A 71879-nucleotide genomic window follows, 5' to 3' on the forward strand; every position below is an offset into this window, starting at 1 on the left:
TAGAGGCGTGGTGCGATCGGTCAGAATATTTAAAGCAAAGTTACATAAGGTAATTTAAAGGAATGAACTACCCTTTTGTTTGGGTAGGAAGGAGTTTTATCATATGATAGTAAAATAAGAGAGGTGGTAGTGCAATCCCATGGAGCCCCCGAGCGACCTGGGCCGAAAGTGTTCGGGTCAGGGTGTAACACCCCAGTGTTATGGTTCCACTAAAACACTTGCATCACATGAGCATGAGCATCATCATCTCATTCATAAGCATCATATCATTATGAATGTTATCATTTCATGTGTGTTTCATTTGGATTGTTTGGTTCCATGATAGCAATTGTGTGTGCTCATGTGTGGTCTATGCAAATGTGTGTTAAATGTCCTCTTAAACAACTTAGCTACACTTAGGATGTAATTAGGAACAATGTTTATGTTGGTCTTATTGCCTAATTACACTTCCAAGTCATGGTTTTACCATTGTAGTACACTAGAGCTCCTAAGTTTGACTGTTTAAAAAGTACAACTTAGAGTGTTTGCATGTCTGAGCAACCTAAAGCAAAGTTGTAGCAAATTATATAAGGAACAAAAGTTATTTTATGACCAACTCATGAAAATGTGTGGAACATCCTCAAAAAGGTCCCACAAGTTAGATTTGGGGTGAATTCTACACTTAGAAATTTTCTAAGTCCAAGGGCTGATTTCCAGTTTTGCAGGCTCGACTTTGGCTTGATTTTACTCTCTATCCATTGCGAATTAGACTTTGATCTCTAAAGGAGTTTTGTAGCTGGTACATAGTACTTCAACTTTTGTTTAGGAGGTTTGCGCTAATGACCAAAGGATTCGGAGATCCATCGGCTCCAAATCGCGCTCTCAGGCGTTGAGGTCTCGACTGAATGGCGAGCTACAGTGTCGGCAGGTTCAGAACTCATCGGCTGCGTGGCGCCACCCATCGCCGGCCGTCTGATCGTGCTGGCCACGCGCCGTGGCCGGCCTGACGCCGCTGGCCGCTGGCAAACGCTTGAAGGCCGCGCCCGCCTGCCCTTCCACTCGCCCTTGCTCTCTATTTCCTTCTCTCGCGCGTGCTGGAGCCACCGAGAAAAGCAGCGCCGCTGCGCCATTGCTGTCAAGCCGCGTCGTCGCCGAGCTCTTTCGCCACCATGAAAACGCCGCCTCCAGCTAGCCCATGACTCCATCTTCTTCCTCCGGAGCTCGTCCACCTCGCCACTGAGCCAGAGAGTCATGGTAGACGTCGTTCTTCTTCTTCTCCGCAGCGCTCCGCCATTGCCGCCGGAGTCGGAGTTGAGCCTGCCGTGGCCAACCACCACCGGGGCTCTCTCCCTCCTTTCTCTCCCTTCCCTCGGTTTCCCTGCGAACTCTTGATGCTCATGCCAAGCTTAGGTCGGACCGCCATGGCCTTAGTTGGCCGGCGTACCTCGCGCAGCGCCGCCGCAACCGCCATTGCCGCCGGCGACCTCCTCCTCTGTAGCTAGGGGGTTCGTTTTCTACTCCCATCGGTGCGGGACGACGTGCTGAGCACGTTGGTGCCACCCCCTTCGCCGGACTCCTCGCCGTCGTCGAGCGGTGGCCGGTCAATGACCTCCTCTGCTTTGGCTGCGACTGGCCGGTGGGTCCATTGACCCCGCGGGCCCCGCCTGTCAATGGCTCATAGAGTTTTAGACTTGTTTTTAAATGCAGTTTTGTTATGCTATTTTGTGAATTTTGCATCTCCACAGTGGTAGATCCAAATGGAGTGAGGCAAATTTTGGTAGAATCATAGTAAAGTGTAGTATTTAAGAAAAATAGAACATGAGCACATGATGTAGAAAATTTGGATGAATTAAATAGGAACTTAAAATGTGTTTTTAAATGCATGCAAACTTGTTTAAATTATATCTTGAGTTTCTTTGATCCAAAAATTATGAAATTTTGTGGGTAAGCTATTCCTGCTTAGTAGAAGCTCTGGTAAAAATTTGAGAGTCATTGCATGTATGGTTTTTGAGTTATAGATTTTTCTTTCATCATTGGTTGATACTTGTGTGAATTTTTGTAAATTATCTAGGAATCCTATGATCCTGAAATTTGGTGGGTAGCATCCTAGTACCTTAAGTATGCTAGGAAAAATAGGAAATCTGTTGCTTGACACTTTTCACTAAGGTTTCCTATTTATGTCATTTTAAGCCTTTATGCCTTGTCATTTTTGTGTAGGATGAGATACTTGTTCAATTGATGTGAAATTTATGTAGTAGCCTATTGGAGACATGTATAAGCTATTGTAATTTTTGTAGAATTTTATGTACACTTTGGATATGTGTTTATTATTTAACCTAAGTCTTTAAATAAATTATTAAAGGCATGAGAATAATTTATTTAGGAATGGACACTATGTTTTCTGGTGTTCTTTCAACATGTGTAATGAGTTAGTAAAGTTGGTCTTGTCCGTTTGTATGTTTACAATGTAAGTTAATAATTATTTCTTGCGTTGTGTCTTTCTGGACAATTCTGGGAACTTTATAAAGTCCCCCATGATAAATTGGTTTGCTGGGAAAGTGGTCAATAACAAAGTTGTAGACAATTTTATAAGCTTTCCAGAAAGTCTTAAATCATGGTATTTGGATCTGTAGAACTCTAGTTATGGATCAAACTTGTAGCTGCTGTTTGCAGCCTGAAAACTGTTGAGTGCAGTGACTGACTTGTTTGCTTTATATGAGTGGATGTGATGATTTAGATGCTAGGCTAATTAAGATAAATTATTAGTTGCAGGTGCTAGACCTCTTACTGAAGATGAACAACTTTATCTTAGGTTATTAGAACTTGGTGAGTGTGCCGTTCTTGTTTTCTAAAAGAGATATGCACCTACTCGGTAAAAATCAATGTTAATCTTGCATCATTATGTCTTTCATGCGTCCATTCATGCATGGCTATACATTTCATCATCATATTCCATCTCTTGTGCATGCATGATTCTTATACTATGCATATGCATGCAATAGGTGTTCCAGAGGGAGTTACGCTTCTGGAATTCGAGCCAGTACTTCCGGAGGAGCCGCAGCAAGCTCTAGAGCAGGAGGTGCAGGCCCCCGAAGAAGGAGTCAACGAAGAAGTTCTTGAGTGCCCCGATCACCAGCCTTCATCTTTTCTGAAAGGCAAGCCCCGGAGCATTCTAAGTCTCCTATGTTTTGAAAATGGTTACTTTGAGTATCTTTATTTGTGATGCATTAAGTGATAGGAACTGGATGCAAACACTTGTTGCATATATATCTATTCCTTGTCCAGTAAACATACCTGAATCCTATTTAGGTCCAGGAGCGAATCAAAGCTTAGCCATGCTTAGACCGGTAAGAGTCAGGTGATTTCCTGTCACCTGCAAGTTAGGAGAATGTCTGGTCACGGTTGGCTATATTTGCTATCGTGGAGAATAACCATGTGTTAATAATGAATTGTGACCGGACGGGAAGTCGATAGAAAAGCAACAAGGCAAGGAGGTCTTGGGTGTGGATCTATCCCCGTCTGTGTCGGTTAAGGACCGATTCGCTGTACGTCCTCATATCATGTTGAACGCATGCCTATCACTTAGATGGCCGGATAACTCGTTCCGACAGCGAAGCCGAGTAGCTCAACTCAGGCCAGAAGACCGAGAAGTGAAAGTGCGCACCCTGGCGGTAGCAAGGATGTGCAGGGAGCTATTGGCGTAAGTCCAAGGTGAGATTGACCACCTAGCAGAGTGGACTCCCTGAGGGTGCGGCGCTGCTCGGAGCCGCGATTCCTGAGATGTACCAAAGGTGACCTAAGGCTGCCTTCGCGCGGTATGCCTGGGTTTGTGTTAGGAATACCCCTCCAACTGGATAGGAATCGATTCGAATCGCCGTCTCTCCCGGATAGTGAGAACTTGACTGAGCAGCGTCAACGTAGATGCACTTAATTGAACTTGATGGTTAAATCGATGATGATGATGATACAACATTATATTGGATATGGTTACTAATGTTTGGAGTTAATCAATTGCTTGCTCTAGTACAGGTGCTAATCTAGTTGATAGGTTAATATTGTTAACTTGCTGCTTACTCATAAATCAAATTATGCTCTCTTATCACGAAAGCTTTTATGCAAAATGGTTGTCAAGCAAGATCCACCGATAAAGCCTTGCATACTCCTTGGTGTCATTTATTTCTGGTTTACGACGGGTAAGTCTAGCTGAGTACCTTCTCGTACTCAGGGTTTATTCCCCCTTGTTGCAGATGACATGCTCTATAACGGCTACTGCAAGTATTGTCTCCACCCTGCGGGGGATGAAGACTAGATCATGGGCATGATCATCTATGTTATCTTATCTTACTGCTTTTGCTGGATATGACTTTGGAACTGGCTTGTATTTGAACTAAGTGTGTGTGATGGTGTCAAACTACTTTGCTTCCGCTATTTGTGAACTCATTTTGTAATAACTATGTGTACTCTGAGGTATGAGGTACTTATGAACTACTTGTGAAATGGATGTAACATGTGGCTTGTTATGTTGAATTACTGTGATCTTGGTTGTATGCAAGTTGGTTTGAAATCCTTCGTGGTTTCAGTTGACTACCGGGTTTATATGGGTTCAAGTATGACGGTTTGATCACTCCGGTGATTGCTTTCGTACTTGTGCTCTTATAAATTGGTCGGTTCTGTTACACAGGGCGCTCTATCAGAGCAAACGTGAAGTAAAAATGATAAGACTGAATTTTGGGGGGAAGAAACGACGTAGTTGTTCGCTGTTCCAAGTGTTGGTGAGAACATTGTCGTTGTCGTCCTTCAGTTGGTAGGCATATGGTCGGATCACCTCAGTCGCTGTATAGGGACCTTCAGTCGTTCGGATCCTTGCCCGCTACGCCCCCTTTCTTGGTCGCTGCTTCTTTGCCTTTTCCTTCCTTTGGCCCACTGGCCTATCGCAGAAGGCGCTTGAGGAGCTTGCAGTCCTTGTAGAGGTGCTTGATGGGGTAGGAGTGGTTGGTGCACAGGCTCTTCATGAGCTCGTGGAAGTGCTGGGGCTGCTTACCCGTGTGATCAGCCGCGGCGACCAACGCGGAGTTAGCCGGTCGGCGACGATTTTTCTTGTTCTTTTTGCTCCTCTGCATGGAGGGGCCCTCATCCTATTCATCGCGCTTGGCCTTGCCTTTGTCATGGCCTCTGTTGAAGCGCTGTGGGAACGGTGCTCTCTGGTTGCGCCGGCCAAAGGCCCATGGTCCCGGGCCATCCGGGCTAGGACTCTAGTCGTTCGGCCAGCGATCGCGCCTAGGGTGTGTTTCACCATTCCTTGTGATGGTCCGGCCAGGGTCTATGTCACCTACCATCGCTGCCACTCGATGGGCGTCATCATCATGCCGGGACTGACACCGGTTGCTGATGACGCTACGAGCATCTTGGTTCGGCCCGAGCCGCTCGCGCATAGGCGGCCGGTGCGGAGCGGGCGCCAGGTCATGCTGGGGCGTAGATGCGGCCTCTTGTGCCGCGCTCGGAGGCTATAGCGATGAGCGGGTGGAGCAATTTGTCTGGTGCGTCCATACTCCCCAGGTGGGGAGAGAGGCCGTGAGTCGGTGTCGTGATGCGGAGCTCTCTGCCTGTTGAACGGCGGCGGTTTCCACCAGTGCCCGGAGGTTTCGGTGGATCGCATGTTCCTAGGGGTCATTCAGCTCGGGAAGGCCGCGCAGAAGCATCGCCACAGCGGCGATGTTCTGGTCAGCCCGAGTGAACTATTGGGGATCGTTCCCCCCATCCATGATGTTGCGCTGGACCCAGCGGGCGCGACCCCGGGCGCCGCTCACCGGTTTATGCGCAGTGTGGTGCGTCGAACGCACCGGTGCAGGTAACGGCTGGTTCTGCCGCCGTTGTCGTAGTTCCTCGCCGTGCTCTCGTGTGAGCGCGAGGGTCCCCGCACGAGGGTCCAGAGGGGCGTTAGTCTGCAAGGACTCTGCTACCACCGGTGGCTATCCCGGAGCGTCTACCATAACACACTCCCAGGACGAATGGTGGCTAGGTGCTACGTCACCGATGCTGGAGCCGTCACTCTCAACATCGTCATCCATGAGGTCGAGGAAACATGTGGGAGCATAGCTCGCCATTTCCACGAATTCGGACATGAGAGGGGCGACGCCGGCATCCTTTAGAGCCCTCGGGCATCCGCATCCGCAAGGGACATGAGGCCATAGGGGAACCGGTCACATGGCGGTCGTGACAGGCACAATGGGGTCCCTCCGAACAATCGGTGGAAGATAGAAAATAGCGAGTAAATGACAGTATGTACATTACTCATAGCGGGGTTTGAGCAGAGAGTTTGCTCAGAATGAAGCACATGCGCCTCGTCATTGAAGTCGTCGTCTGTCCCAGAGCCGATGGAGGGTGCCCCTCTGACGGGCGCCGGAAAAAGCGCCTCCTCGTGGAGGTGTAGTACGCTGAGCCGGTCAGCGACGAAGTCTAGGCTTCCGAAGAGGAAGTCCTAGGACGGCTCGAGGATGGGTGGAACCCACATCCCAATAGGTGGGAGTGTGGGAAACTCCAGCGAGCCAAAGCGAGTCGTATCGCTCGAGCCCGCCATGGCGAAGGTGGCGGAAAAGTGGGCCATCCGATGACCAAAAAGTGTGAATGTACAGCGTCTTCCCCACGGACGGCGCCAACTGTCGGTGCAGAAAGTGACCAACATGTAAATATTTGTAGTTTTGCTGTACGTTGTGATCGGAGGTGGCCTAGCACTCAATGACACAAGGTTTATACTAGTTCAGGCAACGTGCCCTACATCCAATTTGAGTCGGTCGGTGACTTTATTCCTGAGCCCAGATGCTCAAAGTTTGTTGTGGGGTTACAACCGGAAGAGAGATAGATGGGGGGTACAAGAGGTTCGGTCGAACTCTGGTCTGAAGGGCCAAGAGTGACAGGAGCCCTGCTATGTGCTAAGTGTTCGAGCATGTGCTCGATATAACTTTGGAGTGTCTAAAGTTACAGAGGGTGAATCGATGTAAGTGAACTGATCGATCCCCTCGTTGGAAGAGAGCGCATCCCCTTTTATAGATGAAGAGGATGGCTTTACAAGTGAGACGGAGAGAGTACATACGCTACTAAGCCTTGCTGCCCACGCCGGCGGGTACCAGATGATGGTAGGCGCCCACAATACTGTTTAATGTCAGATGCACGTTGGAGGTTGCGTCGTCTTCTTCTGGTATGGCAGATGTCGTGCTTGCCACACTACTGATACCTAGAGGCATGCAAGGGGTTTTACCATATTCGCCTGGTACGGTAAATGCCGGTGCCCATAACACTGTTGATGCCTAGAGGCATGTGGGGGGAGCCTTACTCTGTTTGTCTGGTATGGGAGGTGATGGCACCCACAACACTGTAGGGGAAATGTCGACGCCTACAACACTGCTTGGGTTCTGTCATGCTAGGGAGGTCGCAGGGTACTGTCCTGCAGGTGTACAGGGTACGGTCCTCGGTATTGTGGTTGACTTGAGTGCCCTGCCTTACTTTCTCCATCCGTTTCCTAGTCCCTACTGAGCGGGCGTCCCCGGTCAGTCGGTCTCAGTCGGCTCTGATTGCGCCAGTCGGAGAGGAGCTGTAAGTAGGGGTTCGGTGCAATCTCGATCGGATTCAGAAGTAGTGTTTTGGCCGGGCCTTCCGGTCGGAGCCGCCGTCTGGAGGCGGGCCGGACTTGGAGGCGAGGCCTTCCGGTCGGAGAGGCGGGCCAGAGTCAGAAGCGGGCGCCGTTCCTCCTCGGCTAGGCCTTCCGGTCGGAGAGTGGATTGTCCTTCTGGCCTGCCGTTTAGGTGTTTGCGCCGGCCCAAGAGTTTGCGCATCATTTGCAACGTCGTTTGCTGGGCTGAGCCTTTTGCTGGGAAGCCGGTCCATGAGGGACCCCGGGTTTATGAACCCGACAGAGGCGGTTGCTTTGCCTACCTCGAAAACCCAAAACGCCCGCCTCCATTAACATTATTGTAGTAGTGTATGATGTTTGGAGAACGATTTGTAGAGACGGCCCATCCTTAGAAATCCGATTTGTAAAAGTGGCTAGAAAACGGCCTCTATAAAACATGATTTGTAGAAACAGAAAAGTAGAGGAGGCTGGGCTAGCCTACTCTATAGAGGCATCCTAGCTGCCTTTAAAAAACTTTCTGTAGTAGTGAATTTCACACACTAGTCCACCACGTGGTCTCAAGCAAAATGTTGACATGAATTACGGTTAGCGCACTAGTAAGGAGCTAGATCGCTCTGTATAGGTCGGGCAAAGATCAGCCTAGCCGACTTTTAGGTTGGCCGGCGCTTACAACATGTTCACACATGAACACTTCAACTCATGCATCTTGCGATGGGTGTAATATGCAAGGCACGTCGCTGGAGGAGCCTAGTCAGGAACACGATACACGTACAAGACATGCCGATGAGGTTTGTTAAAATCCGAAACCCCACACACCCGGAAGGGGCCCAATTAGGGCGTGCGACGGTTGTGGGCTACTGTAGCTGGCATGACCGCTCTAGAGCCTCATTGTCATTGATCCATTGCCATGCAGCAACAACGAAGAACAAGAAGTAGTTGAAAGCATCTAGGCCCCTAGTTCAGTTTTAGCAATTAATGACGACACAATTATTGTGACTAATGTTTGTTTTGCAGCGGCATTCTAAGTTAGCTCACAATGATGATTGATTAATGGGCAATCAAATGGTTTTTATGCCTCTATTTGGTGTATCGATTAATTATCAGTCTTCAAAGGATATCAACACGAAGATTAAAGGATCGCCTAGTTTTAAGTGTCAATGGAGTTGAGACACTTAGAGTAGTGATATGATCTTTGTTTTCTCCTTTAGTCGTACTATTAAGGGGCTATGAATGGGTAGCTTAAACTAGTCGAGTCTAGTAGATGTGATGCACACTTGTAAACCTAGCACCCAATTACAAAAATCGTTATGAGAAAAATGGATTGCATCCTAGAAGCATGCCGTAGACCAGAGTCAACAACCTTGTTTTTCTTCGCTTCTCATGGATGATCTTTATTTTTAATCTTGAATTTATGAATGTTTTTGTGAGTCGTGTGAAACCTTTTTTATGGAGAACTTTATAATAATAAGTGTGGTATGATTCCTCTCTTAAAATGACGAAGCCAGATGATACTTTTTATTATATTAAAAATAGTTGATACAACTAGCTTATGTTACATCCCTACTATATTGGACCAATCCAAATTATACTAGGTACACCCAAGATTGCGTCCCCCGCTGAGGGAGTCCGACCATTATACACCAAACCAATTGCACCTAGCAAATCGTCTCTATTAAAATCAAGGGCTAAAAACCATCCTTCAAAGCCTTCAAACCCAATCATGTGGCCAGGATGATTTGTATCAACTTCCAAGCTTCAACGCGCCCCATCGTAGGCTTCAACGCGCGGCATCAACACCGCGGCAATGCGCCTCACCCTAGATGGCCGATCAGTGATCGAATCCCAATCCCCTAATCTAAAAACGCAAAAAAAAATCCTTCCCCGATGCCTCGATCGCCCTGCTCGGCTGCGCCTCATGCCTGACCGCCCACCGCATCCGCGCCCCTTCTTCCCCGTGTCTGCTCCCCGCCGCAGTTGCACTCCCGCCTCCCTCCATGGGCACGGCGAGGCGGAGCAGGACACAGCGCCCCGGTAACCGGAAATCACCCTGGCCATTTTTCCTCTTCTCCTTACTTTTGTTTCTCCCAATCCCAAATTGGCAAACCCTAGCGAACGAGCGGTGACCGGCTTAGGCGAGGCGATGGTGTGCCGGGAAGGCGTTGACCGGACTCCGGAGTGCCAAGTGTGCAGGATAAGATCGGCGCGGAGGTGAGGGACGGCGTGCTCTACATCACCATACCCAAGCTGACAGCAGGGGGCAAGGTCGTCAACATCCAGGTGCAGTGAAGTGAAGTCACGAGCTCTGCCTCTGAATTCTGAAATGGGACGGATCAGAGTTCAGGATGGACGATGAGCACCTGCTACGTGCTTCTCAGCTTCTGGATGGGCTGGATGGAACGAGAGCGACAGCGATCTACTACTCCTACAATCCTACTCTTGCTCTTCTTTCTTTTTTGTTTTTGCCACATGCGCACAGCGAAACACGGGGCCTCTGACCTCCTTTCACTAACAAAAAGAGCCTGCTTAATAGATGGGTTGAATGTTAGTGGGTTAAAAAATAATAATGTTGAGTCCTTTTCCCCATGACTCGATATTTCAATACCGATCCTCTGTATTTTCCTGTTGTTTGATATTTGCACTTTGGTGCGCAGGTAACAGCATGTGGCTTTAGACTATGTGCAATGTTATCTGAAATACTTAAGGTTTGGTGAATGGAAGTTTGGTCATTTAAGTTAGCGGCGCTTTCGTAGAATAAACTATTCACCACCTTTTCTTAAAGTGTGTTGTGGCTAAACAGATGAGGCAGCTCTGAGGACTGGACGCCTTCTAAATGTAGGGGAGCCTGAAGACATGCTTGGTTATAGATGTGACCACTAATGTTGAAAAATATTATTATTCATATTTTGATAGGGTAAGATAGACTTCCTTTTTAATATTTCTTTTTTGCGTGAATCATAAATATAACTAATGAATCATAAATATATCTCAGTGATGCTTAATGACTTCCCATATATGCCTTTTGGTTATTTAATTTGCATGGTTATATGCTGCCGTTGCGTTAGAACGGGCATTATACTAGTTACTCTTGGTGATAGAATAAGTAGCACACTGGAAAAAAAATAGTGCATTCTTACTATAGTTAGTAGTCTAGTACTCCCTCTATCCTATAATACAATGCATTCTGAAATTTTAAGACAAGCTAAAGAAATACTTTAATGATGCATGCACCTATAGATTAATAGCCTGTATGGCATTGCTCTGTTCATTTTTTCAGGCAAATAGTTGCAGCTAAAAGAGTGCTTCATAAATTCTAGGTTTTTTTGTCGAGCAGCTCTTCAGTAGAGTTTGTGGACCAGAGTTGATAGACCACTCCCAAACATACCCTAAGCCAATTAAAGAGTTCCTTCTCAAATTATGATTTTCTTTTTAATAAAACTTTGCCAAATCTGAACATGTACATCATATAGAATACATTATATTTGAGTATAAATTTTTGCAGTCATAAGTATCTACCAGTTGGATTAGGTTCCTTGTGGTGGAAGCTGTCTATCTGGGTTTAAGTCCTTGACTTGGCACGGATGCTCGTATTTTTCAGGATTTAACGGCGTTGTGCTTTCAGTGGTAGGCAGCGTTCCCGTCCACAGCGAGGCGCCTGCGGTGACTTCGTCAATCTTCGAGATGTGCCGGCACAGTCTTTCGGCACATGTTGAGTAGGATTGTATGTGGCGTGTGACTTGCCTTCCGTCTTTCTTAAACTCATAACAGGTCGACAGAATATTAAGTTCAATCAATCTCTTGTTAATTTTTCAAACAGAATTAATCATTTATTGAACTACTCCCACCATTCCTAATTATAAGACTTTTTGGCTTTTCTAGATACTTAGTTTTTGCTATGTGCTTAGAGATACACCGTGTCTAGATAGATATTGTACATCTCATTGCAATGCATCTAGAAAATCCAAAACGTCTTATATTTTGGAACGGATGGAGTAGCATTTACTATAGACCTTAAAATTTATTTGATTTAAGGTTGGATCAAATCCATTTAAATCTAACATCATTATCATGAGCACTATGCAACAAATTGTATATCTCATTGCAATGCTCGAGCATGTTTACTGTTATTTATAATGTATAATTAGTATTATTAAATTAATATTGGAATATATTTCCATAATAAACATATTAGGAGATACCACTCATTCTAAAATAATTACATATCTTGTTTTTGGAGTAGTCAAATTTTTTAAAGTTCGATCAAACATGTACAAAATGTTATGGTAATATTTTATAATACGTAATGAGTATTATTAGATTAATAATAAAATATGTTTTTATATTAAATATATTAGGAGATACAAATGTAGATATGTATAAGTAGATTTTAGAAAAATAGATAGATTTTTTAGAAAATAAGATGTACAATTATTTTGGAATAGAAAGTAGAACCGGACAAAGCAACAAAGCTGTCAGATTTCCAGGAAAGACATGCCGCAACAATCATGTCGACCTCAAACAGTGACGGCAGCGCTGGGTGAGGGCCGGGGATAGCCAAAAGGTTTCAGTAACTGGGGAGTTTGACGGACTCGGGGTCTTCGCTGCCATGGCGGTCAAGCTAAGATAAGGCATGGCCACACAATGCAAGTCTGTGGACACAAACAACGCTGTTAAACTGTTTTTAAACCCTTGGGGCCTCATCAGCTGAGCATCGGACTCATTCGCACAGCAGTACACCGTACTTACCAGCAAAACCAAGCTGAGAAGGCCCGTGTTCTGCGCTCCGGACCAGCAGAGGTGCTCCGTTCTCTCTCCTCATTACTGCTGGCACCTAGTACTAGTATATTTTTGTTCGTGCCTTGCTTACTTGCTTGCCATGTTTCTGTTACTGACTGAAATGGGAACACTTCACAAAATTTTGTTTCGCTGCCTCAAATTATCCGTAGTAGAGTTAGAACAATTTGGTAGGATTATTTTATTTTCATCGACCCATAGTTAGAGAACTTGGCCGCTTAGAACTTGTTAGGGCATTCGACGCATGGTCATTATACATAGCCGCTCCACTGTCAACATACTATAAACCTGTATTTTCGTTTCACTTTTTTGCAGGTGATCGACCAGGTTCCATGTGTTGCGCTGAGCAACCCGTGAAGAGCAACATGCTCGTAGCATTGGCATTATTTCTGCTGCTATGTTATGGTGCTGGCAACATCCGTTGCTCAACTGTCCCTGGTAACAGCTCGGACATGCTTGCCCTGCTTGATTTTAAGCAGGCTATCGCCAATGATCCGGGGCTAATATTGAGCAACTGGAACACTAGTACTCCTTATTGCCATTGGGCGGGTGTCTCATGCCGCAGCCGGACGCACATAGACCGTGTGACCGCGCTGGAGCTCGCTGGCCAAAGCTTGACGGGCACACTTTCCCCCTCACTTGGGAACTTAACGTTCCTTGGGACACTGAACCTGTCCGTGAATCACTTCTCTGGCCACTTGCCAGATCTCTCGCATCTCCACAGATTGGAGTTGCTTGATCTGAACAGTAACTCAGTACAAGGGATTATTCCAGATACACTCACAAACTGTTCCAATCTTAGGGAACTAGTCCTCTACCACAACTTTCTAGAGGGTGAAATTCCCCTGAAAATTGGTCTGCTGTCCAAGTTATCACGATTAAGACTTGGTTACAATAGTCTAACCGGACTTATCCCACCAACCCTCAACAACACTCAGCTTCGAAAAATCTTTCTGCCTAATAATCAGTTCACAGGTAGCATCCCCAATGAGCTTGTAGCTTTGTCAAATTTATCTATTCTGTCCCTCGGTGGCAATATGCTATCCGGACAATTCCCAACAGTCCTACTCAATATGCCGGCTGGACTTGGGCGGGAACAGGCTGCATGGGATGTTGCCATCCAACCTCGGCGATGCGCTTCCTAATCTCGTTTTTTTTTATACTTTTCAGTAACAACTTTGAAGGTCAAATCCCAGCTTCATTAGGCAATGCTTCAGGGCTCAAGCTTATAGCTCTAGATGCTAACTATTTCACAGGTGTAATTCCAACTTCTTTTGGTAGGCTCACTAAGCTATATGAACTAAACCTTGACGACAACAATCTTGAAACACCAGACATCCAAAGTTGGGAATTCTTATATTCCTTGAGAAACTGTACCAATCTGAAAGTGCTTTCAATAGCTGGGAATCGGCTAAGTGGATCCATTCCTAATTATATCGGTGAGCTGCCCACCGGACTTGAATATCTACTATTGGACAACAACTTATCGGGGATAGTTCCGTCGTGCATAGGGAACTTGTCTGGCTTGGTTAGCTTGGCACTGTTGAAACTGGCGGTTTCAGACAACGTGGGGGAGACTGAGACCTCCGCCCGTCGGACGTTGTCCTTCGGCGGAGGCTCGGGTTAGGCACGACAGGAGGGCGTGTGGTGAGATGGCACGGAAAGCTAGGGTTTCATTGATTCATTCACCAACCAACCATTTACTGTTACAAGTGTTCCCTATTTATAGGGCTCAACTACCACATTCACAGAGTTTACAGTAGTATCCCTCAACTGCTACAGTACATTCTTGGGATATTCCTCTACTCGCCTTCCGTCTCGGGGGTAATCTTGCCATGCCGCCATCTGGTATTGGGCCCGCATGATCTACCGGCCCATCGGGCCTCAAGACTCAGCGATGGGCTTTAGGGCCTCCGCCGTGGGTTTCCGCTCTGTCCGGCCTCAGGATCCGACGATGAGCCTTCGGGCCTCCGCCTCTGGGAGTGCCAAAGCCGTAGGCCTCCGGCATCCCAGGATCGCCGATCTTCTGCTTGGGTCTTCGCCCCAACGGGCGGAGACCATGCTGGAGCACCCGCGCAGTCCACGAGCGCCCCCATCCGGTTACCTGCACATACCCAAACAATGTTGTCATTTAATTAGTCTCCTGTCGGGGCGGCCTCCGCCCCATCGGCCGGAGACGCCTGCGAGCCGGCCGGGCGGAGACCGCGTCAGGGCCGTCGCCCGCAACCTGCAAGCTCAATCTGACCAACCGTTCTCTCTCCCGGGTTTGGAGGCGTGGGAGCACAACCTCCGTTTTGGTAACAGGTGGGAGACGCCTTCGTAACCTGCTGACTGCGCAGGTCTCCGCCACTCGCGGTGGCCATGTTACAACAGGCACTAAGTTACAACAGTCTGACTGGTACAATTGAAGATTGGGTCGGATCGCAAATAGAACTAAAACATCTTTATCTTAACCAAAACAACTTCAATGGACCCATTCCATCCTCCATTGGCAATCTTACACAGTTAGTGAAACTCTCTCTCCGACAAAACAACTTCACTGGTTCCATACCCATCAGCTAGTCATACATTCAGCAACTCTCCTCTTTGGATCTTTCCAGAAATAGTTTACAGGGCACCATACCATCAGAGATTTTTAGTATCCAAACATTGACTACATGTGTGATTTCATACAACAAATTAGAAGGTCTTATACCTTCAGAAGTTCATCTTACACAGCTGACCGAACTCCGTCTTTCATCCAACAAAATTAGTGGGGTTATCCCTAGCACTTTGAGTCAGTGCCAAGAGTTGAAAATCATCCAATTGGACCAGAATTTTCTCACCGGAAGTATTCCTATGTCTTTTGGCAGTCTAATGAGTTTGAGCATGCTCAACCTTTCACATAACAATCTGTCGGGCTCCATTCCAACAACTATAGGTGGTCTGAAAAATCTCACACAATTGGATCTTTCCTACAATCGTCTCCAAGGAGAAATACCATTCAATGATGTTTTTACAAATGCAACAGCTATTTCTCTCAGCGGGAATTTGGAACTCTGTGGAGGATCTTTCGATCTACACATGCCCCCATGCGCTTCTGTTTCTAGAAGATTAGAGAGACAGTACTATTTGATCCGAGTATTGATCCCAATATTTGAATTCATGTCACTATTATTGTTGATCTATTTTGTTATCATTGAGAAGAAGATGTCAAGATCAGAGTCGTCGTTGCCTTATTCTTCTGAGAAATTTCCGAAAGTTTCTTACATGGACCTAGCTCAAGCCACAGGGGACTTCGCTAACTTGGTTGGCAGGGGAAGTTATGGTTCTGTCTACAGGGGAAAACTAATCCCCTCTAAACTGGAAGTCGCAGTGAAGGTTCTGGACCTTGACATTCATGGTGCAGAGAAAAGCTTCTTGTCCGAATGTGAAGCATTGAGGGGCATCAAACATCGAATTCTTCTTTCCATCATAACTGCATGCTCAACGATAGACATCAGCGGCAGGCCATTCAAAGCTCTAGTTTATCCATTTATGCCTAATGAAAATTTAGACTCGTGGTTGCATCATAAAGAGGAAGGAAAAGCTCATCAAAAGCATTTAAGCTTGACCCAAAGAATAAACATAGCTTCTAAGAGCAAGGCTAATAATACAGCCGGCTTGCTGGCTGTAAGGTTCTTTGTAGCCTTCTCTCAGCCCACTCATACAGTAGTTAGCTCTTTACAATTAATACATGGCCCACTTGTCTCTCTCACAGACTTTCTTGGTTCTTGTGCCCAAGCCGGCTGTAAGCTTACAGTCCGCTTCTCCTCTCTCTCCTCCCCTCTCTCCTTCACCTCAGCATTTAGTCGGCTTACAGCCTGCTATTATACTTACTCTAACATAGCCGACGCATTGGAATATTTACATAACGACATTTGGAAGGCCATTGTACATTGCGATTTGAAGCCTAGTAACATTCTCATAGATGATGATATGACTGCTCGCCTGGGGGATTTCGGTATTGCAAGTTTCTATATTGATTCTGCGTCCACATTAGTTGAACATTCAAATACAGGCAGATCAAGATGCATCAACTCAATTGGCGTGAAGGGTACGATAGGATATATACCACCAGGTATAATTACTGTTTTGTTTTATCTTCAACTAGTAATACGTCGCAGAGTTATAATTTATATACAATAACTACGTAACTTATATATACGCAGAATATGGCGGAGGCGGCCAACCATCGACTCATGGAGATGTTTATAGTTTTGGGATTGTACTTCTTGAAATGATAACCGGCAAAAGGCCTACTGATCCAATGTTTGAGAATGGATTCAACATTGTTAACTTCGTCGAGAGAAGCTTTCCAGATAAGATAGTCGATATTGTTGATGCTTCCATCCAGGAAGAATGTGAGACCTTTTCTCAAACAGAAACCACAGTAGAAAACCGAGACACCCGTTGCTTGCTGTCTCTGCTCCAGTTACCACTTTCCTGCACGTGGCAGTTTCCAAGAGAAAGGATGGCCATGAGGGAGTAGCCAGCAAAATTTGTTCAATCAGAACCTCATATATTGACGGGAAAGCTAAAGACGATGCTGCGCTAAAGTGATCAGAATCTGCAGTCAGGGCAAAAGCTAAGTGAAGCCAACACTGGTGATATAGCCATATATATATAGGTGACGTCGGTGCATCAATGATCCAGCTTAGAGCTAGCTGAATCAATTTTTTAATCATGAAATAGTGGAGAAAGGTAGGAGACTAACATAAATTCAAGAGATAATCTCGCACATTTCACGATGCATCACTCTCTCACAGCATCATTTGTTCAGAACTGTTTGATGCAGTCTATCTTAATATTTATTAGCTTAGAGCTGGTGCTAGCTCGTACTGTTGAAGACGCCCTTACATGTTCTTGGGTGTAAATAATTAAGATCCAATAGTAGGATTGAGTGAAAATATACTAGCCGTGCCTAAATTTGGGAGACGGTGTCATCTAGATCCCAAACTTTAAATTTTTTTTTAGATCCCTAAACTTGCATTGTCCCGGGTTCCAACAAAGGACCAAATGTGTTTCAACCTTCTCCATATGCTGACGTGGCATAATGATTTGGCGCTGACTTAGATTGGACATGTTTGGTCCAATGACTAAACTTGCACGACGGTGTCATCTAGGTCCCAAACTTTCAACATTGCATATCGAGGTCCCCAAACTTGTTGGAGAAAATTTGTTCAATGTCATTAGAACTTATAACATTTTTGTATGTTCCATTGAAAATTAGAATATTGCTTCATTGCCATTGAATCATATTTTTTTCTCTTATATGCCATCACCGTCTCTAATCTGTTAAATGGCTGTTAGATGATGATAGAAGTGACGATTGTACGCTTTATAGGTATAACCCAAAACAATTAGAAATATTTGATTCTACAAGCACTTAAACAAATCAATATTGGACAGTACCGCTGCATGTATTTTCAACACTAGAAAAATCAGACAACACTTTATCTCACATGTTTAATTTAAAAATATGCACAAGCAATATGATAGCATCACATGTTTAATCTAAATATGCACAAACAATATGACAACATCAACTTAGGCTATAACAATAATATTTTCTATTTTAGAATAAATTAAAAATAACTTGTAATGTCCTAATTAAAAATTTTATTGAACCTAGAGCAAACAAAATTTTTAATACTCATATTTGCATTTGATACCTTTACATAGGTATTTAAAAGCTAGATTTGATACTCATATATGCATGAAGATCGGCTGAATTGTATGGATATATGCTCAGATTTGACTAGGTTTCCATGTAAAAAATTAGGAAAATGACCCATAAACCAATCAGGACTCATCAATTTATGGTCTGCCCTCCGAACTATGTAAGGAGGGGTCATACAGCTATAGACTAGCCCTACTTCTCTCATTATCTTGTAAATCAACCCTCCCCCCTCCTCCCCCCTAACCCGAGTGCACGGCGCATAGAGAAGCTTTCTCTACTAGATATAGGGTACTACATACCTGTCGGGTTCATAAACCTGGGGTCCCTAATGGGCCCGCCTCCCAGCAAAAAGTTCGGCCCAACAGACGACGTTGCAAACGACACGCAACTCCAGGGCCGGCCCAGATACCTAAACGATAGGTCGGAAGAGCGATCCAGTCTCTGACCGGAAGGCCTGGCCAAGGAGGAGGCGACGCTCGCTTCCGACTCCGACCCGCTTCTCCGACCGAAAGGCATGGCCAAGAAGGAGGCGACGCTCGCTCCCAACTCCGACCCGCCTCTCACCGACCGGAAGGCCTGACCAAGGAAGGGCGACGCTCGCTTCCGACTCCGACCCGCTTCTCTGACCGGGAATACACCGAACCTTTACTTACAGCTCTTCTCCGATTGGCGCGGTCGGAGCCGACTGGGAAACGACCGAATGGGGACGCCCGCTCGGTAAAGGACCCAAGGATCAGGCAGAGCAGATAAGGTGAGGCTCTCAAGTCAACCGCAATACCGAGGACCGTATCCTGCACACCTACGGGACAGTACTGTCAGGCCATGTCAGAAGGGTGCTCTGCAACCTTCCAGACATGTCAGAACACGAACAGTGTTGTGGGCGCCGACATTTGTCCTACAATATGGTAGGCGCTGACATTTGCCATACCAGAAGAAGACGATGGAGCCTACCACATGCATCTGGGCGTCAACAGTATTGTGGGCGCCGACAAACTTTATGAGACTAAGAGAATATGGTACTCCTCGGTCTTATAAAGATGACATTACTCTTATTTTTTTTCCTTTTTACTCTCATCTCTCATTTTTTTCCTCTGTCACCCGCACCACAGCCCCACGCTACCACCCGTTCTACCGCGCGCAACCCTCCTCCTTGGTGACCTTGATGACATCAGCCTCATTGAAGAGGTGCGCGAGTCCCCACCTTCCTCATCAACACGAGCAGAACGACGGAGGCGCGGGCGGTAAAGGAGGCCACTGTGAGGCGGTAAAGGAGGCCAGTGCGAGCATGTGCGGCGAAATCTGGGAATGGAGAAGCTGTCGCGATGAGGCCAATGCAAGCACGGGAAGCGCAAGTCTCCACTCTCCTCTTCGTTGGTGCGGGAGCGTTGGTGGAGGCCGGTGCTAGCGCGGGCAGCGGATGCCGAGAATGGAGAAGATGCAACGGGGAGGCTGATGCGAGCGCAGGAAGCCGAGCAGGCAGTGGAGGCCAGCACCGGAGACAGAGGGAGGCTGGATCTTAGGTGTGGGCGATATCCGAAGGGGCACAGGGGAGAAACAACGATGGTAGAAAAATAAGGGCATCCTCAAAAGCCCTAGGAATAAGGGTCTAAGGGGAGAATTTAAGGGACGGTTATTTTTAAGTACTAAAATAGGGACTAAGGGGAGAACTTAAGAGACCGCTATTTTTTAAAAACTAAAATACGGGCCCTACTGGAGTCTGTTTTCTCCCTCGGTCATCAAAAATAGGATAAGGGCTTGGATAGGAGCGTAGCATATGTTGCTATAACATCAACCATCCCTAAAAATCATTGTGATGGTCTACATCTAAGGGCCCATTTGGCATCGCTCTGGCTTCTTGCGGTTTTTGCTACAGAGCCGTGCCAAACATTCATCTACGAAATGGTTCCTGGAGGAGCCAGAGCCATTTTACACTGAGGAGCTGGAGCGCAAAAACGTGGCTTCTCCCGGCTCCTCACAAACTTGACACATTGTTGCAAAACTGTTACTGGAGTCGTTTTTGTCAAATGTTTTTCTCAACGGCTTCAGCCCCATGAAACCAGCTTCTCTACAGGAGGAGTTAGAGCCCTGCTAAACTGGCCCTAAAACTTTCTTTTTGTGTGACCAAAATGACAATGAAAAAAATGATGAAGTCTGTAAAAATTGTTTCTACTGGCCCGGATGTAATATAGCTTAGTGGGAAGATAATATAGCTTAGATAATCATGGAATCTGAGGTGATTCAATTTTTCAAATAGAACGGCGGGTTCCGGCGTTGCTTGTGCCACATTCAGCAGCGGCATTGCGTAGAGAGATAGAACGAAAAGCTGAAAATACGGAGCAAGATAGAGTTTTTTTTTCCTGCGGACTGCTTAGTTAGATTACTTTTTAATGGTGGAACATGTCCATCTTTAATACTCCCTCCGTTCCAAATTATAAGTCGCTTTGACTTTGATGGTTCATCCATTTTACTACGTATCTAGACATAATATTATATCTAGATGCATAGCAAAATAGATGTACCAAAAACGTCAAAGCGACTTATAATTTGGAACGGAGGGAGTATTACTTTCACTCATAATGATGTATGTTGATGATTTCGATGCAAATTATAGGGTTACTTTGCATTATCTTTTTTTAAGAATACACAGTATATCGTAGACGCCCGTAACACGCACACACTCACACATATGAACACACGTACATAAACCCGACCCCTACGAGCACCTCCGAAGGACTACGCCGGCAGATTTTATAATCACGAAGTCACCGCAGACGCCTCGCTGTCTACGGGGACGTCGTCTACCACTGAAAGTATAATAATAAAGATGTGTAATTTGGGTTATTATGAAAGTATAATAATAAAGCAAGTTAGGGGATTACTACATGTATTTTTATTTTCTATAATTGGTGAGATAGGTATTGTTTTTTATAAAACACGTAGCCTATTCGGCTGGGGCTGAAACGATCGTATACAATCGTGGATTATTACTGCTGGCTGGTTTGATGTGAGAGAAAAATACTATTCTAGCTAGAAATTTACGATCATTTACGGCCAAACGAACAGGCTGACGATTGCTATTATTAGTGATATTGACTAGAATCTACCAAATCAAAGTGTATGACTATGATGGTGGAAATTTAAGAATTTTAATTTTTTTTCTGCCGTGTTTGGTGAGGTTAACGTGGACAATCCTTTTGGACCCTCTAATTACTGTATACTAAGATACAAATTGACCTGACCCACTACCACGTCGAATATAAGCTATGAAAAAATCACGCCCACACGATCATTCTCGAAGGCAAAATCGGACCTGGAAACGAAAATCTAGCACCGGTAGACCATTCCACGCGCTGAGTTTTGTTTTGTCAGCACCACAGACTCCTGGGTCGCACATCAGCGCAAAATATCTTTCGCCCTATTCACTTGGATTTATTTGGTTGATAAGCCATGGCTGAAAGTACTATTAATTAATTTGGTGTGAGAGAAAAATATTATTCGTTGACTGAAAAAACACGGCTTATAAACCAAACAAGCTCAAACGAATATGAGGTTTGTTCGGTTACTGCTGAAAGGTATGGGATTCGACTATTCCAGGCTGCACACAACCCAACAAGGCAGCAAGCAACAATCGTGTTAAGCTCACACAGCGACAGCGGCGCCGAGGAATGGGATGGAAGCGGAAAAGTGGCGGTTACGGACGAGTTTGACGGACTTTTGGGTCTTCGCTGAAACGGCGGTCAAGCTAAGCTAAGGCGTCAGCGTCACAATGTGCGGGTGTTGTGGTGCCGTAAAACTGTTTTTAAACCCCCGGGACCTCAGCCAGCTGAGCATCCAGATCAAACATCGGTTCGAGGCAAGACCAAAGCAGAACAACGAGGCTGCTCTGTTGTGTCCTCTCTCCTCTGTTCTCCGGCACAGCCACAACACAGGTACCCTGTCCTACCCTATTCTCTCTCATCCCCCTCTTAGTCCTCTGTCAGGCATGATAGTAGTACTTATTTCTGGGAATCAAGTGTGAAATTCGTCAAAATTTAACCTTTCTTCTGTTGGCTTGATTCTAACAATAAAATAGAGCATTTCCATGAAAAAAAAACATATCAGAAATATCGTTTGGTGACACAAGAAGATTGCAAGCTTGCTCAAACATCTGCTTACAGCATGGAAGCGACATAGTTCCTCAAGTTTCAGCATGTAAACATAATATGCCTCGAAGTTTATGCTTTATGTTTTGCAGGGGGCAGTAAGGTGCATCATGTGTCCTTCCAAGAAGCAGGCGAGACTCGCCATTACCATCCTTACACTATTGACGTTGCTGCTGCTGTGCTATGGAGTTGGAAACGTCCATTGCTCAACCATTCGTGAGAACAGAGTAGATCTGCAGGCACTGCTCGATTTCAAGCAGGGCGTTAGGGACCCATCTGGAGCCTTGAGCAATTGGACTTTGAATTCCCACTTTTGTCGGTGGAATGGTGTCAAGTGCACCACGACACCACCATTCCGCGTCAACGGACTCAACCTCACCGGCCAAAGTTTGTCCGGCCAAATCAGCTCCTCTCTTGGCGACCTTAGCTTCCTTTATTTTCTTGACCTCTCCCATAATAACTTTGTAGGTCCCTTGCCTCTCCTTGGTCGCCTCCAAAATCTGCAATACCTTTGGTTGAATAACAATAATTTTTCTGGGATCATTCCAGATGCACTTATTACAAACTTCTCCAACCTGACATCCTTAGATTTATCTTCAAACTCGCTAGTGGGTTCAATTCCTTCGAAATTAGGCCTACTATCAAATCTAGCATATCTCAATTTGGGTTCAAATCAACTCGAGGGAAGCATTCCTGGTGAGCTTGGCCAATTAAAGTTAACTACCTTGATCCTAGGCAACAATAGGCTTTCAGGTGAAATCCCCGAAGCCTTCTTTCGTCTTTCTTCTCTACAATATCTTAGTCTAGACTTCAATATGCTAGGCAAGGCATTGCCATCCAACATAGGAGAACTTGTTCCTAATCTCATAGAGCTTTCGTTGGAAAATAACAGGTTTGAAGGTCCCATCCCAGCTTCCTTAGGCAATAATGCTCTAGGGCTACGGAAGATAGATTTATCATATAATAATTTCAATGGGAAAATTCCTACTTCTTTGGGAAAACTCTCAAATTTGACTTGGCTAAACCTTGAGCAAAACCAACTTGTGGCAAGAAACAACCAGGACTGGGAAATTTTGAGTGCATTAACAAACTATAGATCTCTACAAGTACTCTCACTCTCTTACAATGAGCTCCAGGGATCTCTTCCATCATCAATCGGTAATCTATCCACTAGCCTTCAAACACTTCTGTTGGGTGGAAACAGCTTGTCTGGGCAAGTTCCACAGAGTATAGGTAAACTTAGTGCCTTAAGTTGGCTGGGACTAGGTGAGAACAATTTTAGTGGTACAATTGAAGGATGGATTGACAATTTAAAAAGCCTACGATTGCTAAATCTGGAATCCAACAACTTCACTGGCCCAATCCCATTGTCTATTAGCAACCTTACTCAACTGACGTACCTTTACTTAGACAAAAATGGATTTGATGGCCCCATACCAGCCAGATTGGGAAGCCTTCAGCGCCTCCAAGAGCTAAACCTTAGCTATAACGATCTTACAGGGTATATACCACTAAACTTCGGAAACATTCAAGGACTCATACTGTTGGACCTTAGCCACAACAACCTACAAGGTGACATAACTCTAGATATTAGGAAACTTAAACAGCTCGCAGACCTACGTCTTTCATCAAACAAGATTAGTGGAGAAATCCCAGAAACCTTTGGCGAGTGCCAACAATTAGAAACCCTCAAAATGGACCAGAATTACCTCATAGGAAACATTCCAAAATCGTTTAAGGGCCTACAGAGCCTGAAAACACTAAATCTTTCTCACAATAACTTGTCTGGCACCATTCCAACCTTTTTGAAGGATCTACCACTTCTCAATAAGCTGGATCTTTCATACAATTATCTTCAAGGAGAAATACCAATCAATGGAGTATTTGCAAATGCAACAGCTATTTCTCTCATTGGCAATTGGGGGCTTTGTGGAGGAGTGATGGATCTTCATATGCCTGCGTGCCCTGCAGTTACTCGGGGAACAGAATGGAAACACTATTTGATCATCTTACCAACTCTAGTATTTGCCTTCATGTCACTTGGGATGTCAATTTACATTATATTCCTTGGGAAGAAAACATCAAGAAGGCCATACTTATTGGCCCTTTCTTTTGGTAAAAAGTTCCCAAGAGTTTCTTATAATGATATAGCTCAAGTTACACAGAACTTTTCGGAGTCCAACTTAATTGGAAAAGGAAGCTACGGTTCAGTATACAGAGGGAAGTTAAATCAAGCAAAAGTCCAAGTTGCTATTAAGGTTTTTGACCTTAATATAAGATTTGCAGACCGAAGTTTTGTTTCAGAATGTGAGGCTTTGAGAATCATCCGGCATCGGAACCTTCTTCCTATACTAACTGCATGTTCAACTATAGACAATAATGGTAACGAGTTCAAAGCCCTAATTTATGAGTTCATGGCCAGAGGCAATTTGGATACATGGTTGCATCAGAAACGTGGTGGTGTAGGTGTAGCTCCAAAAGGTTTAGGGTTAGCTCAAAAAATAAACATATGTGTTGATGTAGCTGATGCATTGGCCTATTTACACCATGACTGTGGAAGGCCTATTGTTCACTGTGATCTGAAACCAACTAATATCCTTCTTGATGATGACATGAATGCTCATTTGGGGGACTTTGGCATTGCAAGTCTTGTTGTTGATTCCAGGTCAATAGCAGCTGGACATTCAAATTGTAATAGTTCACTTGCAGTGACGGGAACCATAGGGTATATAGCTCCAGGTATAAATCTAGAATGTTGTCATCTCATCATGTACTTGTATAAATCAATCTGTTGTGCAACAATAATTGTTTTCCTCTATTTTTTCAGAGTATGCTCAAACTGTTCATGCAACTACCTATGGGGATGTTTATAGTTTTGGAGTAATACTTCTGGAGATGCTAATAGGAAAAAGACCAACTGATCCTATGTTTGAAGGTGAACTCAGCATTATCAGCTTTGTGGAGAGAAATTTTCCAGATCGGGTGCTAGATATCATCGATGTTCATGTCCAAGAAGAATGCAAGGGCTTTAATAAAGCAACGACAATACAAAACGAGGCCTATCATTGTGTGCTATCAGTCTTGCAAGTTGCCCTTGCTTGCACGCTTCGATTACCAAGAGAAAGAATGAGCATGAGAGAAACAGCCATTAACTTGCATGCAATCAGAAAGTCATATGTCGCAGCGATTAAATGAGACAAAGCCATGCTTCTGTGGATCTTGTGTAAGTGTAACTAGCTCTGTGGATCCTAATCAACTCAGTGTTTTCAGCACTCCCAACCTTCTACATGTGTAGTTTGAAAATCCCCCCACAAATCATAAAGCAGATTGACGTGTACAAAAAACATTGCCTGTGGAGCAAAGGTGACATTCATAGGAAAGGAAAATGTCTAGCTGCATGGGAGGTTGCTTGCAAACCAAAAGATCAAGGAGGACTAGGAATAATAGACATTCAAAGTCAGAATAATGCTCTTCTGTCGAAATTTCTGGATAAATTTGTCAATCATGCAGATGTTCCTTGGGTCAGCTTAACCTGGGATAAATTCCACTCCAATAGCCAAACACCTCCACATGCTAGAAGCCCAATTGGATCATTCTGGTGGAAGGATGTCTGAAATTATTCAGTAAGTTTCAGGGATTAGCTACTTGTTATCCTAACAAAGGCAATTCAGTTATGTTCTGGTAAGATCCATGGGATGGGCAAGCTCTGAAAGATAAGTTCCCTCACCTCTTCTCATTTGCTAGAAAGCCAAAATGCTCCATCACATTCTTCCTAGATAATGAAGAGGATAGATTGTTCAGGCTGCCACTTTCCCAACAAGCTGCAGTCCAACTGGAAGAAATACAGGCCTCTATTGATTCTAGACAGTGGGATGAAAATGTAAATGACATCTGGAGTTATACTTGGGGCTCAGCAAAATATAGCAGCAAGAAAGATTATGGTAAGCTTATCGGTTTCATCCCAGCCTCCCCATTGTTCAAGTGGCTTTGGGCCTCAGATAATTTAGGAACACACAAATTCTTCTTCTGGCTCCTACTTAGGGACAGATTGAACACTAGAAATTTGTTGAGAAGGAAAAATATGTTCTTGGAGGACTATAGCTGCGTATTGTGCAGTTTGGGTTGTGAAGAAACTAGCTTCCATCTATTCTTTGAATGCCCTTTTAGTAGAGATTGTTGGGCCACCATTCCTATAATTTGGAACCTGAGTATCAGTCCACTAGATATGATTCTGGAAGCTAGAGAAGCCTTTGATAACAGCATTTTCAGAGAAATAATTATTACGGCCTGCTGGGTTATTTGGACAACTAGAAATGGAGTTATTTTTGACAATGAGCAAATTAATATCAATCAGTGGAAGAGACATTTCAAAGCTGAACTTTGCTTGGTATGTACCAAAGCCAAACCCAGTAGGCAAGCTGCACTTAATTTTTGGAGAGACAGTTTTATGTAACTTCCTTTCCTTTTTCTTTTTGGGCCTGGATGCGTTGTACTATATCTTGTACATAGTATTCTTTCATTTAATGAAAAAGCAAAAAAAATTGGTAGGGGGCTCCCCGGCCGTTTGTGTCAAAGAAGTGTAACTAGCTCAAATTGTCTTTTTTTTAAGCGATCAGGAGGGGTTACCTGAATTTGGAAGATTATGGTCGGTTCAGCCATTACTAAACTTTGTACCTCCTCTTAATGAAATATATGCCCTAAAGACACGGTCATGCAAAAAATGTAATAGGTAGAAAGATGACAAATCAGGTGTGAGTAGCTTGCTGAAATCACAATCTTTATTTGGTGCGTGTGCATCGCTACCGGAGGCGACACACATGTGACATTGCCGTTGGAATTAGGGGGAAGGGGCGGATGTTTGGCTGAGCGGCCGATGGCGAGGTCACCGGTGGGGTGTTGGACGACGGGACAGTGGTAAGGAATTTGATGTTAGGATTTCGTGTTTCGGGAAAGGGATTTCTATTGCCAACGGCTTTAGAAAGGGGAGGGGTTCAACGACGTGAGCGATCGGGAGAGGCACAGATACGAGGATGCCGGCGAGGTTAACCCCTCTGCCTTGGCGTGATATTACTTCTACTAGTCCGATGTCGAATCCTCAACAGGTCTAGGTGTTGGAATGTGATCGGTTCGGCTAATCCCGAACTTAATTACGAGATTAATTAAGTGTTAAGTTTTTAGTCCACCTGTCATTTATTTCCAACAAATAAGATCTATCGTGATTGACGGCAACCCTTAGATCTTCTAGGGTTCAGCCCCCTGACCCACAGCGCATCTATAAATAAGAGGAGACACCCCTGGCGGCTCCATCCACATGAAAAAAAATCACACAACCGGTCACTAAGGCGCTGGAGGGTTTAGGAAGGCTGTCTCCCATGTCCATCTCATGCAGGTACATCTAGGAGGCGCCCCGTCTGGCAACTCACATTCATCACTGACAGAGGACGTCCAAGTCCTTAGGCGGTGAAGTCAAATCATCTACTACATCTACAACCACCGATACTGTCACACCCCAAAATTTTCAATTTTGGGTTGTGCATAGAAAACACTAAATAAAATAAATAATTTCAATATTGATATAAAATTTCCCAAGTTTAGTTTAAGGTAGTGCAAATTTAGTTAGAGAAAAAATGAATTTTAAATCTTTTCCAAATTAATTTGATGGGTTTTGCTTGTTGTGTGACTTGGTGTAATGAGTGAGTAAAATTTTCAAAACACGTTTAGTAAGTCGTTTATCTATCTCTGTCTCATCTCTATCTTTTTCTATAATCAAATTCTTGCTTTCTCGATCCTAATCTTTTCGTTTGAAAAATTTCCAAGATCCTCTTCATCTGCTCTAAATCATTCCTTTGAGTTTCTCATTCATTAACCTATCTCTCAAAACTTTCTGGGAATTTTTTCAGCTTTTTCTAGAACTTGTTCCTACTTGTCTATGAGCATAATTTAATTTTTAGATGCTCCAAATTATGTTGTCATGGGCTCTAAATACTTTGTTTGGGTTTCTCTTATTCCATAATGTCTCTGGAAATTTTTTCCTGAATTTTCAGAGCTTTTGGAGTATTTTTCGCGGCTTAAATAATAATTCTCGACTTTTCTGTAATTATTTTATCCACGGAATTAATTAATTCCTAAAATAATAAAATATCCTGTCTTCCCACCAACCCTCAAAGCCCATGTGCATTAATCCTAATAAATCTTAAAGCCCCATACATTTATTTACTAATGGGATTTAATGACTATTTAGGCCCATTAGTAAATGTGGAGGGTGCAACATCAATTAGTACCATATTGCTAGTTGATGTAGATGTGGGGAGTTTTTCTCCCTATAATCTATAAATATATACCAACCCTTTGGGTAAAGCACACCAAAACTACCGTAAGGGGCCCCTAGTTTGGGAAATCCCTCGTGTAGTAAATTAGATTTTTCTCCTCCTCTCGCCGTCGCCATCGCCGTCATCGCCGTGCTGCCTAGCCCGGCCATCCTCTCCTTCATGCAACAAGTCGAGTCCACCTCTGCGCAGCTGCTGTTGCCATAGCCGTGTGGTTGCTGTACGGGAGGTCAAAGGATGAAGACGAGATAATTATGAATTTACCACCAGTTCGTAATATCGTCGTCGTATATTCATTTTAAGTCCGTTTTGTGTCGTTCCAATTGCGTTAGATTCGTATCGATGTGATCTACATGCTAGTGTCATCGTTTTTCATGTCAAGTGACTTTATATATATGCTTAAATATTAATTTGATTAATATGCATGCAACTAGTTTTTATAAATAAAAGCAACATAATTATATACAATGCTCTTTTGCAAATAATTTTTAACATGACTAGTTGCTAACATAAATATGTTTCTAAATGATAATATGCTTGTTCTAAACACACATATCAAATTCGATTAGATGTTCTCACATGTCAGTTTGTATTTGCAAGTTACTCCCTCCGTCCCAAAATATCTGTCGCTTTCGCTTCCCGAGAAACAACTTTGATAAAATATATATTACAAAATATTAATATTTATGGTACATAATTAGTATCATTGGAAAGATCTTTGAATCTAGTTTTTTAATAAATTTATTTGGAGATACAAATGTTGTACGTATTTTCTACAAATCAAGTCAAACTTGTGGCACGAAAACCAGAAACGACAAATAATATGGGACAGAGGGAGTAAAGTTGAATTGGCATAATTGATATCAAAATATTTATAAATAAAATATGATTAGCTTCAACTCAATTTTTAAGTATAAATATGATTTGTTTAATCTAAATTAATGCTACTCACATAGTTTTTTCTAATAACATAAATCAAGCTTATAGTCTTCTCTTTTATTTTATAATATAAAACCCTGTAGTCGTTTCTTTACAACCGTAGTTCCGATTAGCGTGCTTTTCACGTCTGTGTGTTCATAATAATATGTAGAACATCTTTAAAACATTTTTACTTGTTGTTTCATATATTTGGTGTACTGTTCTAATTTAGTTCTATTGTTGCTTCGTGTATGATTGCATGAATGCTTGTGTGGTGATTTATGATCATGTCCAGTCGGTGAGAAGTACGTTGGTGAAATAGAAGAAGTTAGTGATCCAGAAAAAGTCTTTTGGAGGTTACAATTCAGTAGAAGAAGGATCTAAGTTTAAGGCAAGTATAGCATAGGATCATCCTTGTTGTCCTATACACCTTTAATCATTTAATTCATACTACATGTGTCTACCTTGACTACCACTAAGGACTTCCTAGTACTTTATACCTTGTGCCTTGATACCTATGGGGTATTGTATTGGGTAGTAGGATGCTAGTGCTCAACTAAAATCATGATCTTATAACTTGACTAATGGTATATGCAATAAACACTAAAAGATGTTTTTTAGCAACATGGAACAAGGCTGCTAGAGCATTGGGCTGTTTTTATGGTGCTCTAGATTTCTCTCCCTAAGGACTTATCTATAAGTGATCATCCGGGACTTATAGTACAACTGTGAGGGCTATATGGCTCTGGCTTTATCTCAGTATGAGGGTCTTTTCTAGCTTGTTAGTGGTTACCTTTATGATGCAAGAGGAGTGTATTCTGGGTTGGATATAGTGCGGCCTCTGTCCGTTAGTGTATAGGTTGCGCGTCATTGTACCTATCGAAAGGGGAGCCCTACATTCGCAGGCCATAGAAACCTAGCAGTCCTAACTTGTTAGACGAACCTTTAAAATGCTTCATAGTGAACCCTGCCGACCTTCCTTGGAAGTGGGTCAAGAGATTAGCTACCTCAGACGAAAGGGTAAATCACGACTCACAGTGAAAGTGTACAACCTCTACAGAGTGTAAAACTGGTATATCAGCCGTGCTCACGGTCACGAGCGGCCTTAGAATATTTACAGAATAGATGATGAACACTGATGAATATGGAAGAAAAAGATGCTCACTAATGATTAACTGTTTATGCTATTCATTTTTCATGTTTACATGATCATGTATTTATGGGCTTATGATAACTTTGTTGCCACCCTGTTGCTAAAATCATGACTCAACAAAAGCTAATCACAGTTAAACTAGTGTTAGCCTTTTGAGCCTCATGAACCCCATGTTATATTTGTTGAGTACGACATGTGCTCACCCTTGCTATTTCCCCACACCCCCAGACTTTAGAAAAGTTGCTCCGAAGATTGATGGAGTTACGGATGAGTTACCAGAAGACTGATAGAAGTGCTAGGCATACGATACCCCTAGTTAGCCGTCCCTGTGAAAGATGGAGCCTGTACATTAGCTACTGTTCCATGATACTCTGATGTAAGTATTACATATGAGTATATTTTTGTTATATAATAAAGCATTGCCTCTTGATATTATTGTAATTTGTCAACTTATGTGTGTGACTGATCTCTGAGCGCACATAAGATTATGCATCTCATTTTATCCTTAAAATCGGGTGTGACAGATACCAATTGTAAATTAGAACTTAGATTAACATGATCTTAACTTAGCCTAAACATAACAGCATGCTTAAGAATTTTAGTTTGCATCACCATTGTGCAAAAAATAAACCAAATCCATCTTAATAACTCATAATTAAAGTCAACGTTGGTTAGAAATCAATTATGAGTAATCCCCGATTAAACTTTTTGTTGGTTCCATTTAACTAGAGGCCATCTTATTATACAGTGGTGGATATAGTTGTATATACAAAAACTTATAATTTAATGCAAACTTAAGCAAAACTTAATCTTAGTGCATAAAATGCTCATGAAAACATAAATTAATACTGTAACTGAAGCTAAAACTGAGACTTAGAACTTATTCAAAAAATGCAAAAAAAAAAACCGAATAAATTGCACTAAAGAAAAATTTTTTAAACTTAAACATTCTCAGCAACATATTCCCAAAACATGCTTAAAATAACTTAAAGATTTCTAAATAAAAAAAGAATACTTAAACTTTTATATGAAATGGGAATATAAATCATTATGAGGGCATTAAACTTATATACTTAAAGCAATAATTAAGTTGCTTATAATAAAACTAAAGCTAAAAAGCTAAACATAATGAGAGCATTAAAACTTAAAACTTAATAAAAGAACTTAAAAATGTGCTTATATTAAGTAGCAAGGCAAACTTATATTCTAAAATTAAAACTTAGTTTGACTTTTAAAGGATAGACCCAACAGTAATCTAAAGTACCGTGTCAGGCCGCTCTCCCCGTAAAAAAACCAAATAAACGGTCCACTTAGAATCACCCTAGTGGATGGAATGATCTCATCTATTAAATTTCACGGACCACTAGGATTTGACCAGACAAAAAACTTATGGGTATGAATACCCGGCCAAAACCCTAATTAACATTAATTTAGTCAAAACTTAATTAAAATACTTAATATTGGACTGATATTGAATACGTAAAGAATATTCAATTCTAGAAATTAGAAAACAAAACTCAATTTTAGCCTTAAAAAAATGAAGCAGCCCAGCAGTGGCCCAAGGCCACTTACAGTACGCGCGGCCTGGCAATTGGCCCACGCGGAACACAATCAGGGTGGCATGTGAAAGCTCATTTACTTATAATCCCATTTCTTATCCTCAGCTCAAATATTCATCAATCAACTTTGGCCAGAATGACAAATATAAGGCATATAAGTCTCCAAAAACAAACTCTATGAACTAGTTTAATCAGCGTTGGCCAGAATAAACTAGAACAAGAACTTAGTGAACATACAAACACTAATCAGCTTTCACCATAAATAGTGAAAACAAGTCATACTTCAATTAGAGACTATTGTTGGGCTTAGGGACAAAAAATTAGTATGAATTATTTATTTCTCAAGTCCCATGCTTTATAACATTATTTGAATAGAGCATCTCTTTCCTGATGGGACAGTCCATTCTCCCCTTCGAAATGTGGCTTAACTGTAATGACACAATTTCGACATGGTCTCATCATCTTGACTAATGATTAACTTAAAGATAAAACTGACATAAAGAAAACTCATATTACAGGAAGATAAATCTCTTTGCCAACTAATAAGATAAATCATAATGGAATAAATTTGATGATGTGTCCATAAACTCCAAACTCAAGAATATTTATTCAGAATACAATGGATTTATCAAAAACTAAGATAACTTATGCATCATCAAAAGCTAAACTTAAATCTGATCTAATGCGAGGCTCCAAGGCTCGACTTCATATTTATTCCATCAATGGCTCCTTAGACTTTGCTCCCCTTTCTCCCCTTTCACTTATGGTTGGCAAGACCTGAGGAGAATTTAGGATATGCATTATTGCACCTTAGTTAATCTACCATATGTTGGAGAAATATCTTAAACTTATGAGACAACTTAAGTTACCTGCCTTTTGAAGCCATTTATATACTTATCGTCAAATTGGCAACTTGTAAAATTTGCAGACCATTGGAAACTTATCATTTTGAGCATGTTTGGTATGGTTTTCTGGCATAGAACTCATGAGACAATTTACCATAAATTCATTGGACACATTTAATCCAAGTGCCTTCAATTCATAAGCTATATCAAACAAGCTTTTAATGTGGTTACCCAGACCACTTATCCCATCATAACGGGAATTAATTAACTTATCAAAAAGGAAAACATTTCTAAATTGTGCTTTTATGGAGTTGTGAAGCTCCTTAGCACTTAATCCATCGGTGTTCTTTCCATCAGAAAGAAACCTCCTCATCATGTTAACTGAGAGGGAGCATCTTATTATCGCTTTAGCAATCCTGTTGGATTTCTCCTATTTTTCTAATTTTGGGATGTACTCCTTCATCCTCTCATCATAGTACTCGTAAATAGGAGAAGGAGCATGTGGTTTTTCCTCATTAAGAGCATAATCAAGGTCCAGCTCCTTGAAAATGGCATACACCTGATTATTTCAAGTAGGAAAATTAGTGCAACTTTGGGGTTCTATGGTACTTAAATAGTCTGCATAATTTACTAAAAAATTTAAAGTAAAATAATGTCTCAATTAATAAGCTGTATATAAGATGTACTTAAAGCATGAAGTTAAAACACCGTTGGTCAGTATTAACAGCATGATTAAGAATTTTAGTTTGCATCACCGTTGGGCAGAAAACAAACCAAATCCATCTTAATAACTCATAATTAAAGTCAACGTTGGTCAGAAATTAATTATAAGTAATTCCCGATTAAACTTCTCATTGGTTCCATTTAACCAGAGACCATCTTATTATACAGTGGTGGATATATTTGTATATACAAAAACTTATAATTTAATGCAAACTTAAGCAAAACTTAATCTTAAGGCATAAAATGCTCATGAAAACATAAATTAATACTGGAACAGAAGCTAAAACTGAGACTTAGAACTTATTAAAAAAATGCAAAAAAATTAACTGAGTAAATTGCACTAAAGAAAATTTTCTTAAACTTAAACACTGGGCACTTATGTGTTGATGGGCCCCACTTGACAGTACGACAAATACAAAACGTAATAACGTAAATACGCTAATTAAATAGAGAAGACGTCTTCGCCATGCTCGTTGCTCCGCTTCAGTGATCACCGCCAGGTGTTACACGGATCAACTTGCAGCGTTCTCCACTTTGTAGTATCGACTATTGATGATAGTCTAGTGTCGGTGGGCTCATTCATCTAGCTCCAGCCACAGGTCTGCACACTCTACACATTATAATTGCCTAGTATTTCTAATTATTCTCTTTCAAGGTCGACGAACCACGAGGCCACGATGATGGCTAGGCACATACACACCAAAAATTGAACGTTTGAATCTAAACTGAATCAACTGGCAACCCGCGAGACAGCAACTCCCCCAATCCCCATCATCATCTGGCACATGCTTTTGAATGGGCCGTGACGAAGCCAAATCGCCGTGCATCCATTTGAGGTAACTACGTAGCCCGTTTTGCGAGAAAACAGGCTGAAACGCAATGGTGGCCCAAGATGCTCATAAGGCGAGACCGCCGAGGATCAGAGAGATGCTAGATGCGACTCAACTAATCAGCGAATAAGTTTCTCAAAAAAGAAAGTAATCAGCGAATATTAGCTACATTTAAAACCATTGAAACAATCGGACAACCTCCACAACTTTAATCTTTCGAAGAAGAATATTCCTGCAATTTTCCATTTTTGAAAAGTTACAGAGTTATACTCGTAACTTTTTGGTGCATAATATTTTGTGGGACACAATTTATTCCCACCACTTTTTATTATAGCTTTTCAATATAGTTTTTTATGTAATTTTATAAACAACTTATCATGACGACTTTTCTACGTAACCTTTGCAACCTATTTTTTTTTTCATAATTGTCAACCGACAAACTTATAATAACAGTTTCTCAATATAATTTTTCTAACTATACTTTTATATTGCTTAAAAAAACTATACTTTTATATAATAAATTTTAGAAAACAACATGTCTTATACAAATAATTTTTTGTTGTTAACGTCTTTTATGAACTTTGTACACAAATTGTCTAGCATATTTTTAATATATTTTGTTCTGGATAAACTTCTCAATCTAAAAATATACTCATTGTATATAGAAGAAAAATGGATAGATTAATTTAAAATACAAAATAAAAAAATGAAAGGAGAAAATAAGAGTGAGATAACGGGATGGACCTGTCGGATCGGATACCACCCATACATGCTAAGGCTATGTTTGCCTCGAGGCATATGTGGTTATTGAGCCGGTCAAATCTTAACAGTTTAGAAGGTTAACTACTATTTGGCCGGTTTCACGGCGTTGTTTCCAAGATTATCATGTCATATAAAATAAAATAAAACTTGGATAAAACACCCTCCCACAATACAAAGTTTCATTCTAGAGTTTGATAGGCATTTAATTCCATGACTCATAGAGAGTTGGTAATCGTATCAAGATTTCTTCTCTCTTCTTAAATACACTGTCATGTCATAAAAAATACCTATGTGACAACATATTTAATGCAAATGAAATTCAAATGAAATTCTCACTGATATTGGCCTTAGTGCCAGTTAGGACAAACATCTTAGGCTTTAGCTTTACTCCCTCGGTCTATAATACAAAATTTTAAGACAATTTAAGAAAATATTTAAATGACGCATGTTACCTATGGAGGATTAAACCAATTAAAGAGTTTCTTCTTAAATTATGGTTTCTTGTTGAACAAATTTTGCTAAATCTAAGTATAGGCAATACATAAAATGTCTTATATTTCAGTATAAATTTTAGAACTCACAATACACTGTATTCTAGGATGGAGAGGGTATCTAGAGAAATTTTACAAAGCCACTACAGATCGGCAGGAAATTGAAGAATTTATTTCGAGATATAAAAGTTGATATTATTAAAAAAGTTTGACTCCTTAAAAAGTGAGATGTACATTTATTTTGGAACAGAGGAAATAGATATTACATGATTCGTTTGCTGGACATTCCTTCTTCATATATTGTGTTCAATTGAACTTTTAAATTTCTAATACAACTGTCCATTAATCATCTTACAGTGTTTCAATGGTTAAAAAATAGTGTTCTCACAGAGAAAGAAATGAGTCAGCACTAGACACTTAAAATCACTTGATGATTTATTTCTCCATAACATCTAAGATCTTATTTGGATGCCTATATATCCACTTCAATCCATTAGAGTGGTTTGGTGTGAAACTTTAAGATAGATACATGAAGATCCAAAACTGAGGACTGAGGACAGATATATCTCTCGTAATCTGATTCCGCTGGTTGTGCCAACTGAGTGAGGACAGTTTTTGAGCTCGATGCCGGCCACCCTGGCAACGGTACACCGTGCACTATTGTGAAGCACTGATGGTCGCTTAGCTTTCGTGCCAAGACCAGCTAAACGCCATTGGCGTCGACACATCGGCCACCCACGCACCCTGTGTTGGCCTCTCGATCTTCGGAACGGGTGAGCCAACCACTCCCCTGCGTTGCCAATCACACGCTATGGCTAGAGGTAGAAGAAGGAAGGGAGAACAGAGCACACATACAGCACAAGCACCAGCATTGGCTGGAACTCTGCAGAGGAGATGACAAAACTGAACTTGCTCTCTTTACTGAGTTGCAGTGGGAAGCTATATATACAACTCTACCCATCTAATCCTAGTGCACAGACATGTCAGGCTGTCATGCTGTTACAGTGACTAGATGTGATAGCAGTGCTGACTTTGGCGCCTACCCCTGCTGTGGCTACAGTGCGACAGGGGAGCCTTTCGGCGCCTGCCCCTGCAGCAGCTACAGTGCAACAGTAGGGAGCCTTCCGGCGCCTGTCCCTGCCGCGCGTTCATACAGGCGAGCAGCAGATTACGTAACAATTCTTTCCCTAATCCTACTGCTAACCCTAGAGCCTCTACCATGCCGATCATCTTCTTCAACTCCATGAACCGAAGACGGACGAGCGGCTTTGTGAGGACATCCGCGAGTTGCCGACCAATTTTGACGAACTCAATGAAGATTTGCCCTCCATCGACATAGTCCCTGAGGAAGTGAAACTTGACGTCGATGTGCTTGCTCCGGTCGTAGAGAACATGATTCATTGCGAGGGAAATGGCGGGCTGTTTGTCCACCATCAGTGCTGGTGGGTGATCTTCCACACCGGTCAGCTCGCCCAGCAGCCGGCGTAGCCACACAGCTTGGCACGCCACAGTGGCCGCCGCCATGTACTCTGTCTCGTATGTGGACAGCGCCACCACCTTCTGTTTCAGCGACATCCATGAGATTGGAGCCGATCCGAGGAAGATGAGCAGGCCAGAGGTGCTCCGCCGTCCGTCGATGTCCCCTGCCATGTCTGCATCGCTGAACACAGTGAGCTGCAGCCTACTTCCGCCGGTCTTGGGGAAGACGATCCCATGATCCACCGTCCCCTTGACGTAGCGCAGCAGCCACTTCACTACAACCCAGTGATCCTCTATAAAGCGGCTGACGTAGCCCAAGGCGAACACAATGTCCTGCCTCGTATGGCCTAGGTAGTGCAGACCATCAACGATGCTCTGGCAGCGTGTTGCATCTACCTTCGCCGTAGTACTGGTCTTCGTCAGCTTCAGCCGCTCCTCCATCAGATTCACGCATGACTTGCACTCAGCCATGCCGCTCTGCTCCAACAGCTTCGAGGCGTACGCGCTCTGACTGAGCGTGAGCTCCTTCTTCCCCGTCACCGCGTGTAGAGTGCGTGCTCAGTTGCACACCGCGTGAACCCAAGCTCGCCCAGCATGGCGTCAAGCTTGGCGTTCCACGCTCGTGGGGCCTGCCGTAGCCCATAGAGCGCCTTGTGCAGTCGGAGCACCCTGTGCTCTGCTCCCTTGACGGTGAAACCTAAAGGTTGCCTGGCGAAGACCGTCTCTACCAGCTCGCCGTTGAGGAAGGCTGATTTTACGTCCAGATAATGGACATGCCAGTCCTTCGCTGCTGCCAAAGCTAGCAGTAGTCGGATAGACTCCATGCGCGCTACCGGCGCAAAGACTTCCTCGAAGTCGATGCCCTCGCGCTAGACAAAGCCTCAGACGACGAGGCACGCCTTGTGCTTGACAATGGCGCCGCGCTCGTCTCGCTTGACCTTGTACATCCACTTTAGGCCGATCGGACGACATCCTGGAGATAGATCGACGAGCTCCCAAGTCTCATTTTCCTCGATCGCCTTCATCTCCTCCAGCATCGCCCATCGCTAATTTGCATCGCGCTTGGCCAGCGCGAATGTGGGTGGTTCTTCTACACTGATGAGAAGCAGCTCTGGGTCATTGAGTAGCCGACCCACCAGGCCTGAGGACCCTATGCTGCCGATGATGTCGTCCAGCCTACGGAACCACACCTCCTCACCATCGTGGAAAGCATCCACAAACTCTGTGATGTCGCTTGGAGGTGAGGCGAACTCGATTGGCATCGATGGAGTCCCCTGTTCCGCCGGAGTGGTTAGCACATCACCTAGAGTGCTCGGCACCCCGGCTGCAGTGCTCGGCACTACTCCTAGACTGCTCGTCACCACTCCTAGAGTCGTTGGCACCACTGCAGGAGTGCTCGGCACCAGTCTTGGAGTGGTTGGCACCACTGCAAGGCCTCTCGGCTCCGCTACGGGAGCATTCGGTACCCATTCTAGAGTGGTCGGCACTACTACAGGATCGCTTGGCACCACTCCTGGAGTGCTTGGCACCCCTCCCGGAGTGCTCGGCCCCGCCCCAGGAGTGCTCGGCTCCATTGCTGGAGTGGTCGGCACCTCCTCTCCAACGTCTCCAAAATCGAGGATGACCAAGTGCTCGACGACGAAGGTGCTGGTGAAGCCGCCAGCTTCCCCCATGCCCGGACGGTCCCAATCTTAGGCCACCTTTTTGTCGAACACGACGTCGTGCGAGACAACCACCTTACCTCCATATGGGTCGTAGAGCCGGTACGTCTTGGTACCTTCCTCATAGCCTAGGAGCACCGTCGGTGTGTTCCTGTCCTCCAGCTTGGTGAGAACCGGCTTCATCTTCCTGACGTGGCTGATGCAGTCGAGTGTCCGGAGGAAGAACACGCTCGGCTTGCGTCCATATCAAGCTTCGAATGGCGTCTTACCCTTCAGGGCATTGGTGGGCACGCGGTTGAGGATGAACACCGCCGTGGTCACTGCCTCACCCCAGAACCTTGCCGACATGCCCTTGGCCTTCATCATGGATCGAGCCATGCCGACCACCGTCTGGTTCCGCCGCTTCACCACGCCATTCTACTATGGTGAGTACGACATGGTGTGGTGTCGCATCACACACTGATCCGCGCAGTACGCAGCAAACTCCACCAAAGTGAATTCGCCGCCGCGATCAGTCCTCAGCACGCGTAGCTTCTTGCCGCTCTCCGCCTCCGCGCGTGCTTTGAACTTTTTGACCGCTTCCGGCGCCTCAGTCTTGCTGGTCCGAAGCTGCAGCCACATGTATTGGCTGCAGTCATCCACAAACAAGATGAAGTACTTGCGCCCGCCGGGCGTCGCCAGCGTGATCGGCCCGTAGAGGTAACCATGGACCAGCTCGAGGGTCTTCGCCGCGTGGTACTTCGCCATCTTCAGGAACGGCAGCCTTCTTTGTTTCTCGGCCAGGCAGCTGTCACATAGCTCGCCTGCGTGCTCGATGTGAGGCAGCCCAGTCACCATCTTCTCCAGCCGACCAAGAGCGTCGAAGCTAAGAGGTTCATACCAGGCATGCCATAGCCATGGATCCTCTATGCGTCGTGCAGCCAAGCAGATGGGCTGCTCCACCTTGAGGTCGAGTAGGTACAGCAGATTCTGGGACCTCTTCACCTTGGTAAGAAGCCACTGCTCCCGGTCCCTGATCCTAAGGACGCCGTCCTTGATCAGTACCTCGCTGCCGCACTCATCTAGCTGGCCAATGCTGATGATGCTTGAACGCAGCTGCGGGATGTAGTACACATCCATCCACGCGCAGTGCTCACTGTTCTGGCACTTGAAGATGATGGTGCCGCGCCCTCGGATCGCCACCCTTGAGCCATCACCGAACTTCATCGTGCCGTTCACGTCGTCGTCGAGCTCGGAGAAGGCTTCCTTGGAGCCCATCATGTGGTTGCTAGCGCCGGAGTCCAGGTACCACCGTTGCTCCTGTTCACCGCCCACACGTCCGAGGTGGACTTGGGCGCGTGGTTCGTCGAGGTTGACAGCCTTCAGAGCCTTCCCAGGCCCTTCCACCGCCATCCCCTCTTCCTTCTCCTTGGTCTCAACGTTGTGCAGTGCACAGAACATCGTCATCAGGAGAGTGGCCTTATCATCATCATCAGCCTACGCCAGATAAGCCTCAGCCTTCTTTTCCTGCTTGTGATTTGGGCACTTCTTTGCCCAATGGCCTGTCTTCCCGCAGCGCCGACAGGTGTTGGGGTCGACCTTCTTTTTCTTCTCTGAAGAAGCCTTGCCGCGGTGCTTGCCATCGCCACCGGGGCTGGAGGAGGCTTCCCCGGACTTCTTCCTCCGGACAGCCCACTCCTCCTCTGTCAGCAGTAGCTTGCCGCTGTCCGTCATTGTTGTGGCCTACTCCATGCGCTCGTCCACCATCCACAGACGGCCTGTCACATCCTCAATGGTGAGGGTGGATAAGTCCAGCATCGTCTCTACGGAAAGAGCGATCTGGATGTACTTCATCGGCACGGAGTGGAGGTAGTTGGAGACCGCCTCTTCTTCGTCGATGGTGACGCTGTGGCTTCTTAGCTTGCTGACGAGCGACTACAGGCGGAGGGAGAAGTCCTCCACCGATTCATCATCCTTGAACTTGAGGGTGGCGTACTCCTGTTTCAGCAGCTGGGCCGTCGCCTTCTTTGTGTGGTCAGATTCGACGCGCATTGCTGCAATGGCCTCCCACCCCTCCTTAGCAGAGTTATTCGCCCCCAATGGCTCCCTGTACTCCGCTGGCACAGCAGCGAGAATAACCTCCAATGCTAACATGTCGTCTTCTTCGCTGTCGGTGCCCTTGTCAATAGCATTCTAGAGCCGCCGGGCTCTGAACTTGACTTTCATGGTCACCGCCCACTGGTGCCGCTGGCCTCCCGCACTGTGCGCACGACGACCTCCTGTCGTGGCTGGGCAGCCACAGCAGCGCCGCTGCTGTCGTCCATTTCCAAACCATCCGTCATCGCCAGCGGTTACTCCAGCGACGGCTCTTGTACAGCTTCGATACCACTTGTTGGCCCTTAGATCTTCGGAACGGGTGAGCCGACCACTCCCCTGTGTTGTCGACCACACGCTATGGCTAGAGGTAGAAGATGGGAGGGAGAATAGAGCACACACATAGCACAAGTGACTAGATGTGACAGTAGGGCTGACTTTAGCGTCTGCCCCTGTTGTGGCTACAGTGCGGCAGGAGAGCCTTTCGGCACCTGTCTCTGCAACAGCTACAGTGCAATAACAGCGAGCCTTTCGACACCTATTTCTGCCGCGCGTTCATACAAGGGAGCAGCACATTACTTAACACCCCGCACAGGACGGCACATGCGAATGGTTACGTTGTTCGATCCTACGCTAGGCCCGTGAATCGTGTCGCGAGCCTCGATTGGTCGCTGGCTCAAGTTTTGCGGACGACTTGCACCGTTGCACGCTCTCGTGAAGGAACGACCGCACGTGTACAACGAGCGGCAGCTGGTTCTACAATTCGTTAGGTTTGGTTTTGTAACGGATTCGACCATGACGTCTTAGACGAAGAGTGAATTAGATTTTCTAAAACTTCTACTCTAAATTATGGTCTCTAATTTTTAATAAAAATCTACTTTACCCTTCATATGAATAAATCTAATTGTTTTGCTAGATACTTTTTTCCAATTCCAACACAAGAATCCTGCGAAGCACGGCATTGTACAGATAGACTATTCTTGTCCAGATAAAGATGCATACAAGTTGACTGGACCCGGTACCTGGCCTGTCAGCTGTCAAAGATAACCCCTATGGATGAATCATACCCACGCGATACATTCTGGAAGCGAGATCATCACGAAGAACTAAATCTGATTTCTAAACGAAAATCCAGCACCGGTAGATCATTCCACGAGACCCAATTATTGTCGGTATTGAATCGCACATGACCCGGAATATCTCTGTCTGGTTCCTACGGAAAAGTATACTAGGATTCGAGGCGCTGGACACGCCGGAACAACGACGACGCAGCTGGCCGACGGAATAGTAGAGGAAAAATGGCGGTAACTCGCGAAAATGATGGACTCACAGTAGTCCTCGCTGCGATGGCGGTCAAGCTAAGACATCACAGTGCAGCCTCCTTTGCTGATCTGCGAGATGAGCATCTAACTTACTCCGTGTTAAAGCCTCAAACTCTCGCTAGCAAGCAAAACGAAGCAGATTAAAAGGACAGCCGGCGGAGCAGAGGTACCCTAGCTACTCTCTCATGTTGCTTAGTGTTCGTACAATCGTACGTAATTATCCATATCCATTTTAGCTTGTTATATATACTTCCTGTAATAATTGTGTTAGGTTTCTCGATATAGTAGAGTGTGTGCCTGACCCTTTCTGAAAAAAAAGGGGGCTTGTTTTGTACGGTCTGATTTCAGCATGAACGCAGCGTGCTCTCTCTATTGATAGCGCCAACAAGATTGTTCTTTATTTTTGCAGGTCTCAGTTAAGTGCATCATGCCTCGTTCTAAGCCGCCGGCCAAACTCATCATGCTAATAGTAATAGTACTGCCGTAGTTGCTGCTGTTTTATGGACTTGGCAAGGTTCATTGCTCCACAGTTCACGAGAACAGCGAAGATTTTCAATCATTGGTCGATTTCAAGAACGGCGTCACCTACGATCCATATGGAGCCTTGAACAATTGGAACACCAGCATCCATTTCTGCCGGTGAAATGGTGTTAACTGCACCTTAACCCGGCCATATCGCGTCACGCAGCTCATCTTCCCCGGCCAGAACTTAGCTGGCCAAATCTCCTCCTTCCTTGGAAACCTGACCTAGCTTATTGCGCTTGTTCTAACCAATAATAGCTTTCATGGCCCCATACCTCTTCTTAACAAACTCCAACAGCTAGAATACCTTGTGTTGAGAAACAACCTTTTGCAAGGTGTGATTCCCGACACACTTACAAACTGTTCTAACTTAGTCGGTCTAGATCTCTCTAGTAACAGCCTCACGGGTGTTATTCCTTCTAGAATAGGCTTTCTTGCCAAGCTAAGAGGTCTTAGCTTTCACCAAAATCATCTCACTGGAGTCATCCCACCAGTCCTCGGTAACCTCACCAATTTGACAAGAGTTGATCTTTCATACAATCAACTGAACGGGCCAATTCCCAATGAGTTTTGGCAAATGCCAAACATAGCGAGTTTGTATCTCAACGGAAATAATCCGTCAGGAGAAATCCCACGTACTCTTTCTAAATTGTCGTCTCTTCAACAATTGTCCTTGGCGGGAAATATGCTAGGTAACACATTGCCGCCTGACATTGATGATGCCTTTCCTAATCTCCAAATCCTGTACTTGGGAGGCAACATGTTTGAAGGACATATTCCAGTTTCCCTAGGAAATGCTTTAGGTCTAACAGAATTAGATCTGTCCAACAATAAGTTAACTGGCCAAATCCCAGACATATTCGGAAATATGCCAGGACTATCTGTTTTAAATCTTGAGATAAACATTGCTTGAAGAAAGCGATAGTGCTGGCTGGGAATTCTTTGATGAGCTGGCAAACTGTAAGTCTCTAGAGGTACTTTCATTGTCTACTAATCAGCTGCAGGGAGTCATACCAAATTCAATATCTAACATGTCTACCAATCTCACACAACTATTAATGAGTGGAAACCTCCTATCAGGAAAAGTCCCCTCAAGCATTGGGAAACTTAGTGGCTTAATTAGGCTCTCGTTTGATTATAACAATTTAACCGGTACAATTGAAGAATGGATCGGAAAGTTGACAAGTCTACAGCGTTTAAGCCTCCATAACAACTACTTTGTGGGTACAATCCCACCTTCTATAGGCAATCTTATTCATTTGATAGATATGTCTATTACAGAAAATAAATTCACTGGCATTGTACCACCTAGCTTGGGAAACCTTCAACAATTGAACCATTTGTATCTTAGCTACAACAACTTCCAAGGGGACATACCAGTCGAGTTTGGTAATCTTAAACAGCTAATCTCACTAGATGTTTCATCAAACAAACTTAGTGGGGAAATTCCTGAAACTTTGGGGAATTGCCAACAGCTAGTGATGATCCAAATGGACCAAAACATTCTTACAGGAAACATCCCGACCACTTTCAGCAATCTAGCTAGTTTGAGAGTGCTCAATCTTTCCCATAATGTTTTGTCTGGCCCCATGGCAGCTTACCTAAATAATCTAGAGCTTCTCACTATATTAGATCTCTCTTACAACAATTTCAATGGAGAAATACCAAGAAACAGTTTATTCAATAATGCTACAGTTGTTTCACTCAATGGCAATCCTGGACTTTGTGGAGGACCCATTGATTTTCATGTGCCTTCATGCCAAGTTGTTTCTAGAAGAGTAGGAGGCATAAACAATTTGTTCAAAACATTGATCCCAATATTTGGCTTCATGACACTCATAATGCTGGCATACATTATATTCCATGGGAAGAAGAAGACATCAGGAAGGCCATACTTATTGCTGTTTTCTTTTGGCAAGCAATTCCCTAAAGTTTCTTACAATGATCTAGTCCAAGCTACAGGAAACTTCTGTGAGTTAAACCTAATTGGAAGAGGAAGCTATGGTTCAGTTTACAAAGGAAAAATAACTCTTGCTAAAATGCAAGTGTCGATCAAGGTTTTTGACCTTGGGATGAGATGCGCAGACAAAAGTTTCATATATACAAATGTGAAGTGTTGAGTAGAATCCGTCATCAGAACCTTCTTCCTATCCTAACGGCATGTTCAACGATAGACAACAATGGGAATGATTTTAAAGCTCTAATTTATGTGTTCATGCAGAATGGGAATCTTGACACATGGTTGCATCACAAACCTTCAAGCGTAACCCCGAAACGTTTGGGCTTGATAGAAAGAATCAACATAGCTGTCAGCATAGCTGATGCCTTGGCATATTTACACCACGACTGTGGGAGGCCGATTGTCCATTGTGATCTAAAACCAACTAATATCCTTCTTGATGATGATATGAATGCCCATTTGGGAGACTTTGGCATTGCAAGTTTAGTTCTTGATTCTAGGTCAACAGGTGGACATTCTGAGCTTAATAGTTCAGTTCTTGGACATCCTGGGCTTAATAGTGTTAGCCCACAGGATCACCGGCTCAGGTGAGTCGACCACTCACTAGTCTTGCCGAGCACCCGCTAGTGTTGCCGAGCACCCACTAGCTAAGCCAACCACGAACAAGCGTTGTCCGTTCCCACACACTATGGCCAGAGGTTGAAGAAGAGGGAGAATAGAGCATACACACACAGTACAAGACACCGGCGTTGGCCGAAGTCCTGTATGGGAGATGGCAAAATCTGAACTCTCTTTACTGAGTTGCCGTGGTAGTCTATTTATACAACTCTATCCATCTAGTTCCAGTACAGCTGCCCTGCTGCAACAGTGACTAGATAACATACAGGGCTGACTCTGCGCCGGCCTCTGCATGTGGCTACAGTGCTGTAGGTGAGCCGTGTGGCGCCTGCACCTGCAGTGGCTACAGTATCACAGCAGGGGGCCTTTTCGGCACCGTCTTCCCTTACTGTGTTCACACAAGGAAAGCAATAGTTTATTCTAACAAATAGTTCGGTTGTTGTGATGGGAACTATAGGATATATTGCTCCAGGTGTGTATATAATATATCCATTGCCACGTCAAACCTTTGCATAAGGCAATCTTTTACTCATTTCTTAAAAAGTTAAGGAACTAATCAGAGGATTTTATATACTTTATTTTCAGAGTATGGTCAAAGTGTTCATGCATCAACATGTGGGGATGTCTACAGTTTTGGAATAATACTTCTGGAGATGGTAATAGGCAAACGGCCAACTGACCCGATGTTTGAGAATGAACTCAACATTGTTAGCTTCGTGGAGGGCAACTTTCCAGATAAAATATTAGGTAAAATTGATGCTCATCTCCAAGAAGAATGCAAGTGCTCTATACAAACAGTGCCAGAAGCGGAACAGGAGATCTATCGATGCTTGCTATCAGTGGTGCAAGTTGCTCTTTCTTGCACGCGTCTATCGCCAAGAGAACGAATGAACATGAGAGAAGTAGCCATTAGCTTGCATGCAATCAGGAGGTCATACATTGCAGCGATCAAGCGACAGTAAGTCAGGTTTCGCTGGAGTGGTGCACAACATGCCAATGCCATGGCCCATGGAACCTAGATAGATAGATAGTTTAGTGTGTCTTCGGTGACAGCAGGCCTGATGACAAATTAGCCATGAGTCGCCTGCTGAAATTGACAAAAAAAAATCCTGCTAGAATCCCGGAGTTCAGCTCACCAAGGAAGTCGGAGGCCAGACCATCGCTGCAGGTATTACTGCACAGGTGGCTGACATGATTCTTGAGGAACGTCGGAACAACATTGTGGACAGTATCTTTGTGCCCTGTGAGCAGCCTATTCTGCCAGACCCGGTGCCCCCTGCTGCCACCAGAGGGAAAGCGGGTGCAAGGAGCAAGGTGACAGAAGCTACGAGGCGCAGCTCAAGGCAGATAGCTCAAGCCTGCTCGGTTCCGGTGCCCAAGAGGGCATCCCATAGACTAGTCAGAGCTTTCGAGATGGTTGGACCAACTGAGGAGATTGGCGAGCAGGCTATGGAGGCATACATCCGCTCCTTCCAGACCCCAATGACAGACAAGGCGATCAAGGCTGTTAGGATGCTGACTAGCTTCACTGGTCAGCGGGCCGGCACTTGCAGCTTCGGCACAGATCATGGCTGCTGAAGGTGGAGCAGAAGTGGTGGGGATGATGGAGTGACTGGCTGGGTGCTAGGACAGGAGTGCCACAAGTTATCTATGTTAGAGCAACACCTTTGTATCTTAGTTCAGGGCCTGTGTCCGGCCTGTGGTGCCGGTCCATTGTTTCCTTTCATTAGCGTTCGTCGGTGTCTAAGGAGGAAGTCGTGTAGGACAGGCATGTGTGTACGCCTGAGTATGATGTGGATCTGTAGCTGTAGTGGTGGTGGTAGTCTCATGTTGAGAGTCTGCAGGAGGTTGGGTGCCTCAGTTATCTGGATTGTACTGGTTGTGGTAGTTCGTGTTAATGAAATGGTGTTGCTCAAGTATTTCCATGATTAGTGGTGAACTCTCCATCTTGAGGTGGAATGTGAGGGGTTTGAACGATGCCGCGCATAGGGAGTTGGTCAAGGAAACAACAGGCTGTGCGAGACCGGCAGTAGTGTGTCTACAGGAGACTAAAATAGACACGATGACTACTGCGATTATACTTGACACTCTTGGCCAAAGACTCTCTACCTGTCACACCCTGGATGCTGATGGAACTAGGGGTGGTGTCCTCTTGGGATGGGACAAAGATATAGTTTCGATGACTCAGATTGAAAATAGGCTGTATACTATCTCTGCAACTGTAACAGTCCTGATGTCTAACATGACCTTCAAGATCACCACCTGTTATGGCCCGTCTGATGGCAGAAGGAAGGAGGATTTTCTACAGGAGATGCTCATGTTAAAACCTGCTGCTGGAGTGCCTTGGTTGATCACTGGAGATTTTAATCTAATCTACCAGGCTAGCGACAAAACAATCTTAACCTCAATCAAAGACTAATGGGAAAGTTCAGAGCGGCTATTGACGATTGTGAATTATTAGAGATCTGCCTTCATAACAGATAATTCACTTGGTCAAACGAGAGGGAGAATCCGACGCTGGTCCGCCGGGATTGAGCATTCTGCAACTCAGAGTGGGAGATGAATTTCCCAAATTATGCCCTCAACGCTATGTCCACTGGAGTTTCGGACCACTGCCCGATCATCCTCACATGCCTGGATAGGGTATCGAGAAAATCTTCATTCAAATTTGAAAACCACTGGCTGCATGTTCAAGGGTTTAGAGGGGTGGTGCAGCAGGCTTGGGTCAAGGAGCAAAGAGGCTCTGCACTGGTGGTTGTTGACGGTCACTTACACCTGTTTTGATCATCAACATTCCACCCAAAAGCATGACAAAGTGAGGTAAATCATCATCACATGTGTTAAGTTTTGTTCATAATTCACCTAGTTCCACTTGTGCTTGTAGAATTATTTGTATGCAGGAAATTTAAGCAAAAATATGCCAAATTAGTGACAAATATGGACTTGGGAGTCAAGTGGACGTGGCAGGTGGGCCAGGGGCCCACATGCCACGCCGGTCAGCCCCACAAGGGCGCCGCTCGGTGCCACCTTGGCACTGGCCATGTCACCGATCCGTGGGAGCTGCTCCACAAGCTCTTTCATGCGTTGTTTTAAGTCGGTTTACATCAATGATAACGATAAAGAGGCCATGGATCCATGGGCCCATTGCCATAGGCTTAGGAGCCTCCAACCAACCTTGGAACCGCCTTACTGCCCAAATTTCGAAATGTGCTGTCCAAGTAACCGCTATTGGGAGCCAACCACAGCGCTACGATCAAGAGACGGTGCATCCAAGGGCCGGGCGGCGCCCCCTAGCCGCCGCCCGCCGCCCCCCTGTGGCCACCGACTTACCTGCTACCTACAAGTACCCCCTCACTCTACAATATAAATAGGGGTTGTGGAGCTCGGTGGGGAAGTGCCCCATTCAACTCTAAGCTCCTCTTAGCTTTCTAGCTTAGCATTAGCTATAGTGTAGTAGTCTAGTAGTGGAGTAGAGCAAGAGCGGAGCTTCTCTCGGAGTCCAGAAGAGTGTTCTGGGTCTGGTATAGCTCTTTTGTAATTCTTTCATTTAGCATTTACTTTATTTAGTACTTTATTTCTAGTACTTTATTCTAGTATTATTGCTTTGCTTTACTTAAGTACTTGTTCATTATTGTTCATCATTAGTGAGCTTAGGTGCTTATTGTTTGGCATTAGTAGCATAGGTTATCTTATAATTAGTAGCTATTCGTTAGTACTGGTTCCCTGTGGATCTCATTTCATCAGAGTTCGGACCGAAGTAGTAAGTTCATATATTAAGCGTGGTGCTTAGGCTATAGATTACCTGTGGATACGGCTAGGCTTCCGGATAGAACGTGGTAGGTGGCAAGTGTGACAGCCTTTTCCATCCTCTGTATTCCACCACGATAGGTCTAGTTATTAAATCATAGGACTCGTGGTGGACCTTGTCTATTTAACTCTCCTAGTTGGTAGGCGGGCTGTGCCCCGAAGCACTAGCACATTTCTCCTAGTTATTAGTTTACTCTTAGTTACTTGAAAGATAAATCGCTCGCTCTCCCACCTAGCTATCTCTAGTGTAGCTTGTTTAGTAGTTTAGTAGGTAGTTTACACACAACCCACTCATTTCGTTTACCTACCAAGGATACACTTAGGCTTCCCTTAGCAATCCTAACAACAAATATAAATTCTAGCCTTCCGCCTTCCTATGGGAAAATATAAATTCGACACTCGGTACTCACCGAGCGAAGTGCTACACGATAATTGTGTGTGCTTGCGGAATTCCTCCACTAGTCGTTAAGAAGTATCAACAAGCATTTCTGGCACCGTTGTCGGGGAAGGCAACTAGCCTCGGATTTATATTGCTCGTCTTGCTAACTAGTCTTTTAGTTATCCTAAGTAGTTTATCCTTTTTTCCTCATACCCTATCACTACCCTACACGATCATGGGCGATAAGTCCATTCATGATTTTTCTACACCCTTGGCTGCTAATATAGCCACCAGACCCAATGTTATCAATGGGGACGCTAACTTTGAGTTTAAGCTAGCGTTAATTATGATGGTTCAAGCTAATCTGTTTTGTGGGAAAGCCCAATAGGATGCAAATGCTCACCTCCAATACTTTTTGGAGATTTGTAGCACATTCACCATTAGGAGAGTGAACCAAGAGGCTATACATCTTCGCCATTTCCCCTTCTCTTTGTTAGGAAAGGCTAAGCAATGGTTTTACTCTAACCGCAATGCTGTAGACACATGGGACAAGTGTTCCAACGCTTTCCTAGTCAAGTTTTTCCCTATGGGGAAGACTAATGCTCTTTGCAATAAGATCTCTAGTTTCCAACAACTAGCAGATGAGTCGATTCCCGAAGCTTGGGAACAAATGCAAGAGTACGTCTCTACATGCCCACACCATGGCATGGAAGACTGGCTTTTGATCTAGAACTTCTACCATAGATTAGTGCCATTAGATAGGAGCCATTTAGATGTTGTTGCTAGTGGAGCATTCTTTTTGCTAAGTGTTGCAAATGCCAAGACACTGATCAAGAAGATGGTTTCCAACCAAGGATGGAGCGACGATCGACTCCAACCCCATAAATGAGGTATGCATTCAGTTAAACAAATTGACATGCTTGCATCTAAGATGGATCTGCTTGTGAAGCGAGTAGAACATTATGAGAAGGTGAGTGCCCAAGAGGCACTCAAAGACATAGAATCCCACATGATTTGTGAAGTCCATGGAGATGTTGGACATTCGAAAAATTCCTGTCCCAAGACCCAGGAGGATCTTAACTTCGTCAACACCAACAACGGGTTTCATCCACAACAACATCAAGGATGGAATCAGCGCCCCAACAATCAAGGAGGTAACAATTATTACTCTTCTCAACGCATGAATAATCAAGGTAATAATAGTTTTGCTTTCCTTAAAGATCTTATTTATAGTCAAAGTAGAATGACTGATAGCATTAATAAAAGGTTGCATGCTCATGACAAGATGTTGGAAAATATAAATGCTAAATTGGATGAGTTTTCTTCTGCTTTAAAGAATCAACTTAGTTTCAATAAGTTGATAGAAACCCATTTAGCTCAAATTGCTGCTGCTATCCCATCCTATGAAAAAGATAGAATTCCTGGCAAACCGAAGGAACCATGGAGACAGCCAACCTTGTTATGGCAAGGTATGACTTTTCTGAAAATGGTTGGGGATTTTCTATTAAGAAAGGTGACCCTGGGTACCCCATCATTACTTGCTCCATAGGACTCCATACTTTTCATAATGCCATTTGTGATCTAGGATCTAGTGTTCACATAATGTCTAAGAAAAATTATGATAAATTGTTCTACACTACCTTAGCTCCAATTTTAGTTTACTTACAATTAGCCGATCAATCCACCCGTTATCTCAGGGGAGTAGCCACTGATTTATTAGTTAAAGTTAGGAGTGCTTATGTTCTAATAGATTTTATGATCTTAGACATGGGCAACACCGAGGATACACCTTTAATCCTTGGTCATCCTTTCCTTAATACTACAAATGCATGTATATATGTGGCTTTTGGGCAAATCCAATTCCACTTTGCTGGAAGGAAAAAAATATTTGCTTTGCCTCTGGATAACTCTTTTTTGATGAGAAACAAGAAAAGAAGCATCCAAAGAGAATCAAGATGAAGAAACCAAAGCCGATTTGAGAACCAGAGAAACCTGTCAATAAGAAGAAGAATAGAAAGAGGTGGCATAAAAAGAAAGATCCGTCCTCAAATTAGTCATCCCCTGATCCTAACAAGTCCTCCGAGGTGGAAAAAGAGGAAACACCTCCGCTCAAGGAAGAATAACCTTGAGCCCGTCAAACAGGTAAGTCTTCTATTTCCTTGCATATTTACTGCCTTTCATTAGTTGCATCTCATATTTAAATTTCCAATAAATTTGATCTACATTACATGATTAGTTAGTTTCATTAAGCTACTCTATGTTAATAAATAAAGTCATGTAGTAGCTATGCATGTTAGGATAGGGTTTGCATTAAAAAAACAACAACATATAATATATATATATAATAACAAAATAAAAAAATAATATTCAGTAGTAGTCATACTGAATAAGTTATCTATTAGTAATAGGTTAGTCATTTAGTCATTTATGCATTCTAGTAGTATTAGTTAGTTAATAAAGAAAGAATCAAAAGAGTCGCCAGAAGACATTCCAACTTATACAAAAGGCAAGCTTGGTGGAGACATCTCTCCCCGCTCAGGTATGAAAAATCTTAAACCCTCTCTTTACATTCATGTTTGTTTTACATGTCAATATTCATGATCATAGATCGTAGAGAGGAGTGCCTTGAAATTTATCTTAAAAGAAACTCTACTCTAATAAAATGATGATAATTTATTTGGAGATGATAAATAGTTGCTCTGTGATACATTGCAAAAGCTTGGCATACAACCTTATACTTCTTAAGTTTTGAGCATGGTAACTTAGAGTTCATCTTAAGTTGAATGCTTTTGTGGGTTACAAATGCTAGAACCAAATATAAGTTCTTGTGAGAAATGTTGTAGCCAAGATTAGAGTAAATCTTTGAACCTATCTGAGGGATGGTAAAAACAACCTGGAGTTTTGTTTTGCAAAATGCTAAAACTCTCTTGCTAGAAGTTCCTCAATGGTGATAAATTCCTACCAAAGCCAATTACATATTCATTCATACATGATAAAACCACTATAAAAACTGCTTGTTAGTTTTGAGCTTTTTCAAGCCTCGTTGATCTGAGTAGAGAAACTTGTCATGCTTTTTGATCAAGATCACGTACACCCACATACTTATGCTATTCCTACACTGGGAATACGCAACCACATATGCTTTCCATTCATTATTGCTCTATGAGAATCAAAGTTACCTCTCTAGCTATCTTTCATCAAAAAGAGAGGCATGGGTTGCAGAAAAAAGTGAGAGAGAATAAAGAGCAAAAAGTTCTAGTGTTCAAAAAAAGGAGAGAAGAAGAGAGTGAGAAAAAGAAAAGTAGCCATGCCCTCTCAAAAGTATGCTAGAGAAGGGAAGCTTCTCAAAGGAGTACCACTTCCACCAAATATACCACACACATGCACATCTTGATCAATTAGTATGATTTGTTGCTCCTTGTGATCCAAGTGTTTGACTTAGAAATATATTCAATTCAAGTAGGCTATGCTTTTATCCCCTACCTTGAGCTCCACATAAGCTTTAGGATAGAAATTAAGGCTAAGAACCATGGCCTTGGTGAGATTTCAAACACCATTGAGTGACTTGAGTGTACCATCTAAGGAACTTAGGCAAGTTTTCTCTTCAAAATTTATTGAAAACCTCCAGAAAGTTTGAGCTAAACCAAAGTAGGAAAAAGTATCTATCTAGCTACACATTCTTGTAATTGCTTGTGTTAAGGTAAAAGCTATAAGTTCCACATTGCTAAAACTGATGGTGAATTTCTAAGTGCTAACATGTTCAACTCGAGACATAATATTTGTTTGTATATAAGTTTCTGTAGGGCGTTACATAGTAGCAACTCCTGATCAAACACCTATTCCATGCTAAACCCCCATCTTTGTTGAGGACAGCAAAGGGGTAGCTTGGGGGAGCTTGTTGACGGTCACTAACACTCGTTTTGACCATCAACATTCCACCCAAAAGCATGACAAAGTGAGGTAAATCATCATCACATGTGTTAAATTTTGTTTATAATTCACCTAGTTCCACTTGTGCTTGTAAAATTATTTATATGTGAAAGCCCTAGTTTGGTTTTAGATAATTGATGAAACCTATTTGGACTAATCCTTATATCTAAGTGTGTGACTAGATAGGATGGTCCAATCCAAGTGGTGGAGCAAGATGAAATCCATGGTGATGTTGGTGGACATGTGATGATGGTGATCAGGCTCTGGACTTGGAAAAGAAGAAAGAGAAAAACAAAATGGGCTCAAGGCAAAGGTATAATTGATAGGAGCCATTTTGTTTTGGTGGTCAAGACACTTAGAGAGTGTGACCACATTTAGGATAGATAGCCATACTATCAAGAGGGGAGAATCTCGGTTAGAATGGTTGTCAAGTGCCACTAGGTGAAGTGATTCATGCATATGCATTGGGACCTAGTGAGCTAGCAAATTAACCCTTGAAAAAAACTTGGAAAAATGCTAACACACGTGCACTATGGTGAAACACTTTGTTGTTAGCATTTTGGAATCAAGGGTGGTGTAGTTGAATTATTAGAAAAAGAATAGGAAGAAGAAGGGGATCAGACCCTGAGTTTAGGGAGACTGGTGTCGGTGTTTCGAGTAATCACCAACAAGTAAATTTCTAATATTGCGCATCTGGCTCGGATGGTGTGCTTAGAGGACACGAGGTTTATACTGGTTTGGGTAGAATGTCCCTACATCCAGTTCATCGTTGCTGCTCGTGTTACATAGCACTAAAAGTTTGTAGTAGGGGTTACAAGCGAGTGAGAGAGGAATAGGTCCTAAGTCTCTGATTTGTGTGTGCTCCTAAGGCGTGTTAGGGTGTGTGTTTTGATGTCTATAGCCACGTAGAGTGGTGAACTGCCCCCTTCCTGGGATGTCCTACTTCCCCTTTTATAGACGAAGGGGAAGAGCAGGTTACATAGAGAGAAAGAGGGATAAGAGACCAGGAGAGGAAGGCTTCCAGGACCACCAGACCTTTCTTTTCCTTTGTGCGAGTCTCACCGACACTACAGATGGTGACAGGGGCGTCTCCACGCTGGGCGCCTGTCCACCGCTGATGCCATGCCCTGGCATTGTCAGAGGGTTGTGATGTCCCATTCCGCCCTAGCAGGCGACGCTGCGAACCAGCGTGCTGGTCAGCAACCATACAGGGAGTAAGCAGCATATTGACCACTCGTCCGTCACTGTTGGTGATGTGAGTTCCCTGGAATGATATGCCGCGGGCATGGGTCATGTTGAGATGTGCCCTCTCCCTACATGATGCTAGAAGTTTGACCTTGGGTTGTACTTTCTGGCCTGTACTGGTTGGCGACGGCATGAGCTTCCGTCAGGAGCCGTGCCTGAGGGGTCAGGTGAAACGGAGCCTACCCCTAGAGGTCGGGTGAGGCAGAGCCTGCGCACCTGGGGGCTGGGTGAGGCAGAACTTGTACCCAGAGGTTGGGTGAGGAAGAGCCTGCCCCCAGAGGTCGAGCGAGGCGGAGCCCGTGCACCTAGAGGCTAACATGAGGCGGAGCCTGCTCCCAGAGGTCGGGCGAGGCGGAGCCCGTGCACCTAGAGGCTAGGCGAGGCGGAGCCTGCCCCAAGGGTCGAGTGAGGTAGAGCCTATGACCTCGGGTTCGGGCGAGGCAGAGACCGCCTAGGGGTCAGACGAGGCAGAGCGCGCGACCCCTGGAGGTCGGGCGAGGTGGAGCCCTCCCCTAGAGGGCGGATGAGGCCAAGTCCACGCACCTGGGGTTCGGTCGAGGCAAAGACTGCCCCAGGGGTCAGACGAGGCAGAGCGCGTGACCCTTGGAGGTCGAGCGAGGTGGAGCCCTCCCCCAGTGGCCAGATGAGGCGAAGTCCACGTACCTAGGGGTCGATCGGTGTTGTAGTCACGCTCTTGACTACTCGGATGAATCAATGTTGATGGTTATTAGCTCCTCCTCTTCGGGTACCCTAATATTGGTCCCCGACATTAGCCCCCGAGCCTATGGAGGAGTAGAATACTCCTTTGGAGGCTTTTCTGACCAGGAGGACTCCGAAGGCCTTGGCCTTCTTTTGTCACCCACAGTGTGACCTAGGGACTGTGATTCCCCTTCCTCGAGTCCCCTCCCATAGCAGGGTCTGGTCGAGGATCGGTTCGTCTTTGCGATTGTCTTCCATCAAGTGTTTTTCTAATAAAAATAGAGGGGCGGAGCAGTGCCATGATTGTCCTCTAAGGACAAGTCACGGCATCCGGTGAGCCGTTAATGGGCTAGTCTGAGTGGGCCCCTCGGCATCCCATTCGTGGGGATCCGGCTTGGGTCAGCTTGGTGACCGACTCTAGTTTCTCAGCGGTCAATCCATATAGTTCTCGAGTCCGTTTGACCGGTCCCGAGGGCTACGTGCCTTTCTTCGAGGAAAAAACCATGGATCGTAATCGGCTAAGACTCAAACGTGGGCCGGGATGCCCACGGCACTCATGCGCCCGTGTACTAGCCACTAGCAGGCCCATCCCTTTCCACCTTTCGATCTAAAGGCACCTGGATCGGTTGTTGAACTCATCGATGGGCCAACCTACGAACTCCTAGGCCCAGACGGGCCATAGAGGTGTTTTTAGATCCATATCCCTTTTACCTATGATGGGTCATAGTCCATTCAGGAAGGTGAAATGTCCGGTGAGTTTTCCAAGAGGAACATACATAGATTGCGTGCTCACGTCCTGTGGCGAGATGTTGTGGTAGATCGAGGCAGGCGTGGAGATCTAGGCGGGCGGTTGGTTTCCTTGCACCCATTGCCCCTATAAAACCAAAGGGTTTGCCCCCTGGGTTCCATACCTTGCATCCTTGCCTCCGTAGCCACGACTGCCACCACCAATCACTTAGGTTTCCTGCCTCCACATCTCAACCACCACCAAGCTCGCATCCACCCGCCCCATCTCCAATGGATCCGTGGTGCCGCTCTGACATCACCTTCTAGTGCATGGAGGGCCTCATCCATCGCGGTCTTCTCCACGCGTAGACCTTGGCCGAGGAGTGGCTCCTGCCCAGCGGGGAGGATCTGCCATCGCCGCCCGATGGCTATGTAGTGTCATTCGTCCACTTCCATGAGCATGGGTTCGCATCCTCCGCCCACAGATTTCTCCAGGGGCTGCTGCACTACTATAAGATTGAGCTGCAGTATCTCAATCCCAACAGGATCCAGCACATGGCGACGTTCATCGCCCTGTGTGAGAGATTCCTAGGGATCAGCCCCCAGTTCAACTTGTGGAGGTACTTCTTCGCCGTCACCCCCCAGAAGAAGAGGGAAAAGAGCGGCAGGCAGGAGATGCATATGCCGATGGGGTGCGCCGACATCCATCTTTGGAACAATCGGGTCGGCTAGTACCCATCCATGTGGCTCTCGACGTCCAACAAGGGGTGGCACTCGTAGTGGTTCTACCTTAAGAACGACGACATCACCCTTCTGTCGGAGTTCACCAGGCACCTGATCGAAGAGGCCCCAAAGTCATGGAGGAGGTGGGGCGTCCCAGTGAAGGACAAGAAGAAGATCTAGGACCACATCACCACCATCCACATCCTAAAAAAATGACCTGAAGGGGTCGGGTGTCATTAGGGCCTACCACGTGAGGAGGGTGGCGCTGTTGATGACGCACGCCCTCCCGCTTTATGCGATGGCGCCCGAGGCATCGTTCGATGGAACGGCGCTCACCGAGGGGATGCTCCCCAACTCCGAGATTGCACAATGCATCAACGAGGCGATGGAGCCTTCATGGGACAACATGGGTGCCCCCCTCGATTTTATCTACCCGATGCCGGGGCATCCTCCGATGCGGCCGGAGCCAGGCCACGTCGTCTTCGTAAGTGTCCCTTTCTCTTGCCTTTTCTTCGATTGATTTCCTGACCCCTTAATACTAACTTTGAGAGAGGCGGGGCCAGCCGAGGGTCCTCATCCTCATGGATCACCTGGCGCCATTAGCGGGGGATCCGGCCATGAGGACGATGAATCGCGCCGAGGGTGAGCGGCTGAGGAAGGCGAAGGAGGACAAGAAAAGGAAGAAGCAGCGGAAGCTATAGGTGTGGGAATGAGGGGAGGACACCGATAGTGATGATGATGATGATGATGGGGACGATGACGAGGTAGTCGATGATGTCGAGTGGGACATCCTAGAGAACGAGGAAGCGCTAATAGGTATTAGTTTGTCCTTGCAGGCATCGGGACCCTTCCTGTTCCATGGAGGGGAGGGTATGTCAGGAGAGCTGGCAGAGGCGAGACGTACCGTCGGCCTCCCCTAGGAGTCAACAAGGGCGGACGTCTCTGCCATCACGCCTGAGGTGCCGGTGGAGGTGGGTGGCTCTACCGTTGTGCCCCAAGAGCCAAGGGGAGCAAGTCCCTCTGCCCAGGAGCAGGGGGCGGGCTTGAAATGGCCTCGCTCTAATGAGGGGGAGCAAAAGTCGGGGGTTCATCCCCAAAATGCATCTGCCACCCGATGGTGCTGAGGTGAGTTGTCACTTCCTCTGTTTTCCCCTGTTTTGGTCAGATTTCATCATGACTTATGCCTTTCATCTCTTGCAGTGTCGGGAGGCAGCCTAATCCTTTAGTGTTGGTGCCGAAGAAGAGCGTCGCCCTTCAAGCGAGGCGGCAGCCGTCGGCTGGCGCCATGCCCATTTCGGGCGGGAGTGGCGCCAATGCGACTATGTCTTTGGCTGGTTAGGCGCTTCCCATGGTGGCGCCCGTGCCCTCAGCGGGATGGGCGGATACAGGGGCTCAAGGGGCACCTTCGGTGGTCGTTGAGCAGCCGGCGAAGGTCACGATACGGCTGCCGACGATGGGGTAGACAGGGCTACCGACCGCGCTCGTGGTGTCGACCGTGGCGAGCGTGACGTAGCCAATCAGGACCCTATTGACACAGGTTGAGGTGGCGGCAGCTGTGATAGGCGGGCCATAGCCGAGCGCAACCATGGCAGCGCTCGAGGTACCGGCACAACCTGCACCATCGGCTGCCCAAGTGACGACAACTGGTGTGGGCCTAACAGAGGGGGATGTGACCAAGGGGTCCCTGAACGTCATGGTGCTAGGAGAGAGGTTGGCGTCTATACCGTTGGCCCCTTCCATCACCGAAGGGGGAGCCCTGGCGGAGACATCACGCTATGAGGGGTCAGTGGCGCCTGGAGCTAGCGAGGAGTTGTCCCTGGCCCTGATGTCGGTGGGCAGCGGTTCGCCCACGCGGGGCGTGCCCCTGCTCTTGTGGGCAGATCCATAGAATCTAGCTTCAATGTTTTTCACCCTCGATGACGCCACAAAGAGCATGGAGCGGGAGAGCCTTGACATGGGGATCATGTCCGTGCTCTAAGCCCTGGACCATGCTAGGGGTGCCTTGCACGATATTGTCGTTCCCTCCAGCCGGGTATTTGCTTGATCCTGCTTCTTGCCCTTTTTTGTTCTCTATATACTTTTTGTATTTGGGCCATCATCTTCCCACAGTCCCTCATAGCTCATAGCCAGGGGAAGTCTTGGTTCCTTCATCAATAGAAGGAGACCTGGGACCACCTCGTCGAGGAGGGCAGGTACATGGGGTGGTGACCACTCAGCTAGTTGCCGCCCAGCAGAGGGTGGCCGAGCTGACTCCTCTCATCAAGGAGGGAGACAGTCTTCGGTCGCGGGCAGCCGAGGCCTATCGACACGATGACGAGGCCGAGAAGGCGTTCGAGGCCCTATCGGTGAGGTCATGGAGGGACGAGGAGGAGGCCACCAAGGTCAGGAAGGAGCGGGACGAGCTGCTCCAGAAGGACGCCGAGACCTGCTAGAAGATCCTTGACCTTCTGAGCGAGGTTGAGAGGGAAAGGGATCTAAAGCTAGGGGCCGAGGAGAAGCTCATAGCCCTAGAGAAGAGGGCAAGCTCGGATGCCGCAGCGGTCGCTCGGCTACGTAAGGAGCGGGATGAGCTGCTCCAAACTTTGGAGAGGCTCCACTCGGAGCGTGGCGTAGCTCGTGAGGAGCGTGACTAGGCTTTCTGAAAGTGTGACCAGGCCTACTAAGAGCATGACGACGTGCAGCAGAAGGTCAGCTCCCTCTAGGCCAAGCTCAAAAGCACAGCAATCTAGAAGCTGGAGGCCGAGAGCGTTTCTACTGTGCTGGTAGTGGACCTTGCCGAGGCAAGGAGGAATCTTCAAGCGGAGAGCGACAAACTTGGTATCCAGAGTGCTGCCCTCAGAGTGGTCTGCGACGACCTTGAGGTGGTGCGGTCAGAGGGGACCAGCTCGCTCTCGCCCCATGCCATAGAGATCACGGCTTGGGTGCACCAGCTCGAGAGGAATGCCCTTCGTGCCGAGGTCAATCAATCCTTCATGATTGCTCGTTCTCATTATGGGGACAACATCGATCTAGAGACGATGAGCCACGGCTACGCACCCGGCTATGAAGTCAACGAGCTAGAGGAGATGGAAGCAGCGGTGGGCCCCCTTTCACAGGACTGGGCGGACAGGATAGAGAGCATAGTTCTCCCCCGAAGGGGTTAGTTAGCCAGATAGGTTGGGCAATCATTCTTGTAACAAGTGGACAAGTTTTGACCCCTCTATACTATCTAAACAAACTTATCATTTTGTTTCGTTTGATCGAATCTATTTTTTCTCCCTTTTTATGTGTGAAAAAGGGGTTAATGCGTTCTGACTCTTTCATTTGTTAAGACCATAGAGTTTGAGGTGTAGGAGGGAAACTCTAATTTGGCTAGTAAGTAGGAGTGCCGTAGCCTCTAGGGCGTAGGTTTCTTGTAGTCCGACCAGCCTTACTCAGTCATTCATTTCCGCAGACCTTGCCACTAGGTTTAACGTGAGGAAGGGGTCGAGCACGGCGATTGTTTTAGAAAGGGTGTATATATACCCTTATCAGCCCCTGAGTGAGACCCATCCCCTTGCCGTTGCTGGGGTCGGGTGTCACTAAAGATTGAGGAGAGGGTAGTGAAACTAGTAGGAGAAAACATCTCTTGTTTTCGTGCGTACCCCCTCCCTAGGATCTGAGCCATCATTCTACGACCACGTGTTCGGTCTCCTTGCGAGTCCTACTTTCCTTGTGCCCCTGCATGTAGTAGGGGTCCAGTCAATGGTCGGCTCATCTTTGTGATCGTCGCCCCATCCATGGTTTCCGCAACCGGAGGGGATGAGCTAACGTCACTTGCCTCGATGGCTCGAGTGACGCGCTCAGTGAGCTCACTAACAGGCATGTTTGAGTGGAATCCGGGTCCATCGTTCATGATGGGGTTAGCATAGCCCTCATGTGGCACTCCACTGCTCCTTTATCCACCTCCCGACAGATGCCTGTGTCGCTCCGGAGAGCGATTGAGGTGGCCCGCTGGCCTCTCCTCGATGGAGATTCTATGGGCTTGACTAGAGGTTAGGATTGAACGAGAAGGTTGAGATGACCCTGTCTGCTTCTAAGCGGGTCAGGCAAAGGCTACTGGGGCTCATCTGTGTTTTCTTCCCTGACTCTGTTTGATCCAAGGTGGCCTCGAGCCCTTCGTGGGCCGACCTTCGAACCCCGGTCAATTGGATTCCCAAGCTAGGGTCAGCGGCTTGAGCCCCCGAGCCTCATTGGGCTTGGTAGGGGTCGGTCATATTTCATGTGCCACCCCGTCCATGGTTTCTGCAACTAGAGGGGTTGAGCTAACGACACTTGCCTCGATGGCTCGAGTGTCACGCTCAGCGAGCTCGCTAACGGGCATGTTCGAGTGGAATCTGGGTCCGTCATTCGCTGAGGGGGTCGGCATAGCCCTCATATGTGACATTCCACTACTCCTTAACCCGCCTCCTAGCAGACGCCCATGTTGCTCCAGAGAGAGACTCAGGTGGCCCACTGGCCACACCTCGATGGAGATTCTATGGGCTTGGCTCGAGGTTAGGATCGAACAAGAAAGGCCTAGATGTCACTGTTCGCTTCTGAGCGGGGTCAGGCAAGGCTGTTGGGGCTCATCTATGTTTTTCTCCCCTGGCTCTAGTTGACATGAGGTGGCCTCGAGCCCTTCGTGGGCTGGCCTTCGAACCTCGATCGGTTGCCGCTCATGTCGAATGAGATGACTACCACTTTGTGATGCGACGTGAAGCATTATGATGTAGCAATTGCATATACAATGCTTGGATGTATGGATAAATGTATGAATAAATGTATGAATGCATGCATGAGTATGGATGAATGAATGATCTTGTACTGGAAAAGAAAAGTGGGTTGGTAAGGTTACCTCGATGGCTCGAGCGACAGGTTCGAGGAGTTTTTACCAGATATGTCCATGTGGGGTCCAGGTTCGTCATTCGTGATGGAATTGGCGTAACCTGCATGGGGAACCCCCACTGCTCCTTACTCTTCTCTCAGCCATGGCCCAAGCCGTCTGATCGACTTTGGGCGACTTGCCGACCTCTCCTTGATGGAGATTTCATAGGTGGACCCCTCCAAACCCTTCCTAGGAAGGCGGAGGCTAAAGCCCAGGATGTGGGGATAGAAACTCGGATCACGCTAGTGAGCAAAAATGCCATAGCCGCTGGGGCGTAGGTTTCCTGCAGTCTGACCAGTTTTACTCAGAGTTTGTTTCCGCACAACTTGCCTCTAGTTTTTTAATGTGAGGAGGGGTCGGGCATAGAGAATGTCTACCGAATAGGCACTCTCGCCGGCCCTTAAGTGAGGTCCGCCCCCTTGCCGTTGTTGGGGTCGAGGACTCGATAGCGAAATTAATATGGGAAAATGTGCGTAAAGTAAGGGCGACCTGTCTCTTGGCAGCGGCCTGAACCATCTGATCGACTTGTGTGACTGACTCTCCCCATAGCTAAGGCCGAAAAGCCCAGGGTGCAGAAAAAACTATGATCACGATGGTGAGCAAAGGCGTCATAGCCATCGGGGCATAGGTTTGTCGCAGTCCAACCAGTTTTACTCAGTGTTTGTTTCCGCAAACCTCGCTTCTGGGTCTTAACGCGCGAGAGGGTCGGGCACACTAAAGATCACAGAGTTTGATAGCGAAACTAATAAGAGAAAGTGTGCGTTTATTAAGGGTAAAAGCGACATAGCTGCTCGATATTCTAGGCATTGACGAAGACTTCGCCATCGATGGTCTTGATTTGTAGGCGCCTAGTCGGAGTACCTCCACGACGACGTACGGTCCCTCCCACGATGGAGAGAGCTTGTGGTGGTCCTTGTTGCTCTGGACGAGGTGGAGCACTAGGTCCCCGATGTTGATGGCCCAACCTCACACTCTACGGCTGTGGTACTAGCGCAATGCTTGCTAGTATTTGGCCGAGCAAAGGAGGGTGACGTTGCGTGCTTTGTCTAGCTGGTCCATGGCATCTTCAAGGGATGCCTCGGCTCCCTGTTCGTCATATGCCCTAACCCTTGGTGCTCTGTAGTCGAGGTCGGTTGGGAGGATAGCCTCAGAAGCATAGACCATGAAGAATGGTGTGTAGCCAGTGGACCAACTAGGGGTCGTCCTTAAACTCTAGAGCACTGCGGGAAGCTCCGCGACCCATTGACTGGCAAACTTGTTCAACCAGTTGAAGATCCTAGGCTTGAGGCCTTGCAGGACCATGCTGTTTGCACACTCGACCTGCCTATTCGTGCGGGGGTGCGCCACGGTGGCCCAATCGATGCGGATGTGGTATTCATCACAGAATTGGAGGAACTTTTTTCCGGTGAACTACGTGCTATTCTTCGTGATGATGGAGTTTGGGACTCCAAAGTGATGGACAATGTCAAGGAAGAACAACACGGCTTGCTCGGACTTGATCACGGAGATCAGTCGAGCCTCAATCCACTTTGTAAACTTGTCTATAGTGACAATCAAGTGCGTATAGCCCCCGAGCGCCCTCTTGAGAGGTCCAACCAGATCAAGCCCCTATACCATGAACGGCCATGTGATGGGGATCATCTGGAGTGCTTGGGCTAGCAAGTGGGTCTGCCAAGTGTAGTATTGACACCCTTCATAGGTGCGCACAATCCGTTCGGCGTCGGCTACTATGGTCGGCCAGTAGAAGCCTTGCCGGAATGTGTTTCTGACTAAGGTTCTAGGCATGGCATGGTGACCGTAGACCCCACCACGGATATCGCTCAGCAACTGCTTCCCCTGTTCGACAGGGATGCAGCGCTGTAGGATCCTAGTGTGGCTTCGCTTGTAGAGTTTGCCCTCAATAAGGACGAAACACTTAGCGTGGCATGTGAGCCGCCAAGCCTCCATCTTATCCACCGGCAGTGCCTCATGGAGGAGGCAGTCAAGATAAGGCGTCATCCAGTCAACTAGAGGGTCAGGCTCTGTCGCTAGATCCTCATCAAGCTCCATGACCTCAGGGTCGAATGGAGCCGATGGCTGGTTAGCCCCTGAGCCCAGGACAGGGGGGCTGTCCTCGGCTTGTTCCGTCTCCTCGTAGTGGACCGAGGGTTTGTGCTAATCGCTGGCGAAGATGCCCATTGGCACTGGCTCTTGGCCAGATGCCGCTTTTGCCAGCGCGTCAGCCACCTCATTAAGACGCCTTAGGATGTGATTGAGCTCAAGGTCATCGAACTTGTCCTCCAGCTGGCGGACTTCTCGATAGTATGCAGCCATCTTGGCATCATGGCAGCTCAACTCCTTCATGACTTGGTCAACAACTAGCTGGGAGTCACCCCAGACATCGAGGCGCCGGATACCCATCTCGACGGCGATGCGCAGGCCATTGATGAGCGCCTCATATCCAGCCACATTGTTGGAGGAGGGGAAATGGATGCGAACCATGTACCTCATGCGTACCCCAAGGGGCAAAACAAAGACCAACCCCACGCCAGCTCCTTTCTTTATCAGCGATCTATCGAAGTACATCATCCAGTACTCCTGGCCAATGACTGATGGTGGCATTTGGACCTTGGTCCTCTCTGCAACAAAATCAGCCAGCACCTAGGACTTGATGGCTGTCCAGGAGGCATATGAAATGCCTTGACCCATCAGCTCGAGTGCCCACTTCACGATTCTTCTCGTGGCATCCTAGTTTTGGATGACCTCGCCAAGGGGGAAGGAGGTCTCGACCATCACTGGATGTGACTTGAAGTAGTGGCATAGCTTCCTCCTAGTGATGAGGATGGCATACATGAGCTTCTGGATTTGTGGGTAGTGGGTCTTGGATTCAGATAGGACCTCACTAATGAAGAACATGGGACACTGTACTTTGAGGGCATGCCCCTCTTCTTCTCACTATACCACCAGGGCAGCATTGACCACTTGCGTGGTGGCCGCAATGTAGAGCATAAGTGGTTCTCCATCGGTCGGAGGAACTAGGATCGGAGCCTTCGTCAGAAGCTGCTTGAGCGTGTCAAGCGCCTCCTGAGCCTAGGGCGTCCATTTGAAATGGTCGGCCTTCTTTAGAAGCCGATAGAGGGGGAGACCTCATTCGTCGAGTTGTGAGATGAAGCGGCTGAGTGCGGCGAGGCACCCTATAACTTGTTGTACCCCCTTTATGTTCTGAATCGGGCCCATCCTTGTGATGACCGAGATCTTCTCTGGGTTGGCTTCGATGCCACACTCGGAGATGATGAAACCTAGTAGTATACTCCTCAGGACCCCAAAAACACATTTCTCAGGGTTGAGCTTAATGCCGTTTGCTCAAAGTTTTGCAAAGGTCTGCTTAAGGTCGGCTATGACTTGGTCAGCCTATTTGGACTTGACCACGATGTCGTCTACATAGGCCTCAATGGTTCGCCCGACGAGGTCCCCGAAACACTTGAGCATACAACGCTGGTACATAGCCCCTGCATTCTTCAGAACAAACGACATTGTAACATAGCAGAATGATCCAAATGGGGTAATGAAAGATGTCATGATCTGGTCGGACTCTTTCATCATGATTTGATGGTACCCGGAGTACACATCAAGGAAGCAAAGGGTTTCACACCCTGATGTAGAGTCGACTACTTGGTCTATCCGTGGCAAAGGAAATAGATCCTTTGGACACGCCTTGTTGAGACCCATGTAGTCAACACACATTCTCCATTTCCCACTCTTCTTTCATACAAGAACAGGATTGGCTAACCACTCAGGATTGGCTAACACACAATCCGGCCACCAAAAGCTTCATGATCTCCTCACCGATGGCCCTGTGCTTCCCCTCGTCGAAGCGACGCAGGCGCTGCTTCACCGGTTTGGAGCCTGGCCTAACCTTCAAGGCGTGCTCGGTGACTTCTCTCGGAATGCCTATCATGTTCGAGGGTTTCCAAGCAAAGATGTCTCTGTTGGCGCGGAGGAAGTCGATGAGCACACTTTACTATTTGGAGGAAAGCATGGTGCCAATGCACATCACTTTGCCCTTGGAGCCGCTGGGGTCTATGAGGACCTCCTTGGCACCCTCCACTAGCTCGAAAGACCCAGCCGACCGCTTGGGGTCGGGTGCTTCTTCAGCGACCTCCTTCCTGATGGCTGCAAGCTCCTTGGAGGCGACGATTGTCGTGGCATGCTCATAGCACTTGACCTTGCACTCGTAGGCGCGTTGGAAGGAGGTGCCGATGGTGATGACCCCACATGGTCCTGACATCTTCAGCTTTAGATAGGTGTAGTTGGGGACGGCCATGAACTTCGCGTAGCATGGACGTCCCAAGATGGCATGGTAGTTTCCATGGAACCCAACCACCTGAAAGGTGAGGGTCTCCATCCTATAATTGGATGGATCCCCGAAGGTGATGGGCAGATCAATTTGCCCAAGTGGTACGGCCTGCTTTCTAGGCATGATGCCATGGAAAGGCGCTTCGGTCGGTTGAATGCGTGATCGGTCGATGCCCATGTCATGGAGCGTCTCGGCGTACATGATGTTGAGGCCGCTGCCTCCATCCATCAGTACCTTGGTGAGACACTTCGTGCTGATGATCGGGTCTACCATGAGCGGATATTATTCCGGCTGTGGGACGCATTCTAGGTGGTCGGTCTGATCAAAGGTTATGGTAGACTTCGACCATCGGAGGAAGGTTGGCATGGCTGGCTCGGCCGTAAAGGCCTCGTGATGCGCATGCTTCTAGCGATGCTTGGAGTCATAGGCCACCGACCCTTCAAAGATCATGTGGCAACCATCCAACATTAGAAAGCTCTCATCCTTCTCCTCGGCGTCGTCCATGGTCGTCCTGGGATCCTTCCCATGCCCCCCCTTGTTGAAGCCTCCAGACAAGAACCGCTTCATGAGGCCATAGTCCTTGTATAGATGCTTGATGGGGAAAGCATGGTTCGAGCATGGCCCTTAAAGTAGCTTCTCGAAGTGGTTTGGGGTACCCACGGTGGGCTTCTATCACCCCCTATGGTCAGCGGTGGCTACGAGTGAGCCCTTGTGCCATTGCTTGTTCTTCTTCTTGATGGGACGGTTGGAGGTGCCTTCGCCGGTGTCCTTGTCCCACTTCGCCTTGCTCTTGAGGTGGTCAAAGATCGCTCTGACCGCCTCCTCGCTCAAGGCATGGCTAGTGGCGATGTCGAGGAGCTCCTTGGTGGTTCACGTGCCCTTATGTCCTAGCTTGTGAACTAGGGACTCGTAGGTGGTCCCAGATAGGAAGGATCCTATGATGTCGACATCGACAATGTTGGGAAGCTCATTGCAGTGCTGGGAGAAGCACCCAATGTACCCACAGAGGGTTTCCCCGGCCTTCTATCGGTAGTTTTTGAGATCCCATGGGTTCCCAGGATGCTTGTACGTGCCCTGGAAGTTCCCCACAAAGATCTCTCTTAAGTCCACCCAACTTTGGACTCTATTAGGTGGAAGGTGTTCCAACCATGTTCGCGCAGAATTGGCCAGGGACAATGGAAGGTTGCGGATAATGAAATCATCATTATCCACTCCACCGAATTGGCAGGCGAGCCGATAATCCTTGAGCCATAGTCTGGGGTTCATTTCCCCAGAGTATTTCAGGATGTTGGTTGGTGGTTGGTACCATGGTGGGAAGGCGGCGTTGAGGATGTGTCGGCTGAAGGCCTGAGGTCTCGGTAGGCTAGGGCTTGGACTTTAGTCCTCGCTGCTATCATAGTGTCCGCCATGATGAGGGTGGCAGCCATGGCTAGCTCCCTCCATTGGATCACAGTAGGCTCGCCTACAGGCGTCGAGGTTGTCCTGTGCGTCACGGTTGCGGCTGAGATGCTCATGCACCAGGACCATGGTGCATGGCTTGCCGCCTTGTGGCGCCTGGTGGACTGACACGTCCATGTTGGGCCGCTCCGAGGGCGCATGCTGGCTAGTGTCAAGCTCGTGTCGTCATGACAGCGAGCTCTTAGCCTGCTGCACCGCCGCACGCTCGAGTAGCGTGCGAATCTCGTGATGGGCCCGATGGTCCTCGGTTGTCATGGGCCCCAGAAGCCCCCAAAACAAGGCTACCGCGGTATCAATGTTTTGGCTCACCCAGGGGAAGCGTGGGAGGGCTTCATTGTCCTTGATGATCCTCCAGTTCATGTCATGGCCATGGCACGCGAGCGCCCACCATCTTCGTGGCGCTCGAGCTCTGCGCGTTCCTGCTTTAGCTGGAGTCATGCTTCCTCGAGCTCTTGGTGCCAGGCATTCATCTGCTCCGCCCGTAGGAGGGGCAGGGCCCCTGCATCCCCCTCGACCTCATCATCGGGGTTGTTTATTGGGGTAGCCTCTGCCTCATGGATGATTTTGACATGACCCTCAGGGGTACCTGCCATGAAACATTCATGAGAGGGGTGATGGCTCCCCCTGCTAGAGTCAGAGGTGGAGGGTGACTCCGTTTCTCCTGTGATGAGGTCGTGGAAAGACTCTGTGACATATTCGGTCATCCCCACAAACTCATCATTCATAGGGGATGGAGGCGTGTGTTGTGCCACAAGGTGGCCAATGGTCTTTGCGGCGTTGTGGAGACTAGACAGGAGCGCTGTCGGGGAGCTCTAGATGAGGTATTTCGAGGAAAGCAGCTCTCCTTCGGCAAGCTGTGCCATGACGTTGGTGAACGAGAATGTGAGGTGGCATAGGTCCTCCTAGGATGGTCGGGGTCCTAGGAAGGCGTCAAGCTGGCACTCTAACCTCCCATAGTCTAAGACGAGGAGCTGGTCACCGCTTGGGGTGTGGGGCCCTCATGCGTGGAGCTGTAGCTCCTAAAGCGCCTTGGTGATCACATCGAGGCCGGTGAAGTGGAGAGGTTGGATGGAGACAAGAGCCAGCGCCAACTCTCCCTCCGCCATGATGATGAAGTCCAGGTCCCTAAAACGCACGTGCGTGCATGGGACCCAGCTGACGATGTGATTAGCCATCCGAGGCCTAGTGTGGATGTTGAGACACGCAAAAGGCCCCTACCTAGCAAGCCAACTGTCGGTGTTTCGAGTAATCACCAACGAGTAAATTTCGAATATTGCACGTCTGGCTCAGATGGTGTGCTTAGAGGACATGACATTTATACTGGTTTGGGTAAAATATTCCTACATCTAGTTCGTCATTGCTGCTCGTGTTACTTAGCACTGAAAGTTTGTAGTAGGGGTTACAAGCAAGTGAGAGAGGGACATGTCCCAAGTCTCTGATGTGCGTGTGCTCCTAAGGTGTGTTAGGGCATGTGTTTTGATGTCTGTAGCTGTGTAGAGTGGTGAACTGCCCCCTTCCTAGGATGTCCTGCTTCCCCTTTTATAGATGAAGGGGATGAGCAGGTTACACAGAGAGAAAGAGGGAGAAGAGGCCAGGAGAGGAAGGCTTCCAGGACCACTGGGCCTTTCTTTTCCTTTGTGCGGGTCCCATCGACACTACAGATGGTGACAGGGATGGCTTCATGCTGGGCGCCTGTCCACCACCGATGCCATGCCCTAGCATTGTCAGAGGGTCGTGCCATCCCATTCCACCCCAGTGGGCGACGCGGCGAACCAGCGTGCTGGTCAGCGGCCGTATAGGGAGTAGGTAGCATAGTGACCATGCGTCCGTCACTGTTGGTGATGTGAGTTCCCTAGAATGACATGTCGTGGTTGGGTCATGTTGAGATGTGCCTGCTCAGTGCACGATGCCACAAGTTTGACCTTGGGTTGTACTTTTTGGCCCGTAGTGGTTGGCGACAGCATGAGCTTCCTTCAGGAGCTGCGCCTGAGGGGTCGGGCAAAACGGAGCCTACCCCAGAGGTTGGGTGAGGTGGAGCCCATGCACCTAGGGGCTGGGCGAGGTGGAGCTTGTACCTAGAGGTCGAGTGAGGTGTAGCTTGCCCCCAGAGGTCGGGTGAGGCAGAGCCCATGCACATTGAGGCCAGCGCAAGGCAGAGCCTGCACCTAGAGGTCGAGTGAGGCGAAGCTCGCGCACCTAGAGGCCGGGCGAGGCAGAGCCCGACCCTTGGGCGAGGTGGAGCCCGCGGCCTCGGGGTTGAGTGAGGTGGAGACCGCCCCAGGGGTTGGACGAGGTGGAGCGCGCCACCCTTGGAGGTTGGGTGAGGTGGATCCCTCCCCTAGAGGGTAGACGAGGTGAAGTCCATGCACTTGGGGGTCAGTCGAGGTGGAGGCCACCCTAGGGGTCGAATGAGGCGGAGCAAGCAACCCCTGGAGGTCAAGCAAGGTGGAGCCCTCCCCCAGAGGGCGGATGAGGTGAAGTCCACGCACCTGGGGGTCGGTCGGTGCTGTAGTCGCGCTCTTGACTGCTCGGATGAATCAATGTTGATGGTTATGAGCTCCTCCTCTTTGGGTACCCTAGTATTAGTCCTTGACAACCGGACTCAAGGGATTCGGGTCTGGTCCTTGTCTTCTACAACAGGCTCAGGGGGTGCGGTCCTCGAACCCCATTTGGCGCTGCCTCCTTGGACCGTGTTGTGCATGGGTCCGCTCCTAGCCCTTGCGGGTCCAATGGTCTAAGCGCTTGTGGGTCCAACAAGACTACGTGCCATAGCATGGGTTTGTGCTGGCACGTAGCGGACCGTGGGAGGCTAGCGGGTTCGATCTCGGGTACGGCTATGGCTTAGCGTGCACGCATGAACGCTCGATCGAGCTCAGGTCCGCTCGGGCATCATGGATTTAGCTGTAGGTAGTGGAGTCATAGGGAGGCACGACGCTGGGAGCTAGTGGCTCTAGCCCCTAGAGGCCGTGGGATTGTGCAAGGGACCGACAGTGGCATGGCCGAGTACGGCTTCAAGGCAGCACTTTGGAACCGTGGTTGTGAGCGGGTTCAATGACCAAGTGTTTCGTGGGTCTGGTGGAGGCACCACATGACTTAACAGGCATGCTCGTGCACGGGCACGTGCCTCTGACCCAAGGCGCGGGGGTCTCTTGGACCTAGGGCTCACGATCTGGCCTTGGGGGTGTCGCGAGCTGCCCTGGGCACACGGCTTTCAGACTCGGGGTTGTGGCGGCCTCGGACCGAGAGGTGACGGTCCGGCTCTAGTGAAGTCACACATGAGGGAGAAACGAAGGTGGCTTCGGACTCTGGTGAGGGTCTAGATGCCGGGTCTAGACCGGGTCTGGATGCATTTTTCCCTCTTTGGATCCTCTCTGTTAGGGTCCGGACCTTGATGGGAGATGGTCCGGACCATGTCCGGATCTAGGGTCTAGTTCCACGCAGACAGCACGATGATTTACTGACCATTGGGATCTAACGGGTATGGTTGAACATGGGGACACATGGTGCGATCCAGGGGTCTAGACCTTCACTGTAGATGGTCTGGAACCTGGGTCTAGACCTCCCAGAGGGCATAACGGCTATAACTTTTTGGGGGCTCTATAAATAGAGATTTGGCGTGTTTGGCTCTCTCTCTTTGTCATTCTTACATGTGATAGCATCCTTTGAGCTGAGCAAACACCCTCCCACTCATCTCCTTGCTTGATAGTGCAAATCAAAGTGAGATTTAGTGATTCCAAGTGCATTTGCTCGAGTGATTGCATCTAGTGGCACTTGGGGATCGATTTGCTGCGGTTTTCTTGTTACTCTTGGTGTCTGTTGACGCCTAGAGGGCTTGGAGTAGCAGAGGAGTGTTGACAAAAGTTGGTGATTGTTCTTGGCCACCTCCCGGTGATTGTGAGGGGTTCTTGTGCCTTCTCTGGCGGAGCACCAAAGGCAACTCTAGTGGATTGCGTGTGGCTTGTGTGATCTCCCCATCTTGTGTTGGTTGTGTGGCACCTGATTGTGGGTTAGGCGTGTGATGCCTATTAGTGCATGAACCTCCAAGTGGGTGAATCACCACAATAGGGACTTGCTTACCGACAAGCAAGTGAACCTCAAGAGAAAAATCATTGTCATCTTGTTTCCGAGGAATTCATTTGGTATTCATTGTGATTGATTGATTGTCACTTGCCACATCGGTATAACCACACTATCTCTCTCTTGTATTTA

General features: G+C 46.6%; 2 protein-coding genes, 1 non-coding gene and 2 pseudogenes across 4 annotated transcripts; 4 read left to right on the forward strand and 1 right to left on the reverse strand.

Annotated features, from left to right (window-relative positions):
• Positions 1-12252: 12252 nt before the first annotated feature.
• On the forward strand, positions 12253-13695 carry LOC136477709 (LRR receptor-like serine/threonine-protein kinase EFR). The gene is made up of 2 exons (XM_066475952.1): positions 12253-12400; positions 12713-13695. Exon 2 carries the CDS (start codon positions 12730-12732, stop codon positions 13540-13542), a length of 813 nt encoding a protein of 270 aa, XP_066332049.1. The 5' UTR covers positions 12253-12400; positions 12713-12729; the 3' UTR covers positions 13543-13695.
• A 338-nt stretch (positions 13696-14033) lies between these two features.
• Positions 14034-17325, forward strand: LOC136477708 (probable LRR receptor-like serine/threonine-protein kinase At3g47570; annotated as a pseudogene).
• Positions 17326-21910: 4585 nt separating this feature from the next.
• LOC136477710 (receptor kinase-like protein Xa21) lies at positions 21911-25919 on the forward strand. Of its 2 annotated transcripts, XM_066475954.1 has the most exons (3): positions 21911-22027; positions 22333-24979; positions 25068-25919. In XM_066475954.1, exons 2-3 carry the CDS (start codon positions 22351-22353, stop codon positions 25433-25435), a joined length of 2997 nt encoding a protein of 998 aa, XP_066332051.1. In that variant the 5' UTR covers positions 21911-22027; positions 22333-22350; the 3' UTR covers positions 25436-25919. The 2 variants fall into 2 exon arrangements, with proteins under 2 accessions (XP_066332051.1, XP_066332050.1); XM_066475953.1 differs by having other exon boundaries at positions 21947-24979.
• A 16487-nt stretch (positions 25920-42406) lies between these two features.
• Positions 42407-47328, forward strand: LOC136470304 (probable LRR receptor-like serine/threonine-protein kinase At3g47570; annotated as a pseudogene).
• A 2939-nt stretch (positions 47329-50267) lies between these two features.
• On the reverse strand, positions 50268-50376 carry LOC136478718 (small nucleolar RNA R71). The gene has a single exon (XR_010764434.1). It is a non-coding gene; the product is annotated as a small nucleolar RNA R71 (small nucleolar RNA).
• Positions 50377-71879: the final 21503 nt, after the last annotated feature.

This window comes from Miscanthus floridulus, chromosome 8, assembly GCF_019320115.1.
Source record: "Miscanthus floridulus cultivar M001 chromosome 8, ASM1932011v1, whole genome shotgun sequence".
Taxonomy (NCBI): domain Eukaryota; kingdom Viridiplantae; phylum Streptophyta; class Magnoliopsida; order Poales; family Poaceae; genus Miscanthus; species Miscanthus floridulus.

What these genes read in the sequence shown, in the direction of transcription:
- LOC136477709 (XM_066475952.1), top strand. Translation starts at nt 12,730, where the DNA reads ATGTGTTGCGCTGAGCAACCCGTGAAGAGCAACATGCTCGTAGCATTG.
- LOC136477710 (XM_066475953.1), top strand. Translation starts at nt 22,315, where the DNA reads ATGCTTTATGTTTTGCAGGGGGCAGTAAGGTGCATCATGTGTCCTTCC. An exon ending in CATAGGGTATATAGCTCCAG is followed by an intron (nt 24,980 to 25,067) that starts GTATAAATCTAG and finishes CTATTTTTTCAG; the next exon opens with AGTATGCTCAAACTGTTCAT.